The sequence below is a fragment of the Solanum stenotomum genome, chromosome 7 (assembly GCF_019186545.1).
Source record: "Solanum stenotomum isolate F172 chromosome 7, ASM1918654v1, whole genome shotgun sequence".
Classification (NCBI taxonomy): domain Eukaryota; kingdom Viridiplantae; phylum Streptophyta; class Magnoliopsida; order Solanales; family Solanaceae; genus Solanum; species Solanum stenotomum.
In genome coordinates, this window is record NC_064288.1 from 45,194,250 (window position 1) to 45,266,338 (window position 72,089).

At 33.5% G+C, this 72,089-nt stretch overlaps 3 protein-coding genes across 5 annotated transcripts; 2 read left to right on the forward strand and 1 right to left on the reverse strand.

Moving 5' to 3' along the window:
* Positions 1-7,728: 7,728 nt before the first annotated feature.
* Positions 7,729-15,972, forward strand: LOC125871166 (uncharacterized). Of its 2 annotated transcripts, none has more exons than XM_049551762.1 (2): positions 7,729-8,624; positions 15,544-15,972. In XM_049551762.1, the coding sequence occupies exons 1-2, from the start codon at positions 7,949-7,951 to the stop codon at positions 15,819-15,821; spliced, it is 954 nt and encodes a 317-aa protein (XP_049407719.1). In that variant the 5' UTR covers positions 7,729-7,948; the 3' UTR covers positions 15,822-15,972. The 2 variants fall into 2 exon arrangements, with proteins under 2 accessions (XP_049407719.1, XP_049407718.1); XM_049551761.1 differs by lacking the exon at positions 15,544-15,972 and adding an exon at positions 9,751-10,182.
* An 18,574-nt stretch (positions 15,973-34,546) lies between these two features.
* Positions 34,547-37,722, forward strand: LOC125871171 (selT-like protein). 2 transcript variants are annotated; one of them, XM_049551766.1, is made up of 5 exons: positions 34,591-34,810; positions 34,908-34,981; positions 35,940-36,258; positions 37,122-37,264; positions 37,405-37,722. In XM_049551766.1, the coding sequence occupies exons 1-4, from the start codon at positions 34,637-34,639 to the stop codon at positions 37,239-37,241; spliced, it is 687 nt and encodes a 228-aa protein (XP_049407723.1). In that variant the 5' UTR covers positions 34,591-34,636; the 3' UTR covers positions 37,242-37,264; positions 37,405-37,722. The 2 variants fall into 2 exon arrangements, with proteins under 2 accessions (XP_049407722.1, XP_049407723.1); XM_049551765.1 differs by having other exon boundaries at positions 34,547-34,810; positions 37,122-37,722.
* Positions 37,723-38,092: 370 nt separating this feature from the next.
* On the reverse strand, positions 38,093-57,969 carry LOC125871161 (uncharacterized). Its single transcript, XM_049551755.1, has 24 exons — positions 57,799-57,969; positions 57,028-57,152; positions 55,577-55,661; positions 50,523-50,576; positions 47,766-47,857; positions 47,572-47,675; positions 47,006-47,081; positions 45,740-46,196; positions 44,417-44,755; positions 44,115-44,318; positions 43,932-44,030; positions 43,787-43,856; positions 41,768-41,895; positions 41,379-41,667; positions 41,074-41,294; positions 40,859-40,992; positions 40,071-40,188; positions 39,893-39,948; positions 39,703-39,793; positions 39,441-39,630; positions 39,241-39,312; positions 39,069-39,166; positions 38,909-38,977; positions 38,093-38,517 (listed from the first exon to the last, which is right to left on the reverse strand). Exons 1-24 carry the CDS (start codon positions 57,856-57,858, stop codon positions 38,404-38,406), a joined length of 3,345 nt encoding a protein of 1,114 aa, XP_049407712.1. The 5' UTR covers positions 57,859-57,969; the 3' UTR covers positions 38,093-38,403.
* Between the last annotated feature and the right edge of the window lie 14,120 nt (positions 57,970-72,089).

Here is a 72,089-nt window from a genome sequence, read left to right on the forward strand (position 1 = left end):
TATTTTAATATACTCCCTCCGTTCCATTTTATATGTCACCTTTTTACTTTGTGATTACATTAAGAAATGATGTAACTTTACTCTTCTACCCTTATTTTTTTTTTTTGGAACTCAAGTTTTCAATCAATGAATATANATCACCTACATCTATGTATTGAATGAGTGAATATCACATTTCATTTAGACACTCATCAGTTGTGGGGCAAAACATTAGCCTACAATTCTATAATTTACTAGACATAGGTGCTTGTGCTAACACGGACTTAATATCTAAATACTTTTTTATTTTAATATATTTTCTCCGTTCTATTTTATATGTCACTTTTTTACTTTGCGATTACATTAAGAAATGATGTAACTTTACTCTTCTACCCTTATTTTTTTTTTTGGAACTCAAGTTTTCAATCAATGAATATAAATTAATTTATTTTGATTAATTAATTTAACCAATGAACATGAATCATTTACTTAGCTTTTCTAAGTTGGTCAAATGTATATTTTCAAGGCTGATAACTCACAAGGGTAAAAAAGGAACAATAGGGTAATTTATGCATTGATTTTATAAAATGACAAGTATTATGGACCAACTATTTATAGAAAGGGATGACATATAAAATGGGACGGAGGGACCGTCCCTATTTAGTTGTCCATATTTCCTCTTTTTGTTGTCCCTATTTAGTTGTCCATTTTGACAAATCAAGAAAGGACAACAAATTTTTTCCTATTATACCCTTATTTAAATAAAGTTGTCATAAATAAAGTAAATAAACTTATGAACTTTCCAACATTGATTAGTGATCTTGAATGAGTTTATTTTGAAATTGTAAATTGTACTATAAGGGTAAAATTGTAACTTCACTATGCTAATCATTGTTGCCTTAATCTGTGTGTCATTTCTAAAGTGGACAACTAAATAAGGACGGAGGGAGTATATGATAGGTAGAATTTACAAAGTTGATTAAATTTTACTATGATTTTGAGATATTTAAGTTGTTAATTACTTTTTATCTGTGCAAATTCAATGTGAAGAGGTCCATTAAAATGTCCATAATTAAACTATTTTTCATCATTAATGGTTGAATTTTTATTCAAAGTAGTTACAAGATATAAACAAATATTACCGACATTCAAAATAATAAAGCAATAACTAAATAATATGAATTTAAAACTAAAAGTCATAGCTAAAATGGATTCCATAATTTCAAAAAAATTATACACTAATTATATTAAAGTAGAACACAAAAACATTAAAAAAAAATTCCAAAACACGACGTGCCTGCTTCAGCGTGAAGTGTGGAATTTAAAACTAAACGTCATAGCTAAAACAAATTTCATAATTTCAAAAAAATTATACAGTAATTAAATTAAAATAGAAAAAAAAATAATTTTATTTTTCAAAATACATTGAAGCAGGCACGTCGGACTTCAGTGGAACTCTCTCTTATATAATAAGATAATATGAAAATATTAATATCTATTCATGACAAATACTTTACATAAGAAGGTTGAAACAAATAATAATTTTCGTATATGTTATTTTATGACAATAGCTTCAAGATTTATACACATCTTTAATCTGTTACACCACAAGTCGTTAATCTAATTATTAGACTTGCAAAATGAAATGATGAGAGATAGAGACGGAGATGATTTTTTTCTAAAAAGAAGAAGAAGAAATGTTTATAAATATAATTAAATAAAAAAAAATATATCATAAAGAATAAATAAGTCAATTAATTTTTTTTATATTAATAGGGAGTATTATATTAAGAATCATTATGTAATTAAATCAAAAAACGTAAGCACAATATCATATTTTTTAAACTAAATAAGTGTTACAAATTTAATCTTGAAAGATGTTTATGTAATTATTCTTTTAATTTTTTACTATAATAAACTTTATTGGAAAACTAGTCTAATTTAAATAATTTTATTAATACAAGATACAAATATATTATTTATCATAATTAGATGATCATATAAATTATCCACCCATAAATTGTAGTATCAGTGTTGAATGGACGTTGATAAAATAAATTGGAACATATATAATCTCTTATAATCATTTACAAACTATATAAAATATAATAAATTGGAATATATATAATCTCTGATAATTATTTACAAATTACGTAAAATATAATGTTTATAGATTTAATATATATATATATATATATATATATATATATATATATAAAATTAAGATATGTTATGCAAAAATAATTATTATGATGTTTAGAATTGCATGTTGAGAAAATGAGGAAGTTTAGATAAATGTGTGAGCATATTAAGAGCGATAAGATTAAGAATGTGATTATCATGGATAAGGTAGGAATATTTTTCATGGTAAACAAGATAAGAGGAGTGAAATTGCAATGGTTTGGACATGTGAAACTGAGACGCACCAATGAAGAGGTTTGATATGTTGGATGTATAACTAAACACGAGTAGAGTAGAAGTAGACCGAAAAAGCACTGGAGAGAGGTGAATAGACAAGACATGACATAACTTCATGTTAGCGAGGACATAACCTTAGATAGGAGGGTGCGAAGGTCGTGCAATAAGGTAAAAGGTTAATATGCAGTGAAGTGTTGTCTTGTTTACGAGAGTTTAGATTTGTAAGTGTCTGTCATTAAACTAGTCATATTCTTATAGTTCTAGATTTTGATATTTATCATCATTTGTTTACTGTATTTCGGCTACTACGTCATTTCATTGTTGTTCATACTCTTTTCTTTTAGGCTTTACACTACTCTTTTTATTAGTTGTTTTGTTTTCGTCATTGATATCTACTTCTTTATACCTAAAATCATTGCATTTTAGTTGAAGATCTTTTAAAAATAACATCTCCTATATCTCTAGAGGTATAACAAGACTTACATATATTTTATTCTTTTTAAATCTTATTTGTTGGGACACTATTAGCCATATTTTTAATATAATATTTATTATAGAATAATTATTTATTTAGTTTTAATAAAAAATAATAATAGATCATATGTTCGTTTATGGTGTATGTTTACTTATATAATAGATGATTTTTGTGTAGTGTTTTAGCTTATACACAGAGAATTAAATCATTGATTCTTATAATATCTTGGTTATGAAAACAATATAGTTTCAACTTCGTGTGCTAGTCATTTTGTATGTATTGAACGAGACCGAGTAGAGATAGACTAGCAAAAACATATTTTCTAAATTGTTAAATGTACTTGTATTCTTAATCCTGATGTAACTATTATGATTTGTATTTAAGTTTTCATCGTGTCAAACCTTACATGCAGATTTTCTGAATCCGACATATGAATTGTCATTAAAGGGGGTCAATGATTGTAGTAAAAAATATAATTATTATAAAGTTAGTACTTATCTATATATTTATTAAACTAAAATTTGACCTTTATATACAAGTAATCCTTCGTCGTTTGACACCCCTTTTGCTAAGGGTAGGTCCGCCCCTGATTCATATAAACAATATAATTCTGATATGTTTTTGTTGTGCATATAGTTTCTCAACATTACATATATTCTATTCTTCTGAAATTTTATTTATGAAATTCCACCGTATATACTATTATTGTTGATGTATTATAAAAGCATAAAACCTAAAAATTATACAGAAGTAGAATATTAAATCTCCCACAAAAAAATTTGATGAAAGTGAAAGATGTCGGTGAAGTGAGAAAAGATACCAAAAGTCAAGAAATCCGGCAATATTGTCAACACACGCTGACATAAAGTAAACAAAAAATCTCATTTTCAAATCGCACAATTTTTCTTATATTAATATAGTACTAGTACTACTCACTCCGTTTCATTTTAAATCCTATATATAAAGTATTTTTTTTTTAAAAATATAAACGATATAAATATATACGATACAAAATTCTGTTCGTTAATACAATTATATATCATATACAATACAAATCAATTATATTCAGACAATTATATTTATATTTATATCAACTATATATGTATTTTGTATCGATTATATTCGTGATATAATGAAAACTACTCATCCTCTTTCCCCCCTCCCTCGATGTCACTCGCCTCTCTCCTCTCTCTCGATCTCGCTCGTCTCTCTCCTCCTATACAAATCAGTTGTATCAATTGAATTCGTGATACAACATGATACAACCTGATACAACATGTATTCAACCTCTCTCACCTCTCTCTTCTCTCCTCTAGTTTTGTTTGTCTCTCTCCTCCCCCTAATATGTAGGTATAATTCGTAATTAAGTAAATTTTAGTTATAGATCTCTAATTAAGTCCAAACTATATTATTTTTTAAAGTTTCCTTTTTTTACTGGTCTATTTCAATAAATTTGAAAATTTTCTTTATTTTTCCTTCATACTATTTTTTTAATATTAAATAATAATATAAAATAATAAACTTAAATTCTGAGTTTTAAACTAGTATTAATAAGGTTGATTTAATTAAATACTTCTTAAATAAAAATTTAAAATCATATCAAGTCAATATAAATCAAGTAATATAAAACACAAAGAATACTTATTTATTTTTTCTTTGTCTCTTCTTTCTTATGGTATTTTTTTGTGTCAATTTATTTTGCAGTCTTTTCTCTTTAGTTAATTAGAAAAATATTTTTATATTTAATAATAACTTAATTTCAAATATTTTATTTAATGTTGATAAAATATAATTATACAAATAACTATATTTTGTTCTACATCGTAATATATATATATTTTTTAAAAATCCTTTCATTCTTCAACTTCGTACCCAATTAAAACATTTCGACAGAGGGGAATACTATTTGTTAGTGACGCTAGTAACTAGTTGAATTGTTAATCAATTATAGATAGCCTTTTCATAGGTGAAATTCTAATTCTCTGTTCTAATTTATTTAGCTTACTTTCATTTTTAGTTCGGTTAAGAAAGTGATTTTTTTAATTTTAATTTTTCACATACATGTTTAAAGTCTCACATGATCAAAAGAAATTTTGATACATTCTATATATCTTAAGTGTAAAATCATAAGATTCAAAAATTCTCTATTTTCTTAAATTCTATAGTTAATTTCAATTTTCCACATGACATGTCTAAAACCACAAAATTAAAAGATATTTTGGTACATTCTACACATCCTTAGTTTAAAATCACAAAATTCAATTTTTTTCTTTACTTTCTTAAATTCTGTGCTAAATTAGAATTAACAAACGCCATTAAAGGATGTGACGTAATAAATACGTCTGTTTCTTTCTTAATCAAATGTCTTGGATTCGAGTTCTCGATAAAGAAAAATCTTTGAGAAAGAGAACTACCCCCCTCCCAACAGGCTCCCCTACCCAAAGCAAATCTGAATTAGTTGGACTACAATATAAAAATCCAATAAAAAATCAATCAAACAAATTTATACAAAAAATAAATAATTAGTAGATGTTAACACCAATCTTAAAGTTCTTTGCAATTTCAGAATGTCACTATATATGTGTTGAATATTTATAATTATCATCTTGAATCAACTAAAATGAATGCAATAGCGTAAATAAAAGGAGGATGAGCGTGTGATAGAACTTTTATGATATTGGCCACTTTAAAATAACCATATTTTGTCGGTAAAAAATAGTAAAATTAATAAACTTGAAAAATAAAGTAAATTGTATTCCATAACAGATATATTAATAATGAATAAAAGTCTTGACACTAATAATCTACATATTTTAATTTAATTAATCCTGGTGCTAATTATCATCTTTTAGTCTTGTACCAAGCAAAATTGTATATAAAGAAAACAAAAGAAAGAGAGTATTTTCACTATTTATTTTTACTTATTCATAATTGATTTTTTGAACCCTTAAAAATAGTAATAAATAAAGTACATATATTAACATAATATTTATATTAATTGATAAATCGTCTTAATGAGCTTAATTAGGAAGTAATTTAAGTAATAAGTAGTTAAAATTAAGGGTAAAATAAGAAGACTATTTTGTCCCTAACGTATTAGAAATTGTTCAAAATTGTCCCCCTACCCTCCTTCCACTTATGGTATAAAAAATATCCTTAACCTATTAAAAATAGTTCAAATTTATCCTTCTTTCTACCTATTGGATCGATAACGCCCTTAACATATTATAAATAACTCAAAAATCCTTCCTACTGTCAATATATACACCACTAATCTTTTGTATCGTACTTTGCCAATTATTTAGTTTCCGGCTGATTTGTAAATTTTATTTTGAAAAGGTCTTGGTTGTTTGTATTACCTAATAGAAGTATTTTCTTTAAATAAATAAAATACATGAACTAATGTGTGAATTAACCTAGATGTATGTTGTTTAATAATATTTTATTATGTGTGTATGTCCACAAAAAGATAAATTTTTGTTGAGATTTTTTTTTAGAAAGAATGTAAATACAACATCACTTAATATAAATTATACAAAAATTTCAACAGTTTTAGAAGAACTTTAACGGTTAAGTGATGAAAAAAAAAGATATATAACTAAGATGCTAATGATAATATAGTGGATTAAAAAGTTAGACTTAATTTATTCGAATTTGAAGGCTAAAAAGCTTTTTTTTTTTTTTATATCATAATAATGTTATATTTATAAATTCTAATAAGATATTTTAAGATCGCGTGAAGCGTGGACATATTAATTAGTATTTAATAATTGATAGNGGGGGGGGGGGGGGAGAGAGAGAGAGAGAGGATTTGAACCGTTTTTAATAGGTTAAGCACATTTTTTAACATCTAATTCATGAAAAGAAGAATATTTTTGAATCATTCCTAATACGTTAAAGGACTTCTTGAACCCTTTTCGATTTATTTTAATAGAATAACAATAACATACCCAATGAGGTCCCACACATAGGGTCTGGGAGGGTAGAGTTTATACAAACCTTGTCACTACCACATGGAGGTAGAGATTTTCTTTTCGAAATCTCTTCAACCTTTGAGTAGACCATAGGTGGGACTCTCTTTCGCCTAGGCATAGAGGAGGGAATGTAAGACGAGACTGATTCAAGAGTCTTGGACAGAAGGGAGGGGACGGAAACGGAGCTTAAGAGAGGCTTCTTTTCAAGCTGATGAGTAGAAATTGAGTATAAAGAAAATGACAAAAGAAATCTCAATTTTACGACAAATCTGGTCCAATGGCTGTTCTGCACTAACCACAAGGATATAGGGACTCTTTATTTCATCTTCGGTGCCATTGCTGGAGTGATATCTCTCATGGCTCAAATACAACAAATTCAAGTACATCGAAGACAACAATGCATAAATCATAGCAACTCAACAGTGCAAACTCCAACGCCTTCAAGAAAAAAAAACAAAAACAACAAAATAATGTGATAATCAAAACACAATAAACAATGGACTATTATATATATAAAAACAAGAACTATAATAATACGATTAATATAACAACAAGCACTAACAAAATCTAAACCCTCAAAACGCAAAATAACCCTCCATTAACCTTCTACACTAGTACACATTCTCCTGATGAATAAAATAACCCTTCATTAACCTTCTACACTAGTACATATCTAAGTATCATAAACGTGTGACATTGCCTTGGATGAATAAAATAACAATTTTTCATGTTCAATATTTTTCAAAACTTATAGTGTGAACTCATTCCATTATGCTTTTCAATATTCCAAGTTCTCCACTTCTTAGAAACACACATCATTCAAACACTATGTAAGTCCTTTTCATACTAAACTTGTTGAAACAGTGTTGTTTTTTCAACTTGATGTTCCTTTCATCATCCTTCTCTTCAATCTTGCAAAAGATAAACAACAATAGAAAAGTCTTTTTCATCCTTAATTTCTTCTTCTTTTCATCAACCCCCTTTTTCAATCTTACAAAAATAAACAACAAAAAAAATGTCCCTATCAACCATTTTTTGAAAAACCATTTTAGCTAGTGACTTAAACTTTCTATCTCATTTTCTTGAAAACTCAAAAATCAATATGGCTAAAAATCCAAAAGACACTACTTCAACTAAGTGTTTTTCAAGCATTTTTCAAAGGCTTATTTGTGGTGGAAGTCTACCAACACACCCTTGTGATCAATTTAAAGAACCAAAGAGAACAACTTCATATGAGGCAGCAAATAGTAACAAATTAGTTGTAGCAGCATCCAATAGTCCAGGAATTGTGGCAAGGCTAATGGGATTAGAGTCATTACCTAAAGAAGAAGTTGAAAAAAGTAATTTTGGTTCATTTTCAAGAAGCAAATCAGTTAATTCACTAGATTACTTGATGCAGTTTGATCTAACTGAACAATTTCATCATAGAAGAGTTAGAACATCTGTATCTTTTCGCGATATCCCGAATCTTGATCATCAAGAGTTCAAGTCTGAGTATTTAGTGTTTTGCTTCAATGAGAATCAAGAAATGATGAAGCCAAAGAAAAAGAGACAAAATGTTGAGAAGAAAGAAGTTAGTGGAAAACAAAACAGGATAATTGGTAATAAGGTGAAAAAACAAGTGAAGTTTGAGGATTATCCTACAAAAATGTGTGTTGAATCTAAGAAGAAGAGAAAGAGCAAATGTGTAGTGTCTACCAAGATTCAACCTTTATTTAATAATTCAGCAGATTTAAGTCCAATTCATCTTCAACAAGCTACAGCTACTATACCTGCAGGTGTGTTTCATAAAAAGTGACTCTTTTAAGTTTCTTACTCTTTTATTTAAGCATCGTTAGTTGTTTACTGTGTTTCGATCATCGCACTATTTGTTGAAAGGCTTTGCACTGTTTTCCGTGTTAGTTGCTTGTTTTCTACACTATTTTCTTCTTCTTTGTACTTGGTCTTTCGGAAACAGCCTTTCTACCTTCGTGAGGTAGTGGTAAGGTTTGTGTATACTCTAGCCTCTCCAGAGCCCCACTTATGGAATTTTTCTTGAGTATGTTGTTGTTTAAAAAAGAGGAAAAGGACAAATATACTCCAAACTGATGTAAATGGTATGCATATACCCTCCGTCATACTTTTGAAACATTGGTGCTCTGCCGTCCAAAAACTAGAGCATATATGCCCTTCAGTCTAACGCAAGACTAAATATGGACACGTGATGCAATCTTATCCGTCAATTAGATATTTAATAAATGTCGGGTCGGTGAATAAGATTATGACATGTGTATATCCGTTAGTATAAAGAGTATATATGCTCTAGTTTTTGGACTGCAGGAGCACCAATGTCCCAAAAGTAAGACGGAGGGTATATACATACCATTTACCATAGTTCTAGGTTATTTGTTCTTTTTCCCTTTAAAAAAATGACCTGTTGATACTTTAGATGAAATTTAGATGAAAAGAAAACCAAGAATGACATGAAAAGTGAGACAACTTTCAAACTTTCATGTTCAGTTGAGAAAAAATTATCAGCCAAAAGATATACTTGATTGACTTAGTCAATCAATCAACAAGAATATAAGACAATTTTAAATGGAGCTTTTGTGTGTTCTGTTTTAGAAAAGATTGATCATTTGTAGTAGAGGGTCAACTTAAATTTACCTAATTGTGTAAAACAGTTAACATTGTAAATGGACTGAACTTAGATTATAATATACTGATTAATTAGCATCTTGAGGATTGCCTTAATGACTTAACTTATATATACCTACTTGTAAATAAAGTTTTTACATTATAGTTTAATTTTACATGTTGTAGTAAGCTATGTCCACTTGTAAGTATAGTCATCTTTTAGGTGACTCGATAATGTTCATTCTTTACCTTTGAAATCATTATAAACTTGTTTTGTATTATATTCAGAAGGGAAAATGCAGCTAAATTCAAGAAAGTCTCCAGATGAACATGCAATCAAAAGCAAAGTGGAGAAGCAAAAGGAGATTAGTAAAGAGACAGATCATTACATAAAAGTGGTTGGAGAAATTTGTAGATTAACAGAAGAAGAGTTAAATGAGTCACATTGGATAACAACAATTAGAACTGGAGAAAACATCAGCTTTGAAGATTTATGCCAACAATTTGGACAAGAAGTTCTTCAACTGTTAATAGATCAACTAGTTGATGAACTCGTAATCTTTGCACAATGAACATATTCATGTTTTAAAGACATGTACTTTGATCCCATCTTTGAAAGAGTGGTTTTGTTCTGTCAATACAGCTTATCGAGTTATCAAGTTTAACTATCTTCTGTTAAGAGTTTGAATTGTTCGTTTAAATGGTATCTTGCTCGTTATATTCTGCTTATAATCGCGTGGAGACCTAACTATACTAGTGATAAGGAAAGGAGGAGTTGCATTCCAATTACTGTTCATTGCTAATCTATTAATGGTTTGTTCTGCTAGAGTCTTGACCCCTTAGGTGTGAATCTTTCTCATTGGTTTGAGACATGTCTTTGGAATCCTACTATCATGGCTTCCCAATTCTCCACTTGATTTAAGTGAGGATAGGAGTGAGTGGGAACCCTTTTATGGATTTGGTTACGACTCAACCAATGATGATTATATAGTAGTGAGACTCATCACAAGGTTTACTCAATTTTCAGACCAAGCGCGTACCCTATCAAAGTCGAACTCTACTCATTGAAACATGATTCTTGGAGGCTTATTCAACCATTCCCTTACCATGTTATTTTCCATCAAAGGACTTATTTAAATTGTCATTTTGTGAATAATAGATTCCATTGGATGGTCTATTGTGAAACAGGATATGAATCACCTAATAGATGGATGATTGTGTCACTAGATTTATCAAACGATGAATGCAGAGATATACCATTAATACCTAACCATAGAAATGAGCTAAATGGTCATGATATAGTTGTTCTAAATGGTCTAGTTTGTATGTTCATCTATTACTATGAACATTCTTTTGATTTGTGGACAATGAAAGAGTATGGGATCGAAGAATCTTGGACGCTAACACTCTCTGTTTATGGAAACATTCATATTGATTTGGGTATTACGACATTATTTTCGTGTATGGTCCCTTTGTACTTGTTTGAAAATGGTGATGTTTTGTTCAAGGCAAGGACTTTAACAGATGGCTTGAAGAAACAGAGAATTATCATTTATAAGAAAGACAAGGAAGTTTTCAAGCCTTGGTTTGGTAGTCAAACAAGAAGTAGAGATAGAGGAGGAAGTTTCATTTATACAGATTCCTTAATTTCACCCAATCCATACATGACACGTGCTGCTTCGAGAATCGCCAAACTTTTAAATCAAATGTCCAGGGATAGGCTTATTCAGTATGTTTCTTATTAGATCCTTCATGTATTCAAGTTTGTGTTAATTTAAATTGATTAGTATTTCTATTAAATAGCCTCATTTTTCCTCTCATTAGTCACATTGGATAGCAATTAAAACTGGAGAAAACATCAGGTTTGAAGATTTATGCCAACAATTTAGACAAGAAGTTCTTCAACTGTTACTAGATCAACTTGTCATGTAATGTTTGCACAATGAAAAGTTTTTATGTTTTAAAGATATGTACTTTAATCCCACTTATAAAAGAGTGGTTTTGTTATGTCAATACAACTTATCGAGTTATCAAGCCGAACTATCTTCTGTAAGGATTTTGAATCGTTCGTTTACTCTTAAGTCTTATTACCGACACAATGGATTGTGATTTGAAAACACCTCTATTGGCGATAAGAGATCTGATTCAAATCATTCTTGACTCTACAGATGAGACTCACTTATTTGAACTGAATCAACAGTCTTTCACCACCAAGCAAAATAGTCGACCTTTGTCTACCTATTATAACAAACTCGTTGCAATTTTCCAGGGAATTGACCACCGGACAGCTTCACAAGAGAAATCGGTGGAAGGGATTGTACATTTACATTCCATGGTGGCCAGGCTTCGAGTTCACATATTTCTGAGTGGACTTGATCTGGAATTTGATCAAGTTCATGGTGAGATTTTGCGAAAAGATCCTAAATTGGATTTGGAAAGTTGTTATTATGAGAATGAAAGGAGAGAAGCACAAAAAAGACAAATCATGGGAAGTTCTAGACCAGTCCTTGAAAGTTCAGCCATGTTGGTTCAACGTGATACACAAATAACTTTGTTTGCAATCATTGTGGTGAAAAACGGCATACCAAACAGCGCTGCTATTATATTATTGGATATCTGTAATGGTGAGATTTTTCAAAAAAAAACACAGAAGACCTTGATTGGCAAAGAGGCAATAGCCACACAATGGAAACAATCACAACCTACGGCCAATGTGGCTCAACCAGGTAACTTTGGTAAGGTTGAGCCAAATGCACAGTATTAGTTGTAAAACACGCAATGTGTCATGTCAGCTGTTTAGAAGTTACATAGCTTCAGGTTGAATGAAATCTTTTGACAAATTTAAGAGCCGCCAACATAAATAAAGCATGTAAATGAAACAATTTTGCTTGCAACATGAAAACAGAACAGAACAGAAACCAAAAATAAGAAAGTGATTGAATTTTATCTTGTAATACCCCCTAAATTAAAGGATTTCTTGTTCGTGTTAGTTTTATTTATTTATGATAGAATTCCTTCTCTCCTTCACTTAGACAATCTTATTGCCTAATTATTTTAGGATTCCTTCTCCTTATTGTGTGGCTATACAATTAAAATATTATAATGAAATAAAATAATAATTTGAAAAATAGTAAATAAAATAATGGTATAATGATAAAAGAAAAATGGCGAAAATATGATTTTGTCTAAAGAAACATATTTTAATGAAGGACAAAAGGTTCAAACAATATTATTAAGGATCTTCGTGCTTTTAATATAGTATAGATATATAGATATATATTGAGAAAAATAGATTAATTTGTTTATAGCAATTATTTAAGAGTTATCCTAGCTCAATTGTGACATGAGAGCCGTGTTGCACTTAGATAGCCAAAATATCCTAAAACTTGTTCTAGTCAAATTGCACTTTATAGAAACTTATTATAAGAACATATTTTGATTCGTTATTTGTAAACCAAACTATTTCTTAACAATGAATTTTCCCAAGGAAATCTTAGAGGAAATTCTGTCGAGGCTTCCGGTAAAATCTCTTTTTCGTTTTATGTGCGTTTCCAACTTATTTAATTGTATAATATCATGTGATTCCCAATTCCACAACAAACATGTCGAAAATTGTACTAGGAATTTGGAATCTGAAAGACAGTTTGCTCATGTTGATTCTAATGTCACGGTATTTTGCTCATTATATTATGCTTATTACAACGATATAATCGTGTGGAGACCTAACTATACTAGCGATAAGGAATATAGGAGTTGCATTCCAATTACTACTCATTGCCCGTCTATTAATGGATTGTTTTGCTCGAGTCTTGACCAACTATGCGCGAGTGTTGACCAACGATACACAAGTTTTGAGCCACTATGCTTGAGTCTTTCCAATTGGTTTGAGATATGTCTTTGGAATCCTACTATCATTGAGTTAAGACGGCTTCCTAATTCAACATGTCACGTGGAAAGGAGTGGTTGGGAACCCTTTTATGGATTTGGTTACGACTCAACCAATGATGATTATGTCACGCCCCGAGCCTACACCCTGAACGTGGTTGACACTCGAGAACCATTGTTGGCCCCAAGCGAACCCTTGGCCTGACTTACTTACTTAGTGGAAGACTTAGACATAAGAAAGAGAATCCAAATACAAGATAACTCAACATGTCTCAAACTGAACTCATAATGTTTTGAAAATAAACATTTAACTTAGCCAAAATGGCAACTCAAATATGAACATAAGTCAATAACAAAATGATGACGAATGAACTAACATCTGACTGACTATCTATGAAACCTCTAAAATAACTGAGATGGATGTCGGGACAAGCCCACGACATCCTAATGAACTATCTAATACTGAAAGTAAACAAAAGGGATCCTCCGGAATGCAAAGAGGCTCACCAACAGACTCTGAACTGCTCACTGGATCAACAATGTGCTGGATGCCGATCCTAGTTACCTGCGCCTGCATCATAATACGATGCAGGCCAACTGACATCAATACATTAAATGTACGAGTATGTGAGTTGGAATGCTAAACACAAGATAGGCTTGAAAAGAATTTGAAAGGAACAGAAAAACTTACCTGGCTCAACTCAACTCAACATAACTGAACTCATTTCAATATAAAATAGTTTAAAACAAGTGCAATATAAAGAAAAGCTATTTGAAACATGATGTCAACTCTGTGTGTATGCAAAGATACAAATAACTCTGAGATGTATGTAAAAATACAAATAAACTGATGTATATAAAAATACAAAGTACTGCTGTGGGAATTTCTCTAACCGACAACCATCACATAAAAGCTATTGTGATGATACAACAATCTCCCTCACGCTGCCAGTGCATCATATACCTTGCCAGGGGTATAGGACCTAAATTACTAAGTGGATCCACTAGTCTATGCGAAAATGATTCATCTAAAAGTATGACCCTTTTCTACCCATGATGGCTACATGGTGTATGGAGACGTGAGTTATCTGAACTCAAGCTCGTCCCCATATCGGTGCTCAATACTACTCCCAAAATATAATATTATTAGCTCTTATGTTTGAAAACATACTTCTTTCAGTGATTTGAGATAATTGCTCAAAAACTTAGCTCAAAGGCTATCTTGGAAATCAAAGTTACCTCTCTTGCTTCATTTAGAAAGTGATTACTCTTTTCTGAAAACTAGCCCGAAGGCTCCTTGGAAATCAAGGTTTCCTTTCTTGTTTAAATGTGAAAACATTTTAAACTCTTTAGGAATACATAGTTCCCATATACTTTTGAAGAAAAGAACTTCAACTTTACTCTTTACTGAACTCAAAACTTAAGTCTTAAAACAAAGTTAAAACGACTGCAAAAGACTTTTGGAAAACTTTATGAACTTCTCTTAACTTGACTCTTGACTTCTCTTGACTTTGATCCCAACTTTCCTTGAATTGGATTATGGATTCAAGGTTCATGATGTCATGTTTATGGAGGATCTCAATAACAATATAGCAATTCGATAATTAGGAATAGAACTTTTAAAAGAAACACTAACTCAAGAACTCAAAATCTACTTATCTCAAGAGTACTCAAATCTAGGGAAAGAATCCTAGATTTCTCTTTTACTGATTTGAAAGTAGATGTAGTGTGTGAGGACGAACTAGTCCAACACTATGATAGCCTTACATACTTGAAAAAAACAAGGTTCTTGAAGAATCTTGAAGAAGAACTTGATTAGAAGCCTTGAAACCCTAGCTTGAAGGTAAACAATCAAGAAGACCTTTCTTNGAGCTTTTGTGTGTTCTGTTTTAGAAAAGATTGATCATTTGTAGTAGAGGGTCAACTTAAATTTACCTAATTGTGTAAAACAGTTAACATTGTAAATGGACTGAACTTAGATTATAATATACTGATTAATTAGCATCTTGAGGATTGCTTTAATGACTTAACTTATATATACCTACTTGTAAATAAAGTTTTTACATTATAGTTTAATTTTACATGTTGTAGTAAGTTATGTCCACTTGTAATTATAGTTATCTTTTAGGTGACTCGATAATGTTCATTCTTTACCTTTGAAATCATTATAAACTTGTTTTGTATTATATTCAAAAGGGAAAATGCAGCTAAATTCAAGAAAGTCTCCAGCTGAACATGCAATCAAAAGCAAAGTGGAGAAACAAAAGGAGATTAGTAAAGAGACAGATCATTACATAAAAATGGTTGGAGAAATTTGTAGATTAACAGAAGAAGAGTTAAATGAGTCACATTGGATAACAACAATTAAAACTGGAGTAAACATCAGCTTTGAAGATTTATGCCAACAATTTGGACAAGAAGTTCTTCAACTGTTAATAGATCAACTAGTCGATGAACTCGTAATCTTTGCATAATGAACATATTCATGTTTTAAAGACATGTACTTTGATCCCATCTTTGAAAGAGTGGTTTTGTTCTGTCAATACAGCTTATCGAGTTATCAAGTTTAACTATCTTCTGTTAAGAGTTTGAATTGTTCGTTTAAATGGTATCTTGCTCGTTATATTCTGCTTATAATCGCGTGGAGACCTAACTATACTAGTGATAAGGAAAGGAGGAGTTGCATTCCAATTACTGTTCATTGCTAATCTATTAATGGTTTGTTCTGCTAGAGTCTTGACCCCTTAGGTGTGAATCTTTCTCATTGGTTTGAGACATGTCTTTGGAATCCTACTATCATGGCTTCCCAATTCTCCACTTGATTTAAGTGAGGATAGGAGTGAGTGGGAACCCTTTTATGGATTTGGTTACGACTCAACCAATGATGATTATATAGTAGTGAGGCTCATCACAAGGTTTACTCGATTTTCAGACCAAGCGTACCCTATCAAAGTTGAACTCTACTCATTGAAACATGATTCTTGGAGGCTTATTCAACCATTCCCTTACCATGTTTTTATCCATGGAGGGACTTATTTAAACTGTGAATTTGTAAATAATAGATTCCATTGGATGGTCTTTTGTGAAACAGGAGGAGGATATGAGTCACCTAAATGGATGATTGTGTCCTTAGATTTATCAAATGATGAATATAGCGATATACCACTACCTAACCATGAAAAGGTACCACGTGATATTTTTGATAATGATGCCATTATTATTGATATAGTTATTTTAGATGGTCTACTTTGTATGTTCATTTATTACTATGGACATTCTTTTGATATGTGGACACAATGAAAGAATATGGAATCGAAGAATCTTGGACGATAACACTCTCTATCCCTCATGATGATATATTGGGAACGCGTGATGGCAATACTCCTATTGATTTGATCAATTCAAGATTATTTTGGCGTATGGTCCCTTTGTACTTGTTTGAAAATGGTGATGTTTTGTACAAGACAGAGAATCCGGTAGACAAGCTCCATAAAAAGAGAATTATCATTTATAAGAAAGACAAGAAAGTTTTGAAGACTTGTTTTGGTAATCAAACAACAGCTATAGCTAGCTCTGGAGCTGGAGCTAAAGGAGGAAGTTTTATTTATACAGAGTCCTTAATTTCACCCAATCGATACATGACACGTGCTGCTTCGAGAATCGCCAAACTTTTAAATCAAGTCTCTAGGGATAGGCTTATTCAGTGTGCTTCTTATTAGATCATTCTAAGTATTTATTCATTGGATACGAACTACTTCATAATTGTTCTTGGCTTTAGTTATTGCTTTTATTACAAACAACAAGCATGTTCTTAATAAGTTCTTATAATTACTTTTATTATCGCAACAATTAGTTATGAGTAGTTGAATCTCATAACTAGAGTTATGAAACTAATTAGAGTAGGGATAAAGATAATGGATTCATCATATGAAGCTGTCATTGTTGTACATTGAGATTCTTTTGTAATAATTGTCTTTTTAATGGTTGTAAACATTAAGAACTCACGCTATTTTGACTAACTTGACAAAAAAAAGTTAAGATTAGAAAAAAGAATCATATTTAACAAGGATTTGGGGCTATCAACCCCTATGTAATAGCTTGAGTTAGAGATAGGATGGCTAACTTGAGACATATGATAATGAACAAATTAAATCGACACTCAAGTGACAAAAGGAGTTTGGATAAAATTCTTCCAATTGACCGAGAGACTTTAGAAGACTAATAGATTCGTCAATTTGGCACAATGAACATACATATATGTTTCAATTTCGATATCTCGGAACCATAGCTCTGCTTTATCTTTACTTCTGGATACAAAACTCATAGTATAATTTAGTTAGTATATTCCCATTTAGAAAAAAATGAAAATCGTCTGATCAAATATCCCAATTCAATGTAGATTGTTTGAAACACAAAACTTGAAAATTATGAGATACACTTGCTCATCCTAGGAAATGCATACATGTTGTGGAACTATTTGTTCAAATTAACATGACAGGTTATCAAATAGTAGTCGTCCAACTCATATTGATTTACTGATTGATCCAATTAAGTTATCAAAAAATGATTTACATATTTTGTTGTTAAACTAGAGTTGCAAGAATACACTGAATGAAGTGAGAAAAAAGTGACAAAAAAAGTTCAAGGGAAAAAGTGACTACAAAAGGAAAAAAAGGAAAGATTCTATGATTGAGAATATGGTGGTATGCATTCACAATAAAATAGACATTGCTAAGTTGGAAAGACTGACAAATTTTTTAGTTGACTAAAAAAGTGAAATATAAATTTGTTCGCTAAATAGGCGGTATCCCGACAGTGATGGAGTCAGGATTTCCGTTAAGGGTGTTCAAACTTTAGGACAAGTAAAAAAATAATTCTTGTTGGTCAGATTATAAAGATTAGTTACAAAATAGTTATACCTCAATTATTTATTTCTACATAGTGCTCCAAGTTATTCATACTCTTTACTAGTTCAATGTCAAATTAACCAACTATCCAAAATGAAAATTCTTAAAATGGAAACTTATAAAATATCAATGGATAAACTAAAGAAGATAAAGTAGGACAAAAATATTGATGGATAGTTTCATACTCATCAAAATATGTAAAGTGGTAACTACAGTTGCACTCGATGACACTTCATATCTTGAAATGTTTTCATAATACACTCATTAGAAACATCTTTAAATACATTTTTCTCTACATAAGACACTATGCAACCATCTAAGAATTCATCATCCATTTGATTTTGCAAGTCATTCTTGATAATCTTTATTGCCAAAAAAACTCTTTCAACTGTAGCAGTGGCAACAAGTAGAAGCAAAGAAAAAACGTAACCAAAACGAAATTGAAGAAAAAGCCTAAATCTTGCCTTTTAAAACAAAAAAATGAAACAAAAATAATATAAATGAAACGCCTAAGTCTGGGTTTGAACCCAGGCAACAAAAGCCTAACTCTTGCCCTTTTTAAGTGAAAAAAGGTAACAACAATTTTAAGTGAAAAAAGGTAACCACAAAAAAGAAAAAATTTAAGGGGCTCGAACTCGAAACACTGAGGTGAGTTTGCACAATTTCAGCCACTGGGCCATCTTTATTATGTCAAGTGTTCAATAATTAATATATATCCAAAAATATCAATATTTAATGTATTTACTTGAAAAATTCTCCGATGAAGCTTGTTCATCTGACCACCCTCGCCAATGCATAGCTCTGCCCCTGTTACAAGTTGAAGGGCAAGGTATGGAGGGGTGTTGGAAAACAAAATTTCTCTACCATACCAATTTTTTTAGAATCAATCCATGCATTTAGGATTTAGGAACAGAAGGTATGCCCAAGGATTTTAGGTCTTGCACACACATATTATAGAAGGATGATCTAGTTAATAACTCGACAACTAGATAGGTAGTTTTACCACCATCTAAGTCGGCCCTTTCGACTTTCATAGGTAGTTTTACCTGTACAATGTTTTCTCTTTTCACGGTTGTTGTTTATAATTTAGTATCCTTCAAAATATAAAATCTTTTAACTTCATCTAATAATATTATTGCTATTATTTATGTTAGTGTAAGATAATAGAATATTATTCATGTGTTTGCAATACAATATGTGCGATTTTATTATATTTAATATTATTTACTAATATGAAGTTTTAAGTAGTTTAATTTAATATTCTGAAATATTTCAACTATTGGAAGTAGGCAATTTTTTTTTCCTACAAACTTCAATATTGTCTAAGAAAAAATAAAACCACAAAATCCATTGTCAATTAAAAAAGTTTGGGGCTTCAAAATTTTGAAGATGTAAAGCAACAAATTTTAGTATCCTCTCTTGAGCCACCCAAGCTTGCTTGACAACATGGTCACATAATACATCTCCAAATTTAAAAAGTGAAATAAAGAACCAAAAGGAGTGGTACTACAATTTCATTTAAAGATTATTTAAGGAAGCCCTACATATAAAATGCATTGCACCAGAAATTAGTTAAGATATATGAAAGTTGATCCGAACTCTCCAGTCATAAAAAAAAAGTATGCACTGCACCCAGTGGCGGACCCATGATTTTTTCTCAGGGGGTTCGAAGTATAAAGAGGAAGTTCAGGTGATAATGCAAGTGTGCGGTGAGCGTAGTAGCCCCTCGGCATGCTCTTTGTACAAGAACCATAGATATTTCATTGGTTCATAAAAGTAAAGACTAAGCTAATCAAAGATATTGAGAACAAAGATGCATTGATAAGAATTTTAGTGGATCGACTGTATTACATAAGTTAATTCCTAAAACACATGAAAATTAAATGATGAAAAAGGGAGCGAGATGGGGAAGAAAAATATTTACCCTATCATGCTAAATTTAACTCACTTTATCATACCGTATTAAACATTTCTTTTTACTTTTATCATGCTCCATCGAGCATTCTTAAAATTTCTTGTGCTTTTTATACTTTTATTTTGTAATGTTTTACTTTATATTTCACTTTTTAAAAATTTTAAATTAATATCCATTCAATCAAATATTACTATGAAAATCGTCAAGATTCTCTAAAAGTGTGTAAGAATAGAGTTACTAATATTATAATGCATATTATTAATATAAATAAATATCATCGTCAATTTTTTTAGTTCATATAGTTCAATTTACTAGGTTAGTCATAATTTGTAAAAAAATANACTGCACCATTAAATAAGGTGGATCTATAGCAACTTTAAACAACATAATTAAAATAAAAATAAAATACATAAAAGTCCACCTGAACTTGGGCGGACAAATTACTTTAGCACTTAAATTACACAGATGCTTAAATACCCCTCTTAACATCTTTGAAGTGAATTTTTTTCAACCCTCCAAACTCCAGCCTATAGCGCGTGTTGATACAACTTTCTCCGGTGCGTTAATCATCTAATTTACCTTTTAACTTTTTTAAAAAAAATCCATTTTGTCACTCCAACGGTAATATCTGACTCATTATTCATTTGAAGAACAATCTTCACCTTCAAAGAACCCTAATTTCCTCTTCTCCCTCACTAGCTCAATTATCCGAAAATGAAGATCTAATTTCTTATCTTTTTCTTGACTCATCTCAAATCTTAGCTCTTCAAACCTAAAAGTTGAATCTTTGAAGGAATAATCATTCTTCAAGAAAAGATAAAATTCAAACTTATTATTCTTCATCTATAATTTTGATTTTTGTTTTCTCCGTTTTCCTTATTATCAAATTTTCTAGATTGTCACTACTTCTTGCACAAAATTGTAGCACACAATGCAATCAATTAAATTGACCAACCTTTGTATGGAAGAAGATGATCAAACTACTACGAAGAAATTTTTTTATTGTAATCATGGGCTTGTGGTGTGTTTGAAAACATCTTGGACTTTAAATAACCCCAGAAGAAGATACTGGTCATGTCCTTATTATGGGTAAAGATAATTTTTGTCTCATTTATTTAGCTGATTGAAAATTTTGATTAACCACTAATTCCTTCATCCTTTTTCATTATTGAAGGGTCCTAGATCTTGCCACTGTTGGTGTTGGAGGATCAAGAAAATATTGATCCGAAGTCAAAATTATGATTCCTAAACTAATAGAGAAATTGGGTGGGCTTGAGAATTTAGTAGAATCCTCTCAAACATCAGTCATTGCATTTGAATTGATTGAGGTTTTTGAAGAAGTTGACAAACCTAGAGATTTCAAACAAGATGATAATTGTCCAGGTATAAAATTACAAATGTTGCAAGAAGAGGTTGAGAAGATGAAATAAAGGGTGAAGGAGTGAAAAAGAACTTGGGAGAATATACTCTTTTTTGTTGTAGTTTGTTGTTGTGTTGTAGTTATAGCTATACGCTATTGGTTTGGGGTGCGTGATATATGAAAGAGCTAGTGTTTCAATTAATTTTGAAACAAATTCATCTGTTAGTAGTTTTGTTCTAACAATTGAAAGATACTTTTGTTTTAATTATACGTTAAAAAACATCTTTTCCTTAATAAACATTTGTGAGACATTAATCAAAAAGTCATCACCAATTCAAGAATAAAAGAGCAACATTCTTGAATGTTACTTGTTTTAATTTGTGTCTTAGTTGAATTATGAAGATAGAGTTGTTATTTGTTCTTCCATTTGCTCGCGTGAGAGACTCCAACTATCTTCAAGAAGCGTTTTAACGTGGCTCTAAGCCAAGCAAGTTTTGTTTTGGATTCCTTGTATGTTTATCATTCTTGTTATAACAATTTGAAGTTAGTTGTCTCTATGTCATCCACATCAATATCGAATAGTGTTCCATCTTTACCTAATCCTAATTTTGAAATATTTGATGGCAAGGACTTTCCTATATTGCGTGGAAATATGGAATTCTTTTTAAGACGATTAAAGTTGGCATATGTTCTTGAGAAATCTTGTCCTGACACTCCCGGTTCTGAGGTAGCAACAAACGAGGTTACACTGATTAAAGAACAAATTGTCAAATGGCAAGATGATGATTATTTATGCAAGAATTATATTCTTGGAGGAATATCCAATAAATATTATGATCAATATTATATTAAGTGCAAATTTTGCAAAGGAGATTTGGGATACTCTTATAGCTATCTATTTAGCGGAAGAGGCGAGTTCAAAGAAATTTTTTGTTTCAAATTATATGGAGTTCAAAATGGTTGATGACAAGTCAATCACTGAACAAGTACAAGAATTTCAACTTATAGCTAATAAAATTGTAATATATGAAATTTCTCTTGATGAAAACTTTCATGTTGGTTCTATTATCTCAAACTTCCTCCATCTTGGAAAGAGTACAGAAACAAACTCAGGAATCCATCATGAAAGTTCATGTTGTTGAAGATAAATCGACCAAGAAGGAACCTCACAATAAGAAATTTTTGAAGGAAAAGAAGAGTGCGAATTTTAAACGTACTAATTCCAATTCTTAATCGAATCAATGTTATCATTGTCATAAAATTGGTCACTATGCACGTGATTGTAAAATTCTCTAAGCTGAAAAGAAGAAAGAAAAAACAAATAACAAAAAAAAATGAATTTGTGGCAATGGTCACAGAAGCATTTGTAGTGGGAGATCAAGTGGAATGGTAGATAGACACAGGTGCAACTTGTCATATATCAGGTAATCAAAATTCTTTCACGACCTATGAATTAGTGTGGCGATAAAATTTTACATATGGAGAACTCATCTTATGCTAAGGTTGTGGGAAAAGGAACTGTTGAACTGGAGTTCACTTTTGGAAAGATGGTCTCATTGTGGACGTATTGCATGTTCCTGATATTCGTAAGAACTTGGTGTCAGGTACACTTCTTTCTAAGCATGGTGTTAAAATGATTTTTGAGCCAGATAAATTATTTTGTCTAAAAAAGACATGTTCGTTGAAAAAGGTTGTGCTACAAACGGAATGTTAAAACTCAATATTGAAAATGAAAATATTTCTCTTTATGTTGTGGAGTCTTAGATTTATGGCGTGAATGTCTTGGTCATGTGAATTTTAGATCCATTCAACTTATGGTGAAAATGGATTAATTAAAGACTGTGGAAAGGATTATGTTGCTAAGTGTCTTACTTGTAGTAAATGTAAAATAACAAAGAAGCCTTTAAAGCCTGTTGAAAGGATATTCAAAATTTTGGAATTAATTCACACTGATATTTGTGAGATGGATTGTTTATCACATCATGAAAAGAGATAGTTTATCATTTTCATTGACGATTAATCAAGGTATACATATGTCTTTCCATTAAAAAACAAAAGAGGAGACATTTGAGACTTTCAAAACATATAAAGCAGAAGTTGAAAATATATTGAGTTTGAAGATTAAATCAATTAGTTCTAATAGAGGTGGTGAGTATTTAAAATTATATTTTATTGATTATTGTGAAAAAAATGCATTGAGAAACCATTGACTATGTCTTATACAACAAAATAGTGTAGCAGAAAGAAAAATTAGAACTTTCATCGAAATTGTTAACTCTATGCTTTATGGATCTGGTATGACTGGAAATTTGTGGGCTAAAGTCTCATTTTTCTGCATGTCATATTCTGAATCAAATTCCTTCCGATAAATATGATTCATCTCCATATGAACTTTGGAAGAATCGAAAATCAAATATAAATTACTTTAAAAGTATGGGGTTGTTTGGCTCATGTTAGATTACCAGATCAACATTTGACTAAGATTGGCTTTACAGGAATAGATTGTGTATTTATTGGTTATTCATAAACTAGTAAGGCATATAGATATTTGAATATTGAGACCCCAAACCCTCACAAAATTATTGAATCATTGCATGCTAACTTTTTGAGCATACTTTCCTAAAAAAGCATCTTTGAAATAAGATAAAAGTTCTTCTATGTCTACTCTTAAAAGGAAAATAGTTGAGCCTTTGGCAGAAAGTCATTCAAGATGTAGTGCAAGATCAGCCAAATCAAGTAGATTTGGGCCTAATATTCAAGTGTATTTAGTTGAAAAGGAACTTGAAAGTTATACTGAAGGAATGTCTTTGCATGATGCTCCTTTCTGGCGTGAAGCTATTGATGATGAAATGCATTCTATTAGACATATCTTAGTTAAGTACAAAGCTCGTTTGGTAGCAAAAGGTTACTTAATTGAAAGATATTGATTCTTTTGACACATTTGCACCTGTAGCTCGAATGACTTCTATTCGACTCTTAATTGCTTTAGCAGCAATTCATATGGATGTGAGTACTGCATTTCTGAATGGAGATCTAGATGAAGAAGTTTACATGAAACAACCAAAAGGATTTGTCATTCCTGATAAGAACATAAAGTTTGTAAGCTTCTTAAATCTCTTTATGAATTAAAACAAGCTCCAAAACAATGAAATGAGAAATTTATAAAGAGTAAAGATTTCTAATGGCTACTTAATTAATGGTGGTGATATTTACATATTTAGCAAATTTCAAGAAAATTCTGATGTTATAATATGTCTTTATGTAGATGATATGTTGATCTTTGAAACGGATATTCAAAGAGTCAAAGAAACAAAATATTTTCTAGCTTCTCAATTTGAAATGAAAAATCTTGGAGAAACTGATGTAATGTTGGGCATTAAAATCATAAGATCACTGAATGGCTTGACTCTTACTCAATCAAGTTATATTGAGAAAGTTCTTAAGAGGTTTGGTCATTTTGTCGACAGACCTGCTCCTACATCATTTGATCCTAGAATCAAATTAGTGTGGAACTCTGGTGATGTTGTTGATCAACTAACATACTCTCATATTGTTGGGAGTCTTATGTAGTCCATGCATTGTACCAGGCCAGATATTGGTTACACAGTAGGAATGTTGAGCAAGTTTACTAGTAATCTTGGAATCGAACAGTGGAATGTGTTAATTCGTGTTTTAAGATATCTAAAGAGTACGATTAATGGTGGCCTACATTACTCTATCTTTCCAATTGTTCTTGAAGGTTATAGTGATGCTACTTAGAATTCTGATCCGAATGACTAAATCTATTACTGTTTGAATTTTCACTTTGGTTGGAGCAGAGATCTCCTGGAAATCAAAGAAGTAGGCATGTATTACTTACTCAACCGTGGAGTCAGAATTTATAACTATGTCTTCTGCTAGAGAAAAAGCTTATTGGTTGCGATCTGTGCTGATAGATATTCCTTTGTGGAGTAAGCCAGTACCACCTTTAACTATCTATTGTGATAATCAAGCTGCTATATTTCAGGCTTCAAGTGATTGTTACAATGGCAAGTCGAGACAAGTTCGTCTCAAACATAATCATGTAAGGAGATTATTGGAGGAAGGCATAATATCTCTTCAATATGTGAAGTCCATGTTTAGTTTAGCAGATCCTTTGTCTAAATGGTTAGGCAAAGAGTTAGTAGTGGAAACTTGTAATGGGATGAGAATAAAGCCTGTTGTAAATTAATTGTACTTTATGGTAACCCAAACTGATGATGTAATTTTGGGTTAAAAGGGAAAAACAAGTAAATTTACAATTGTGAAGCCCATAAATAAAATTCCCATTTTGAAAATAAAATGAAATAAGTGGATGTGCATGATTGAGATTCTTTTCTCTTAACAAAATTTATAAGACCAATCTCGGTTGGAGTTATTAAGAAAATTTTTGATCAATTTTTTCAATATTCATACTAAAGAGAAGGATGAGATTATATCCTCTTAATAAGTCTATAAACTGATTTCGGTTGGAGTTTGTAGGAATACTCTTGATAGATTTACCAATACTTTGTTGTAAAGGGTGATGAGATTAATTTCTCTTAATAAAATTCAGACTATTTGGTCGGAGTATGCAAAGTTACTCTTGATGAATTCACATCACTAAGTGCGAAGTGAAGACCGCTTCAATTAGATTTTAACAGGGAAATTTAAAGCACTTGGCAAAAAGGATTCAGAACACATGGTCGTAAGGTGTCAAAGGATTTCGATTTTCACTGGAATATCGTGATATGTGTGGAGTATTTTTCTATTTCATTCAATGAACCACTTAGTTCAAGATTTAGTCAATGATTTAGAAAGCCTTCACTAGCTAATGGTTCAAGTCTAAAAGACACAATTATTGATGCATGTTGCTAGATTAATGTCTCAAAATATTCTTTGAATTTTTCAAAGATAAAAATTTCTTGAAACAAGTGGGATATTGTAAGAGTTAGTGTTTCAATTAATTTTGAAATAAATTCATCAGTTAAAAGTATTGAAATAACAAAATATATGAATGTGAATTGTAACATTTATTTTTGTTTTAATTCTACGTATAGGTTTTTCATGAAAGGTACTTTTGTTTTAATTCTACGTTATAGGTTTTTTGAAAGATAAGTTTTCTTTTCAATTCATGAATAACAAATACAATTTAATTAAAGTTTTTTCTTAAACTTTTTGTCCTATAAATTGAGTTTCTTTTATTCGAAAAGATAAGCGCTCAAAAAAACTACTTTCCCTTGAAAAATATTTGTGAGACATTAATCAAAAGGTGATATCAACAATTCTAGAATAGAAGAACAACACTCTTGAATTTTACTTGTTTTGTGGTTTAGTTGAATCCCAAAGATAGAGTTGTTATTTGTTCTTCCGTTTGCTCGTGGGAGAGATTCTCACATTCTTTAAGAAACATTTTAACATATCTCTAAGCCAAGCAAGTTTTGTTTTGGATTTCTTGTATTTTTATCATTCTTGTTCTAACAATATATATGAAGAAAGGTTCAATGAAGTTACCTTAGGTTCTTGAGTAAGATCAATATTGGTGTAGCATAGCATCGTTTATGTTGTAATCAATTAGGTGTAGACTCTTTTGTAATTCACTTTCTCTTCTTAGTCTCTTAATATAATGTAACTTTCTTGTTTGTGCATTTCATTTTGTGAGATATTATGTTTCATATATAGACATAAAAGTATCGTCTTAACTGCATAGTATAGACATTAGAAATCAAAGTTATAATCATCAATAACTAAAGAGTTAAAGTTTACAACTGCATAATATAAATACTAAATTGTAGTCATAACGGCATAAATGTATAGATAAAACTAATGCAGTCACAATTGCATAATTGTTTCAGAAACAAACTTAGATCAAACTAATACAGTAACAATTGCATAATTGTTTTAAAAAACAAATACAGATCAAACTAATGCAGTCACAACTGCATAATTGTTTAAAAACAAACAAGATCAAACTAATGTAGTTACAACTGCATAATATTATTTCAAAAAACAACCAAAATTGAGAAATCGTTCTCTTCTCCATTTATTGGAAAGTTGGTGAGTTTGTTTGACTCAAGTGATTCACTTCAGCAGCATTGGACCTTGTTTTCATTATTTTGTTTTCTCTCATCTCTTGAAGACCATGTTGAGTTATAGTAGTCTTTCCTTTCCATTTTAAATTTGATCTTGGTTTATGATGCCCAAGGTTTCCAATCAATATAGAAGAGTTCATAGGCATTCTAGGCTACAATCACAAAGATATATTGTCTTAGATGCTTGATAAGTTTAAATTGAAAAGTGTGTAAAATAATTAAGACAACTTACATTGTAGATTTTAAAACAACTTTGTGTATGTAATATTCTCATTCCAACCATTCTAGGCCTTTTAAAAGGTGTCCCTCTTCCCCTTTTAGTAGCACCAGGAACATTAGCAGCTACATCAGTCCCTCTTTCCCTTCCGATGGCACCAACAACAACGGTAACAACTACACCAATTCTTCTTCCCCTTCTAGTGGCATCAACAACAACAACAACTACAACAGTTCCTCTTCTAGTGGCACTAGAAACATTAGCAGTAACACCAATCCCTCTTCCTCTTCCAGTGGCACTAGAAACAATAGCAACAACACCAATTCCTTTTCCTTTTTCAGTGGCACTAGAAACATTAGCAATAACATCAATCTTTATTCCTCTTCTAGTGGCACCAGAAACATCAATAGCACTAGCCTATAACATAAGTTCATTACCAAAACTATTAGAGTGATTAAGATGTAAAATAACAACTAAATTTATTACAGAAACATTGCCTATTTTTTAGAACTTCTTGGTCAACCTCTTCATCTCTTTCTGCTTGATTGTGATTGAGTTGGTGCTGTAGAAGAACCAACACTTGATCTTGTTGAACTAGTCTCTTTTGATCTTCCTCTTCCTTTGCCTGCATTAGCTTAACTATTCAAATGAAAACCCCTCTTATTGTGACCTTTTGCATGACAAAGGTTACAGGTCATCTGAATACCTTTTTTGGACAATNAAGTTCCCGACTCCAAACTCACATGTGAGGCTCTAGTTTCACTCTATCATTTTCCGGGTCGTTACACTTGTTTTCATTCTGCTCCTTTCTCCTACACAATCTAGGCCTTCCTAGTAGTTTTCTTATATTAGGTGGTATGACAGAAGGGTTGGTTGATTGTGGCCACATTTCATGTTAGTAACTGGTTGAATGTAGTGACTACAGATCTTGAGATAAGTCTCCTTGCTATAGCAATGTGCAACATAGTTAATGGACTCTAATTTTATAAAATGAAGTGCAACTATAGCATGACAAAAAAAATGTATATTTTTTAGCATTCAAGATCTACAACTACATGTTTGATTGCTCAGATTCACAACAAATGTATTACCCTAACTGTCCTTAACCTCAAAAGTAAAATTCATTATTCCATTCAAGGTTACACTTCATTGACTTTGTTGTGTTCTCTTGCAATACTTTTAATGCCATTGGAGATATGTCAATTATCTAAGTATCAGAGAACTCCCTCAATTGTCCTATTATTCTCATCACTTTGACCCTTATTTATTCAACCATTATGATGATAATTTTGTGTCTTAGCTCCAAAATTCATGAATTGAAGCTTTCATCCATGTTGTTATTAACACCATCACAATAGCTAAAAATCTTAAAGTATACCTTAGAATACCTCTCTATATTGTACCACAGTAAGTCCTCACATATTTTATTGCCTAACTTTTTCATATGAACCAAATTTCTTCTCAATTCTTGTTCATATGTAGATTTGGCGCATCTCCAAAAACAATTTCTTCTTTTAATGCCTTTCCTTTTCTTGAACCAGTTGGGTAGAATGTGTTTATTTTTTTTGCAGAACATCTTGAATGTCTTTGTCAAGACCCTTCAACAAAATTTAAACATATTAGACAACATGAGTATTATTAATGAATAAAATACCTAATGAATAAATGAAAAGAGAAGAAAAATACCTTTTGCATATCGGTAATGGTTGTCAATTCTGATCCATGTCCAAACTCAAGATCATCTCTTAAAAGCTTGATAAACCATCTCCAAGTGAATATGCTTTCAACTTCACCCACTGCCCATGCAGTGGTAGAATTTGGTTGTTCCCATCCTAACAAACAACCACGAGTAATTGATCTTTAGAAATACCTTTCAAGAAGCAACCATCAAATCCTATACATATTCTAGCTCCAGCTTTGAATGTCTTTTTCAAAGCATCAAAGCATATGTTAAATGATTGTAACATTTTTCTTCCACCTTCAATTCTTCACTAAGTCTTACCCACCTGTGCTACCTGAATTAGTCCTTAAGAGTTCGTTCATCTTTATAATCTAGAATTCTTTTAAAACTCCTCCACATGATCACCCATAATTTGTTGCAACACATCATTTCTAGTTTTCCTTGCTACAGTCCTCCCAACGTGCACCTCCAAATCTTTCTTCACTAAAATTTGAAACTAAAAAACTCTAATGCCAAGCGTAGAAATAATTTTGTCCTTGTACCTTTCTGATAAGTACTTTGAATTCACCATTTTATTTTTGGTTTGTGTCATTACATTTATGTATTGGATTATAATTCTTCACCACAAAATCTCATGTTCATGAATCATGACTTCCAAACAACAACCATGGACAACCAACTATACACTTTACCATCACCTTAGTTGCTTCATTAATATATTTATCCAATTTAACATGCTCTTGAACTACATATCTAGTAATAGCTTCTCTAAACTGCTTAACACTTTCAAAAGCAAGTCCAGTCTCCCAAACTATTAACTGACAAGTAGGATCAAAGACAACTTTCTTTTTATTTCTTTTTGCTCTTCTTGCTTTTCTTTCTCTTTTTATAGGTTGTTCAACCTCATCTTCCTCATCAACATCTTCATCGATATCTATTTCAAAACTAACAGCTTCATCTGAATCAAAGTAGGGCTTATCTCCAACTATCTTACCCTCTAAAGTAGTTTGTTTCTTGGATAAATATTCATTATATTTCAAATCAATTTTTTTTTTCTAAATTAACTCCTTCAGATCTAGGGTCCTTTTTATTAATTTTAGCAGTAATTTTCTCTTTCCTAAGAGTTATAGCCTACTCATAAACTTCACTATCATACCCATCTTCTCATTCACCAAACAAATCTACATTTTCTGAATTTTCACTTGCTTCTGTTTCACTTTTCGAATCAAATCCAACTATTGGAATATCATATGCAACAACAACAACAAAAGAAGTCTCACCCAAGTCTTCTCCAACACTAGTAGAAGTCTTACCCAAGTCTTCTCTAACACTAGCAGAATCCTACCCAAGTCTTCACCCAAGTCCTCTCCAATACTAGTAGAATTCCTACCCAAGTCTTCACCCAACTCTTCCCCAACATCAATAAATGTACCACCCACAACAGGTTCTTGAGGTTCTACAGCCTCTTCAAAGGCCTAAACCCTTACTACCCTTGAAGGTTTGACTAGATTCTTTATCAAAAGTAGCATTACATTCCCCACACACATCATTTACATATCCAAGTTCGGGGGGGGGGGGGGGGGGGACCACAATAGGTTCTTCAACTAAATGAATCACATAAAGTTCAACAATATCTCCATTTTTTAACTGAGCTACAATAACCATAATATCCCTTATCACTTTTAACTTCAACAACATGACGAGCTTTAGGTGGGTTAATATAAACAATACAACCAGAAAAATTATAGCCAATTTCTTTAACATAATCAGCAAATTCAAAGTAGGAGAATTTATCAACATCTACAACAAAACAATTAGTGACAGTACCTTCATCGTACTTAATATGAGGGTTTTGTTGTAATTTTCCACCATGGTGAAACCTCAAGGTGACATACACATCCATTGTCAAACTAAAAAGTTTTTTTTAAAAAATAAGCTTTAGGCAAAAGCCTAAACTCAAATGCTACAACCATCCAAACAAAAATTACTAACCTGGTAACTTTGTTTTCGTTGAGAAACACCACAAATTTGAATAATCCATTCACAATATGTGTTGAAGATCCCTTCACAATGAACTCATATTAGGTTTAGTTTTAGAATGACAATGAGATTTGAGATTTAGGGATATTCTTTTAGAAATGGGCCAGGTTTATTTTGGGAACGGGTGGGTTATATGTAACGGGTAAGTTCATTTTTTAAACACTTAGCGACGTGGACGAATGAAAACGTGCATGTCTAACAACACCCAACCTTCAACTGGGCTGGTGTTCGAAGGGTTGAAAGAAATTCACTTCAAAGATGTTAAGGGGGTATTTAAATACCCATGTAGTTTAAGTGCTAAAGGGGGTGTTCGGAGGGTTGAAAGAAATTCACTTTTTAATGTGTTTTCTCTTAAAATAATAAACAAAATTTATTATTTCAGTTAAGGAGAATGAAGTTCTTGGGCTCCAAGACAAGAAACATCAATGAGTCCACAAGTAGAACAATGATGTGAGGTTTTAGGACTTTCTCGGATGCCAGTATCCATCTTGATTGTACTTATATGTAACGTTAATAATACGAGTACGAGTTAAAACCCCCGTAGAGACAGGAGTAGGCCTGAGAATTTCTTCATTTACATCATTCAACCATATTAGCTTCAAAAACTTAAGCAAATAATACCCTTCAATAATCCATTTTGCCTCGATGTTATGATTCCTCACTATGTCTTTCATCTTTGAACACCTAAAAGGAAGTGTTAGAAAATAATAACTTGAATATATATTACTTCAAGCTTAAGGGATCACAAAATGTTCCTCGAACTCTTACCTTAACACAAGCTTCAAGTACCAAGAACCTATAAAATCATCAAGTTCTCTCCTTCGAAAAAACTTCAAACTCCACCAAACAATACGGGAAACATGTGTTAGTTGCTCTTCACAACACCCCTAGCATATGCCTTGATTTTTGGAAGAATTGGATGGTGAAATCGCTTGATTTTGAGCTCGGAACCTTAAGGAAATAGACTCATGGACCTTCAATTTGATAGGTCGTGATCCCTCTAACTCACTATATATTGGGAGATATGCTCGCTCAAAGCCAATCCATAAATAAGATTATATAAAAACTTTTCATCAATAAATCCGCCAATTAAGATTTTTACTCCAAGGCTCCCTTAAGCCAATGACTTTGGTCTAAAATATTTCCAAATGACTTAATATAAAAATTCCTTTGTATAATCATCCATTTACGATTATTATCCCAACATCTACATTGACGCAAAACGTGATAATTTGCCTCGTCAACTTAAAACTTGTTATTTTAAACGTTACAAATTATAACACGTTACACACGCCTAGGGTATAGGATCGAGTTCCGTCAAGTCCAACAAATAGAGTTCATTAAATATTTGACGGAAAAAATATATTTATTTTTGGCCATAGATTTTTCAAGTAATATTTGGGGAAAAATTTGGCAAATAATGTTTGTCCATACAATTTGCCATTATTTTGGCAAATATTTTTGGCAAATATCCCAAATTCTCAAATACTAGTTTTTTCTAGTATTTGGGCCAAATCTCATTATTTGGGATCTTTTAATTAAAAATTAAAAGTTTACACCAAACTTTTATCCTTTACAAAAACACTCTCTATAGTAGTTGTTTGCGTTGTATTACATAATTTTTTACGTGAACACCAAAGTAGTGATGAAATATTCAGTGAATATGAAAGTGATGATATGGTTGTTGATGGAAATGATGAACAATCAATCTGCTCAAGGTAAGAAAGTCATGTGTTTTGTCTACTTCACGATGTATGGAATGATGTTTGTTGCACTCACTCCAAACTATCACATTGCTCCAGTGTCATGGACATCACTTGTTATTTGTTGCAACGAAGATCTAATTGACTTGTAATACAAATTTATGATTAGTTTTNTTGGAAGTTAGACTCATGTTCCTTCGATTTGATAGGTCGTGATCCCTCTAACTCACTATATATTGGGAGATATGTTCGCTCAATGCCAATTCATAAATAAGATTATATAAAAACTTTTCATCCATAAATCCGCCAATTAAGATTTTTACTCTAAGGCTCCCTTAAGCCAATGACTTTGGTCTAAAATATTTCCAAATGACTTAATATAAAAATTCCTTTGTATAATCATCCATTTACGATTATTATCCCAACATCTACATTGACGCAAAACGTGATAATTTGCCTCGTCAACTTAAAACTTGTTATTTTAAACGTTACAAATTATAACACGTTACACACGCCTAGGGTATAGGCTCAGGTTCCGTCAAGTCTAACAAACAGAGTTCATTAAATATTTGACGGAAAAAATATATTTATTTTTGGCCATAGATTTTCCAAGTAATATTTGGGGAAAAATTTGGCAAATAATGTTTGTCCATAGCCATTATTTGGCAAATATCCCAAATTCTCAAATACTAGTTTTTTCTAGTATTTGAGTCAAATCTCATTATTTGGGATCTTTTAATTAAAAATTAAAATTTTACACCAAACTTTTATCTTTTACAAAAACACCCTCTATAGTAGTTGTTTGCGCTGTATTACATAATTTTCTACGTGAACACCAAAGTAGTGATGAAATATTTAGTGAATATGAAAGTGATGATATGGTTGTTGATGGAAATGATGAACAATCGGCTCAGGGTAAGAAAGTCATGTGTTTTGTCTACTTTACGATGTATGGAATGATGTTTGTTGCACTCACTCCAAACTACCACATTGCTCCAGTGTCATGGACACCACTTGTTATTTGTTGCAACGAAAATCTAATTGACTTGTAATACAAATTTATAATTAGTTTTGATAGTTTTTAAAACTTATGGGTATAAATCATATTTTTTTAAAAAAGTGAAATATGTTTCCTAAATACTATGACCAAACACATGGTGAAATTTCATCCAAATAATATTTGCAAAGAATATTTGAAAATCTATGGCCAATCGCTAGCTTAATAAACTTAAAGGACCAAACTTACCAACGCATATACTTGAGGTACTATTTTCAACATAACATCAAATATAAGAGACCATTACCCTTATATCTCAAAGGAAGAAAGAAGTAAAAATCCCCATTCCATAACCCCCTCTGTGTGTGAATTTGGCGACAATGGATCGAACTCAGCTTCTTCTAGTGGGTTTACCCCTTTTTCTGTTCATCTCCGATCTCTTCCAACTATTTACTCCTCCACCTCAAAAACCCAATTCCGATCACCACCATCATCACCACCACCAGCCGCCGCCAGTGATCCAACAACCTCAGACTCTTGAATTTCCTACTCAGGTAGTGAGCATCACTCAATGTTTGTTTCTTAGATTCTTTATGTCTTTTCGATAAAAGGGTATCTTTTTTTATATGTTTCTTGGTGTTTGACTTGCAGAAAACTGGTGGTATTGGTGCAGTTGGTATTGGTAACACTGTCACGATTGATTTCTGCTCTTCTTGTTCTTACAGGTTTTGTTTCTATTATTGTTTCATCATATGGGGTTTTCTTAATTAATGGAAATTTTTAGAATAAGTATATTGTTTTACCTTCTTTTCTATGTTACTACTACTACCTCCGTCCCAATTTATGTGATGAACTTTGACTTAGCACAAAGTATAAGGAAAAATGTAGACTTTTGAAACTTGTGGGCTGAAATAATCATAGATGTTCGTATGACTATAAATATCTCATTAGGTTTAAAATGAACATTTTAAAGTTTAAACTTTTACTAAATATAAAAATGTGTCATTCTTTTTGGGACGGTTTAAAAAAGAAAGTGTGTGATATAAATTAGGACAGGGGAATATGTCATTCTTTCTAAAGTTTGGATTTTGAACTAGCTATTGAACTTGTATTGTAGCTTATGTCATGAGATGTTGTATAGATCATTTATATCAACAAGAAAATATATGATACTGCCAAGAATTTTTTGAGTTATCGAGGAACATAATTTCTTGGCTCTCTAATGTGATTTGAGCTCATCTGATTGAGTGCTTAACGTCATTTTAAGTAGTGTAATAGTCTTAAATGCACGATGGAAAAGAGGTCCCAAAACTAAAGGAGAACGTTGGAAAGCCTTACTGTATAGGTCTTTTAGAATGCCCCATAACCTTCTCGTTTGATTTGTAGAGAGGATGTTGTACAACTTCCTTTAGTGGTGACTTGTTGAATCCCTGTTTAGATGCAAAAACTTTTCCCATATATGCCAATATACAGGATCCATAGAAGTGCATGTTTTGGTATGTTTGGTGTGTAAAGATTTTAATCATGGATGTGGTTCCTTTGTATGGATAAGAAATGATATGGAATAGTAATTTTTGTTTATCTTTCCATTACTTTGTTCAATTGGTCACCTAGTCTGTACAGCTGTTTGCCCCTGAAGTCATAACATATCAAACTGCATCTAAGTTTCATGTTTCTTGGCAGAGGGACAGCTGTGACGATGAAAAACATGTTGGATAATCAGTTTCCTGGTATCCATGTCGTCCTTGCTAACTATCCTCCTCCACTTCCAAAACGTTTGTTGGGCAAAGTAGTACCCGTTTTCCAATTTGGAGTCATTGGCCTTGTAATGGCTGGTGAACAAATATTTCCTAGGTTGGGTATTGCGGTACCACCTCCATGGTTCTATCAGTTGCGTGCGAACAGATTTGGGACTATGGCAACAACTTGGCTCCTAGGAAATTTCTTTCAGTCCATGTTGCAAAGTTCTGGTGCTTTCGAAGTGTATTGTAATGGTGAACTGGTATGTACTTCTCAATCTGTCTATGCGTATCCTTTTTTTTACCTTTTTCCTTGAGGTTAAAAACGTTGGGAAATGAGTACCAATCTGTGCCTTTTTGTGTCTAAAACCATCTGATTTATGAGAAGAAAATTCTGGAAATCATCTTTACTTTAGTATAGACTAGATAGATGTTTATCTAAAGAGGCTGTTTGATCAATTAGCTATCTGTGATGCACTATCAGCCATCCATTATTAGATTGGTTATATTAATTTTTACTTTGTTAACTTCTTTGAAGGGGAACATTACTTTGATTCATCTGATATGCAACCATGAATGTAAAAAAACGACTTTTAACTCTCTGAACACTTCTCATTCTCTTTCTCTTTCTCCTGCTTAGAGGGAAAAATTACCTAAGACAATTTTCTTTCTCCTGCTTGTGGTTCATTTTCGGACTGAGGATGTTGTTGGCATGTTATATTGTTTCTTTTAAATTTGGTGAAAATCATCTTTGAGCAATGCCTTTATATGAAGGATTTCAAGTGTAGCTAACTTTGAAGTACCATGATTCACAGAGATCTTTGTTGCCCCTGTAGCATGTGATATGAAGTTTTTATTGATTGCCTAGATATGTCAACTTATAAGACTTGAGAATGTGAGTCAATATCGGTTCCATTTACATTTCTCATCTGTGTATCCAGTTAACAGAACAAAACTTAAGTCTGTTTGTAGGGTGTCATGCAATTAGAAAAAACTACAAAAAATCAGTGTGTTGCTTGTCATCAACACCTTATGTGTACTAGATATCTTTATTCCATCCATAGCTAGTAGCTTGTGGTATATTCTTGCGTCTCCTCTCACCGTCCAATTTAAATTTATATGACAGGTTTTCTCTAAACTGAAAGAGAATAGGTTCCCTGGCGAACTCGAGCTGAAAGATCTAGTTGGCAGAAAGATTACTAACCCAGCGGTAGTTGATGGCCTTGGTGCATCTTCCTGGTCGTAGATGTGTAGATTTCACGAGATCAATGGTTCCACATTAACTTAGACTTAATGTTGTGGCCTTTCCATATCCGATAGACATACATGCAATGAAAACATCCACCAGCATCTTCTTCAGAAATCGTTGTTTTGCTGCAAATGTTCTCAACCAGAAACATTCTAGGGACTGGTTATATGGTATCGATAAAAATGACACTGAAAGAATCTGTGACTTTTTATTTTTATAATGTACAAACACTTTATCTCACAATGCAAACAGTATCTAGTAGCAGGTTGAAAGAATAATGATATGCTTAATAGTGTCATTAGACTCCCTGGATTATCCCTATTATCTCATGCAGATATGATCTACCTTAATCACAGCAGTTAACGGGGTGGATTTTTGTTCCGTTTGGTTTGGATATTTGATTTTGAATCGAAGAAATTATAATTCAATTCAATTAAGTTTGGATTAGAATAGATTTTTAAATTTGATTCTGAATTAATCAATTTGGATATTTTAGAGTTTTTAAATTTTGAGGTTTAAGGCAAGCTGCAATAATTAGCAGTTTTCAATCTTCAATTCATATAGTAGTTTGCTCCTGGAAATGTATTACTTTCTACGTTAAATAAGATTGAGGCCACCCTTCACATTTTAAATTTTAATAATGGACTTGATATTGTGATGGATATCGGGCATATGTGATACGGAATTATGGATGGGGCTAAATATAAGATAAAACATTCAAATTTTCGAATAAATTTTAAAAAGTTTAATCTATAATTCAAAAATTCAAACCAAATAACCAAAAAAATCGGATTTTAGATTGGCATCACTCAGAAACTCAAAGATCTTATAAACGTTGCACACTTTAATTCTTAGTCGGTCGTATTTTTTACATCTATTTTGAAAGGCTTTACTCACTTCACAAACAATAAATATGTCATCTGTTACATAATTTTCCTTTGCAGACAAACAAAAGAGACTGAAAATGAAGAGCAAAAAATAATAAACCACCTAAGCTTTTCACAAATAATCTATGTTACACTCAGTTGCTTTAACCCAGTTTCGAAAAGCCATATCGATATGTACAGTATATATGTCAAATACCGACACTTTCTTAGGTGTAAGAATGATGAATCTTCTGTTTCCCAGTAAAGGATGATGAAGAACCCAAGACCTATCTTCATATCTGCCACCATTTTCGATTGCGATTTTCCATTACCTTAACAAGCTCATTTGCCAATGATGCAAAATCTTCAGCCCCACTGCGTAGTTCTTCAGTTCTTCGGTTAATTCTCTGCAAAAACATATAGACTTATACGTGTTATCGATTCACCAGAAAAAGCAAAGGTTTGACACAAAACTGGATACAGTATAACGAGAAATTGAGCATTTCTCAAAGAGGAGCACAGTGCAGAACTAGACAATGGCCAGGGACCAAGTTGCAGCACAAACAGAGGAATTTTTCATTTGATTCTGATTTCGGAATAATGCAGGCAGCATTCCTATTCAATTTTCTGTCTGTCTACCTATCTCCACTTCCTCTAATCTTTAAATCTCGAGTGGTGTTAGCTTATTATACTCTCAACTCTTCTTGGTTACAAGCAAGAATTTATTTCATGTATTATCATGTTCAACTTTTCGTGTTACATGCACATCTTCACCATTTTAAACTCTAATTAACCTACCTCGAGTTTTTCTTGGCGTTCTAAAAGCTTATCTCTTGCTTGTCCAGCCGCTGATGATGCATCCTGGACCTGGAAGATATAGATGATTGAATATATCAATAAGAACATTTATTAGATACAATTCAGAATGAGATGTCACAAAACTATCAAATATGACTACCCCAGTTTTTCTATATTTTGCTATGATTTCTTCACGTGTCCTAAGTCTGGGTTTGGCATCATCACCCTCAGAATCAAGCAATTTTTCTCTTTCAGTTCCTGCAATATATACAGGGAAATATTTGTTATTATGGATTCTGAAAGTGTAGATGATCAATTTGATGTAAGTTTACCTATTTTACTATTTTGTGTGTTATGAGATGAACTAGAAGCCACAGGAACAGGTTCATCAATTTCAATATCATCTGTGTCAAAAGTAAATCTTCAGTTAGGGGCACATCAACTACGGAAATGCTGAATAAACTGATATATAGGGACAGAAAATAATGTCAGTCATGAAGAAGTAAGAACTTTAGATATGAAGGGATATTACCTATATCGAGCTCCAGTTCTTCTAGAACTTCCTTAGTTGGGGACGGTTCTGGGTGGAGTGGGTTCTTCATAAAAACACCTTCCAGATGACTAAAGTTTGACTGCGACATCTGACTGAAATCCATATTATGATTTGTCTTTCCCGCTTTAAATCCTTTAACTAGAGTACCTAAAATATTTGGGGCCCCACCCTGCAGCAACATTTATAAGAATCCAGCCACTACAAAACATAGACCACAAGGAAACATCTTTATCTACCAGACCTGTTTCTTCTTCTGAGTGGAGAATTTCATGGCAGTATCTGCTGCAGCTGCGAGCACTTCATCATGAAGAGACGGCAAAGATTCTGGAATTCTGGAAATTGTATTGTTGAATCAGTAATTTTGAACAATTTATGCTGCTCATGAGCAAGCTATTCATCTGATGGAAAAGTAGCACTAACTGATCATATACCTGAAATCATTTTCACTAGCTAATAGGGACACGAAAGCCAGTTCAGAACCATTTGCCTGATATTTGTTAGACACAGATGTTCAGAGGACAGCCATGCAATAATAAGCCAAAATTTCAATAAGCAAACAAATTATGCTAAACGCGATAGGATAATAGCATGCACTGCAACTCTGATTACCAGAGTAATATGGCCATTCTCCATGGAACTCATTGCCCTGTCCATATTTGGCTTGAAATTCCAACTTAATACTGACATTAAAGAGGCCCGCTCCAGCAACTCTAGATCAGGCAAAGATCTGGAGATAGATAGATGTTTGCAATATTTTGACACTCAGTTCTTCCATAATATATTATCATGGACATGCAGCAAAGCAATCTTGCATAATTGACAGTACGGAATTGTACAACACACAGAAACTGTTACATTCAAGGTGCATTTAGTATGGCTGAAAAGTTCTGGAAAATCTTACCTTGAAAAACTATTTGTACGTCATTTTCCAACATTTGGCTGGGTATAAAGGTAATAAATGTATGTCTCAAAGAACTTGTTTCTTAAACTCCATCTCCAGAAGATGGGAGATAGGGCATCAGAATAATAGTTTGGCAATGGCGCAGTGTTAAGAACTTACAACAATGTTTGTGTTAGCTGAAGCAAGTGATATATTGTACAAATTGTGATAATTGTAAGGAAAATAACTACAAATTGAGATACTTAATATGTAACAATGAACAATGTCCATGATGACACGAGCAAATTTTCTCCATTTGACGTAAACTAGTTTAGGATCAAGTGTGATTGATGTGATTATTTTCTTGGAGAACATTCTTGACAATTTAAGGCAACCAAATACTGGAAAATATTCTAATTATGTCTTACTAAGGTCCTTACAAGTTTTAGAATTACTAAGGTCCTTACAAGTTTTAGAATGGTACTTGCCCAGAAAATTTAGGAAAGAAAAAGGTTACCGAATCTCGATATCTCCAGTCTGAAAGAGTAATAGTAGCGCACAAGCTTTCCCATCTTTGCCATCTTTCACAAAAGTAGTAGTCCAACAACAAGGTTTGTCGAGCATCACTTTGCAAACAGATTTATTATCCCCCTAGTTTGAAAAATCAAATTGAATTATATTAGCACATTCAACAAAAATAGAAATGCAGACGTAATAAAGCAATATACTCACATGAACTACAGATTTAGTAGCATAAGTGCGTATTGAATCTTTACAGCAAAGTAGGATAAAGGACTCCTCAAAGTGTTTCCTGGAGGGGTCATTTTCTAGGAAGGGAACCGTGTCACTTAGATCATGAGTGGTCATTTCTTGTGAAGGCTCATTACTAGTTGCCTCATCCTTGCTGGACTCTGGCTGCTTGCTAATTACATCGGAAAATGGGATGTTGTTTTCTGAAACGCAAGAAAATCAAACACAAAACTGAGTACAACTTACACGTTGAAAAACTTTGGATTTCTCTACAAATATGTACTTGCCTATGACATACATAGAAATTGCAGTTGACACTTTCTTTAAATGCAAGGGCCCTGAACCATACGTTTTACCATTACCACCATCAATTACATAGATCTTTGCATCCTCAGTTAAAATGAACATGAGTTCCTCCATACGGTTTTCTGGAAGCTCTGATTGTTTTGGGCTTTTGCTATTACTGTCACTGTGCACAAATCTCTTTGCAATCAAAGTCACCAGTGGAGAGCTACCAACAGATGCAGAGTCTGATAAGAACAATACTGATAATGAAGTCATATCAAGCACTGCAACCTGAAAGTGAGGCATTAGAATAAGTATCCACATTAATCAACAATAAAATTGACATCATAAGTCCATCACAAAACTTGAAGAAAATGGTAGTGTTATTGACCTTAGCATTTTCGTATCCAACTGCAAGTTTGGCTCCATGATTTACAAACTCAATTGCTCGGACTCGAACATCGAGAAGCTTTAGAACAGCTCTGCAAGTAGGTCCTTGACCTTGTGCCAACTCATGAACTAAGAAAAGGTATATACCAGTGAGTTCACAGATAATAGTTGATCTCCAATTACGCAAAGTAAATCAGGAATATTTCAACATGGAAATGATATATTATTTCCTCTTATCCCATTCTGTCAAACAATATTACTATTTGGAGCGTCAAACAACTTTTGACTATAAGGTTTGAAACAATTTTTAAGAGCTTTTTAAATTATAGGTTATAGTACTTCCTGTCTACCGGAAACATCCTCACTACCCCACAAAGGTGGGGGTTAAGGTCCGCGTGCACTTTACCCTCCCCAGACCCCACTTATGGGACTACACTAGGTATGTTGTTGTTGTATGTAACATTTTCATATATTTAAGGAATATATGTCTGGAATCAATGTGGAAACTAGATGGTTTGACCCTTATACTACATACCCCTATCACTCATTCTAAGATGTAGGGGAAATATACTAATAAAAGAAACATATTGCGCAATAGATTCAATCATTGGCCAAAAAGTAGCTTGCTATGACTGTGGACAGCTACCTGGATACAAAGAGGTGGTTAGAGGTGTGTGGTCATAATCAAGTTCATCTAAGAGAACAAAACCATTATCAGGGACAACCTTATTTGTCATTTGTGTCAGGCAGGTTGCGGCTGTTTAAGAATGTGTTCCGCTGTCTCAACTTGCTTTATTTATAGGGGTGAAAGTCCACCAGACCCACATATCCGGTAAGATCAACATTTGTTGCCTAACTAATAATGAAGCCTATGCTACAATTCTACATAGGGAAAGTTTCCAACATAAACAGGCAAACAAAATACTCGGCACTCATGTAGTTATATTATTCAGTTTATACTTGTATCCCAAACAATTTTGCAAGTGTTTTACACCCTTATACATTATTATACACAAAGATAGTGGAAAGGTTTGCATACATTCTACCCTCCCCATACCCCACTTGTGGGATTACACTTGGTATGTTGTTGTTACATTACTATACAGTATTTATACACTTATATAACAATGTATTTACCTTGTATAAAACTATATAGCACATCATTAGCTACAATGACGAACTTTTACTGCAATTTTCAGTTGCAATTCTTGTTCAAAACCAGTCGAAATGGCTTCAAATTTTGTAGACAAACTCCTTCAACTAACTCCAACAAGTCTAGACAACACTCACTCTAAATTTCTTTTTGATAACCAACACTCACTCTAAATTTCTCAAGAAAATCAAATTTGAAATTTAAACTCACCTTTTCAAGCTTGTTCAACAATGGTGAGTTACCTTTTTAATATGATTTTAACCACCCAAATCTTACAAAATCAGTACTCTAACCACAATTTGAGCCCCAAACACTAACAAATCGAGTTTGTCAACTAACAATCAATAGGACTCACAGTTTTCAGATTCAACTTTGAAGATTCACTCAAAAATCCCAGAAGCTATTTAACAAGAGATCTTTTGATACCAACTTCCTATGGACTCTTCACTATCTCATCCAGCTGCACTTGGGGGAACAATTTCAAAGCTGAACTATTAATGAAATGCTAGACTAAAATATTTGGCCAAAGTTCCAACCCCGAGTTTAGTCAGAAGTTTACATATTTCAGTTAGGAAATTAAAATCAACTTCAAAAGTCCACCTCAAAAGTTGAATTCATCTACCTGATATCAAAGATTTGAATGCTCAATTTTAAAGCATTGTCTATTTCTGACAAAAAGGTTAATCTTTTTCCATCCATTTCACAGAAAACCTCCAAAAATTGGTGTAGTTTATCAACCATGAGATCTTACTGAAATTCAGTGGTCTGGATAAGTTGTGCGACCCTATGTGAAGCATACTATACTCTTAAGGCAAGCCATCAGTCTATGACAAGGACATTGGATACTGGAATAACAGTTACATTTACCTTCACTTTTAGTACCAGTAACAACGTGGAAGTTTCCCATATCACTATGTTTGAAATCATAAAGACGCACCTGCATGTAAAAGGAAATTAATATAGGGGTCAACATACATTAACACCAAATTAGAAATGTAAGGTGGTTTCCCACCAGGCCACTTGCATCCCCAACTGCCAATCTTAATGTCTGGAAGCAGAAATCTATTTTTGAAACTGAAGCACTTGATATAACTGTATTTACACCTTTAACCTGAAAATCACAAGAGTAAAGTCAGAGCTCCATATCAACACAACTAATGAAAAGTGGCATGGAACTTGTAGATACTGTGTCAACCTCTCTATCCAAGACACAAAGGAGAAGGAGGACCGGATGAGTGGCATCCCACATCCTTACGGATCCATCCTGATAACCTGCTATAAAAACTCTCTGAATCCTGTTAGTCTCAGCTCGAGAAGTATGATTATACACCCCTCCAGTCAAGGGCCATCTGCTAGCCCCAGATGATGTTGCTGCGGAGAGCTTCTTGAAGAAAGGTGTCTGGTTAAAATACAAAACCCATAATAATCTAAATTAGAAATAACTCTCGATTTCTAGAAAAATGAGAAGGGGGAGGCAATGAAACAGGGCTGCATCACCTCTTGCAGAAGCTCTGTTAAGTTTCCATCTGAATGCAACTGGGTAAGCTTTGTCACTGTCATGGAAGGATCAACAGTTGGCAATTCTACAGGAAAATCCTTAGCTGATAGAGATACTTTTTTCTCCTCTTTGGATACCAAGTCAGACAAGGTTGAACAATCAAAAAGGTTTAGTTGTCCAGGGCTCATCAACACAAATAAAACAGCTTTTTCATCAGGTGATGTTGCCCCTGTAGTTGGTAATAAGATCGTATCTGCAAATGAGCCACTAAGAGTGAGGTCAACACGACCAACACATTTCAAAGTCTCTATTCCAGATGACCACTCAAGAGTAAGGATCTGCAGCAGCAAAGCACCAGAAAATAATTTTTATCATAAATATGGTTATGTTTGAGAATGTAGATAGTAGGATGGTATGCCTTATCCCCAGGAAAAAATGTGACACCTAACAGAAGCTAAACAGCTGTTGTTTAAATCCTTTCCCTTCTCTGGGGGTGAAATGCAAGAGCTGAATCTGTGAGGAATTTTACCACTAGTTCTGAAAGTAGACATGTATGCTCCCCTATACACAAACATGTAAATCACAAATAGTCGGAAAATATAAAAGAGCTAGAATATTATAAAGATTGTCGGGAAATAAAATTTCTTGAAGCAACTTGTAAATTTTTACTATGTACATGTGTGCACTTCTACTAACATAGACTATTCATTATTCCGACTAACCTAAGGCAGGTGTCTGAGAGCCTGATTTACCATTTAAACTTGATTGTAGTTGAATAAGATAGAAGTGTTAATATTCAAACGATTGCTCAATGAGTCAAGCATTAGTTTAAATGTTATCTAGGTTTTAAATCAAATCTACCACACTAAAATGCTACAACGATAACAATTTGACTTATCCACAAAAACTAGAAAAGGGTAGATGTCATCAGATATCAAATACACTTTTCCAATCAAGATCATTTCAAACTTTAAAAGACAACATCCTTGCAATCTAAAAATACACACTAAGATATAACGTGAGTTTACCAATCACTTTAAAAGATATGTATATTCACGATAATGATATAGACAAGCAAATATAATACTTCAATGCTCAAAATGCATAGGAAGTGCAACTTCCAGTTTTTAGATTTCACTGCTCAGTTTCCATTTTATTCGGCCCAAGGTGCAGTTCATGTTGACCCAGAAATGCAACATTTTATAATTTGTAGCACAAAAATTATATAAATGACAAATTAAGTCTACTTAGCTAGTGAGCCAGCATACAGCATAATGATAAAACAATAATGAGAATCTTCTGTGATTAAGTGTAAAACTTACCGTAATGACTTCATCGGATCCTATTTCATCACCGCCATAAATGAGGAGATGGCCGTCGCTATTATTCCGGGATTTACTGTTTGCCCACCAGTGTAAGACAATAATTGGAAGCCTCTTTTCAACAGAAGACAGCTGTAGCTTAACAACATTATCAAATGGTCCGGCCTCCTGACCTTTGCTTGCGGTTGATTTTGATGTTTTCCAAAGCAGAATATCTCCATCTATGTACCCAGCAGCAAGAATGGATCCATCAGTGGATGCCCAGCAAAGTGTAGTTATTTCTTTCTCCTCTAATTGGTGCTGCATTAGATCATCAGGAGAGCTGGAATCTGCATTCTTTTTAAAGTTTAAAGCATCATCCTTCAAATGGAGATCTTTATCACCTTTGACAATGATAACATGGGCTTCGACGACATCCCAAAGTATAATTAAACCACACTCATATGCAATCAATAATCTGCAATAAGTGTCATCAGTTCAGAAATTTATAAAGCAAAAACATATTCAAAAATCTAAAGAATCACACTTCAGTAATAAAATCATAAAAACAAATCCCCATACAGCAATTGACAGATTTGTATTTTGTTAGTTGCCACCAGTAAGGGGAATAATAGTCTTTTTCCCAATAAATGATGCCTCCACCATTCCATTTTGCTTAGTATTTCCCAGGCACTTCCTATCAATTAATAGAAATATACTAAGTTTTTTGGTTTTTGATCTAACTCAAAACACTGCAAGAAAAGGACTTTGGCTGGAGAAGGCATCTACAGTTGAGCCAAATGATAAATGAGTGAAGACGACACTTTATCTATAGCCTTTACTACATTGACATGCTTCTTATGACCAAAATATATTGGTATTCGGTAATTTACTAGTAGAAATTACAACAACAACAACAACAAACCCAGCGTAATCCCACAAGCACAAGTAGAAATTGCTCAACAACAATTCTTTTTAATCCCATGAGAACTTCTTATTTTATCCCGGAAGAACCACCAAATGCCATCTCATAACTGAGTCATGTATCTTAGAAGAAAAATCTGCAAGCAAGGACGTTTCTCTGTTTTTCTTGCTCCATTCACATGTAAGATTCCCTGACTGGCGACTTGTATGCCAAAAAACAACATTAAATAACAGAACATATACCTTGTAAGGCAATCATTAAAGACAAAAAGAAACAAATCAAAAGAGGGGCAGGGCTTAATTTAGTTATCATGAGGTTAGTGATGGTTGAGGAAGAAACATTAAGCAATAACTGTGACTTGCCTATTTCCCGATGTAAAAGGTTGCGGGAGAATTCCAACAACTGGTTGATGATCTGAATACGGAAAACCAGTTGCTTCTGCAAAATAATTCAAAAGTAGGCAACCTTAGAGGTTGGTTGAATTATAGTAAAGCACATGAGCATTTGAAAAAATGAGAATCTTTTAGACAGAAGAACAAATGGTTGCTAGGTAATCATGAAGTTAAATCAAGCCAGTATGTATTCTCTTAACAAATCAAATCTGTTTGGTGAAGATGCTTAGTCTGATAGAAAGATCTAAAAATCTCAAAATAAAGCCTTCTGTCATCCGCGGCCATAATTTTCTAGAGCAGCTAATCACTGGCATACATCCCACATATATTCACTGCCCTAAACGTGAATGATTCATTCATGCTTGTAAACCAAAGTTTTAACATCTGCCAATAAATGGCTCAAATTTCAAAAGACTCTACCAGTAAAAAGAATCTCAACTAAACAAGAGTCTCTTTACAAAGAATAGGTAACAACCATAATCATTGAAACTAAGGAATCGGATAAAAGATCTTCACTAAGATTATGCAGTAAGCACCAGAAAGAGAACTCCATAAGATCTGATATGGCAGTTGCAGCAGTTCTCTGTTCTCAACATGGAACTTCAAAACTGAGATTGTTCCATATTCATCTCCAACATACCTATAATGACAAGACAAATTTAATATAAGCATAAAATACTCTCAACTCTTTCCACTGTATAACTTTCTTGTGTGCACATCGATTTCGTACATGAAGGAAGAGCCATTGATAACTGAAAAGGCAGTTATATTTGATTCCCATTGCAAATCACAAGCTACAGATCTGCTTTTGAGATTCCAAACCTGCACAAAAGAAAGAGAAATCTTACACACCTACTAACCCAGAACCACAAAACAGTTCTTAACTTGAGTTTTACAGGACCCCTCTGAGCACCCAAGTCAGTGCAACCTTTAATGAAAGATTTCTATTCTCACTTTTCTTCTAGGGCTTTTTCCAGCTTTACGGGACAGGGGAGGAGGTGTTTGCAAAGAGGTGTTCATTGGCATTCAAATAGTTCTTGCTTTCAATAGGAATTCACCCTTAAAGCCAACCATTCGTTACTCAAAGTCTACTTGCTTTCAGACAAACATAAAAAATTGATTATCATGGAAATCGTCTTCTTATAAGTTTAGGTATTGAAGTAATTCTAATGGTGATTACTAGGCATTTGAAATTCATACAACAAACTTCATTAAACCACCGGCCATATTTCACATTCAACATAAATGTATGTCTCTGATAAACACATGTTCAAGGAAATGAAAAGAGAAGGTTTTGATATTAAAAAAATGAGTCATTGTAATTTAACACAACAAGAAACACGATTTTCTTCCAACCTGTCAAAAAAGAGAACATAAGTTTCTGCAAATGCCTCTAGTGAGGTAAAAATATAGCAGGTTTTCAAATGAAAAATGAGTCACATAATTCAACACAAAATTGTAGAGACTTTGTCCAGTCACCTGTGTAGTTGCAACATACAACATTTGCTTTTTACTTTTCTTGGGGGATAAACAACTTCATTAATTATCACCAAGTGGGTGCTCAAAATAAAGGAGAACAGTGAATTCAGACTCTCAGTAAAGTAGAGTGGATAAAATCCAATATAGAATATAAGTTATATACATTCTTCATGTTACACCAGAATCTCATTTCAAGAAACTACAGTTGCTAGATCTCCTAGCAATTATTATTTTTATGGTATAACTAGAAGTAATGATCTGTTATTAATTTGTTAGATGCTTTCTTATTTATTCATCAGTAAAGGCTACCAGCAAGTTCTAGTGAGATCTTAATTTTATATGAATGTTTTTTCACATTTTCCTCTGGAACCCTAGGAACACCGAACAAATATTTATAATATTGGAAAATGGCCAAATTTACCCCTCTACAATGCAAAAAAGGATCAATTTTACGCACCATTATACTTTCCGCATAAAAATACCCCCAAGTAGCTCAAATATACCCCTCCTCCTTGGGGTTGTCCAAGGTGAACGCCCAATCCCACGTGACACTGTCATTTTAGTGAAATGAACACCACATGACATGCAACCTTACCCGCCCCCAACCCTTTTTAACCCTTCCCCTCTACTTCTTCCACCAGCACCTCTTACCCGCCCACAACCCATTTTCTATTCTAAGTAGTAGTACCTGTAGTAGAAAGGTGGAGAGGGAAGAGGTGTTGCTGGTGGAAAAAGAAATGGAGGGGAAAGGGTAAAATTAAAATGGGTTGGGGGTGGTGAAGTGGCATATGTGGTGTCCACCTCACCAAAATGATAGGGCTATGTGAGATTGAGTGTGCACCTTGGACAGCCCTAACAGAAAAGGGGTATATTTGAGCCACATGGGTAACGACAACAACAACGACAAATGCAGTGTAATTCCACAAATGGAGTTTGAGGAGGGTAATATGTACGCAGACCTTACCCCTACCTTGTAAGGGTAGAGAGGCTGTTTCAGGAAGCCACTCGGCTCAAGTACAGCATATCAGAGTAGGTTTGAAGAGTAAAGATAGTAGTGAAGAAGCCAAAAAAAGGGTAAACGAATATTGTCGACAACAAATAATATGCCAACGGAAGTAAAGGAAGCAACAAGTAATGATAAATCACAGAATAAGATAGGAAGAGAGTAATAATATATTAAGGATACTTGACAACGCTCGACTGCCAACTAATCTTCTACCCTAACCCTCGATCTCAAAATCCTCATATCTAGGGTCATATCACTGGTAAGCTGAAGGAGTAATATTTCATGTATAATCACCTCTCCCCAGTATTTCATCGGCCTACCTCTACCTCTCTTTATACCCACCATAGGCAACCTCTCACGCCTTCTCACTGGGTCCGTGCATCTCCTCTTCACATGCCCAAACCACATCAGTCTCGCTTTTCTCATCTTATCCACCACAAAGGTTACTCCTAGCTTATCCCGTATATCATCGTTCCTAATCCTACTTATACTCGTATGCCAACACATCAATCTCAGGCAGCATCCTCATTTCCTCTCACATGGGTAACGGCGAGGGAATGTTTGTGTGGAAAGTATAAGGAATGGTAAAATTGATCCTTTTTGCATGTAGAGGGGCAAATTTTGGACCATTTTCCATATAATATTATGGTAGGGCTAGATCCACCAACCTAAAGCAAGACTTCTATCATTCACTTGCTTAGCAAGGTTATGGCATGGCCAAGCTCACGCAAGAGCTCCTTAATTAAAAATGGCATAAATAAACATATCTCAACAGAAAAGGCAAGGAACTGATACAACACAAACTACCACACCAAAATCAAGTTCAGTTTCCCATGTTGATTAACATTTCAGAATGCTGCACCCAAGAAGGCATCAAAAGCCAACAAGGGACACAATACAATCTACGACACACAAATGATCTTAAGCTTCCCATCTTTGATTAACGTTTGAGAATGCTGCACTAAGGGCATTAAAAGCCAACTTCCTGGAAAAAATTAATACCTGAATATCATTTTCATTTGTGATGCTGACAAGAAAGCCCTGATTTTGAAGGAACTGCCACAGACAAAGACAAATAAAAGAGAACAGATTAAACACATATCTTGAGATTGTAAAAGAGACAGATGCAAGAAATCATGAAGTTAGTCAAAGAACAATAAATGAAGACACCATCATGTTACCAGTTTTATTGATAAGTTGAAAGAATACCAACTTATGATTGCCTTTTTCTTGAGTTCTAAGAGTCTTTTGAGTATAACTTAATAACCTAAACAAATTTAAAGTGGTGACTTTAAGGATTTGGTACTCAAGAAAGACAATCCATCAAGGATTTGATCAAGAATGATGAGAAAAGGTGAAAGAAAGCAAGAAATTTGAAAAAGAGCAAAGACAGGTATGCCAACACTTTATTGTGTTGGCAGCACTTTCTGGCAGAGGAATGAGTTGAGAACCATAGAAATTGTGGAGTCCAAATCCAAGACAAATGTGGATGCACTTTAAAGTGAAGGACATACTTTAGGGCAAAATTTTAAATGGTGAAATTTGGCGCCAGGTATGGAAGTAATGTAGGAGACAAAAAGGAGAAAGTGCCAGCACACTTTTAAGTGTGCTCCGCACTTCTTAGCATAAATTTGGAAAGAAATTGGAGCAGAAAGTGCTGGCACACTTCCAAGTGTGGCAGCGAAAATTCACTGAAGCAAAAAAAAATTGAAAAATGTGGCCCACACTTTATTTGGCGGCCATTCTTTGCACCTGAAAATGGCATTTTGTCATGAATTTTAGACAACTATAAATAGTCTTTAGGTCATTTTTTAAAAATTATTTTTGGAAGTAGAGGAGCAGGCATAGCTACTTTTGTAAGGTTTTGACGGATTTCACCATAGCGTATCAATTTTCTTTCCTAATTACTCTTTAATTGTTTTCCTTTTTGAAGCAATCTCCGGGCTATATATTAATATGCAGAAGAGTAAGATCTACCAAGTAAATGAGGTCCCTGATTTGGAAGAACTTGCTGGCATTATGGGATGTAGCATTGACACATTTCTAACTAAATACCTAGGTCTCCCTTTGGGAGCAAAGTTTAGAGATGCAGGAATTTGGAATGAAGTTATCGAGAAAATGGAGAGAAGGTTGGCAACTTGGAAGATGCAATATCTCTCAATGGGAGGCAGGTTGACTCTTATCAACAGTGCACTTGACAGTATCCCCACATATATTATGTCAATGCTCCCAATACCATCCAAGGTACAAAATCAAATTGATAAAATCAGAAGATCTTTCTTGTGGAAGGGGAGCTATGAGGGCCATAAGTTCCATCTTGTGAAGTGGGAAAATGTAATCATGCCAAAGCAGCACGGAGGTCTGGGAATCAGAGATTTAAAGAAGCACAACAAGAGTTTGTTAACAAAATGGTGGTGGAGATATGGTCAAGAACCAACAAGTATCTGGAAAGAGGTAGTGAATGCCAAATATGGGAGGCAAGACTGATGGAGTACCAAGCAGAACAATGATCCTTATGGAGTCGGACCTTGGAAGTACATTAACCAGCTAAGGGGAAAAGAGGGGAGTTCTTCCAAGAGGTGTCCTTCAGGATTAGAAATTGTAACTCAGTTAAATTTTGGAAAGATAGGTGGCTTAACAATCAATCTCTCAATGTCTCCCACCCTGCTATTTACAGGATAGCCTCTGACACAGACTCTTTTTTTTTTTTAACCGAGAAATCCGTCTGTGACCCGCCCTTTGGACCAATCACAGCCTTCTAAACTCAGTGGATAATGGGCCCGCCCCTCTACCCTTCTCCTCTTAAATACCGGGCTTTGCTTTGCATGGTGTGGGGCTTGAACCTGCGACCTAAGCCACAAATCCTCCATCTTTTGCCACTCAAGCTAGGCCTTGGGGGCCACAGACTCTTCAGTGGCTCAAACCAGAGAAGGTGGAATATGGGCACCTCGCTTTAGAAGGAATTTTCAAGACTGGGAGCTTGATGAGCCCTTTGATTTTTTCAGAACTCTAGAAGGAGCCTCAATGACCCCTCACTTGCCTGATAGCTTAAAATGGGGAAACTCTGAAAAAGGAATATATACAGTGAAGGAAGGATACCATAAGTTGTGCTCTTCAAATGACATGATAGACCAGTGGCCATGGAAACTGATTTGGAACACTAGACTACCCCCTAAAATCAAGTGTTTCACCTGGACTACCCTCAGGAATAATATCCTAACCCTGGACAATCTAAATAGGAGGAAACTTCAGCTAGTAGATTCTTCATGTGCCTCAATAGCCTAGAATCAGTGAATCATTTGTTTCTGCACTGTCCAGTGGCAGCAGCTCTTTGGAATTTGTTCATTTCAATTGCTGGTATCAACTGGATTCTCCCACTAAGTGTTAAAGAAGTAGTGGGAAGTTGAAGTCTTACAGAAGTTGGCCTCAGGCAACCCTGGATCCTTTCCTACTTCCTTAGTGATTCCAAGAAGATGCTTCAACCCCGTTAAGTTTTAGCTGGCCATCACGGTCCAATAAAGATTTCCAATTTCGATTTGGAATTGTTGAGCAGTAGGTTGAAGATACATCAAGAAGACCTGGCAGATGATTCCATCGTGTATTTTTTGGTGTATTTGGAAGGAATGGAATCTCAGATGTTTTGATGGTATCTCAACTCCAATTAGCAGTTTGAAATCCTNNGGGAAGTTGAAGTCTTACAGAAGTTGGCCTCAGGCAACCCTGGATCCTTTCCTACTTCCTTAGTGATTCCAAGAAGATGCTTCAACCCGCTAAGTTTTAGCTGGCCATCACGGTCCAATAAAGATTTCCAATTTTGATTTGGAATTGTTGAGCAGTAGGTTAAAGATACATCAAGAAGACCTGGCAGATGATTCCTTCGTGTATTTTTTGGTGTATTTGGAAGGAATAGAATCTCAGATGTTTTGATGGCATCTCAACTCCAATTAGCAGTTTGAAATCCTTTTGCCTTATTAATCTCTTCCATTGGAGCAACTTATCCCATGTAAATGATATATTACCCCTCTTAGATTTCATTAGCACCCTTATTATGGCTTAGCGACCATTCTTTTGCTTGTGGTTAACTCCCTAATTAAATAGGTGTTTTTGTTCTCAAGAGTTAACCTATGTTGCTCGGACTCTTCAAAAATTTCAACGGGTACGTGTCGGATTCGCCAAAAGTAGTGCATTTTTGGAGAGTCCGACACGGGTGCGGCATCAAAAGTGAAGAGTCCGCGCAACTAAGGAGTTAACCATGTTTTTATGTATGTAATTTACATCTCCTTGATGCCTTTCTAATACATCTTACTTCATCGAAAAAAAAATATTTCTTTCTTTTCCTTTCATCTTGTATTTTCTTTCTCTAGCATGAGTAGCTGAACCCAATAGCTGAGGTTGTAGACTCTTATGTCATTTATGTGATTGAATACTAGTTATCTTGCTTATTATTACTTGGGTTGTGATTATCTACTTGTTTGCATTGTTTTATGTCAATTCGGTGGTTGCAAACATTAGATTAAGCCCTACATATCCATTTCTAGCTTAGAAGAGTAGAAACTGGACTGGGTTATTAAGCAAGTAGCAAGGGATTGAGTATATTGAGGAATTAATTGTGCTTGACTAATGGAATTGAACTAGGAAGGGAAATTCCTACTTGGGTCTATCAATGGATCTTAATATTTTTGTTTGGGTTTAGAAGAACTTTTCGGGATTAGCTTGCTAAAATTGGAAAATTCTAGTAAGTAATTATCAATTGGATCATTTTCATTAATGCTATGTAATTTGAGCAACATACTTCTATTCACAAACTAGCTAGAGGCTACAACCCCTGACCCTCTCTTAATTGAAAAACAAAACATTGTTATTGCATTCCAAGTGCTCGATTGAATTTCTGGCTTAGAAAATAGTCTAGTTTTAGAATTAACTACTCAATCACTTTTTTATTAGAAGACAACTTAGAAAATTCTCAAATTTGCACGCTCTTGGACATTGTAAAGATGGATCTTAGGCCTAACTCAACCTCAAAAGCTAGCTTATGAGGAGAGGATTGTCCAAGTCCATATAAGGAGATCAAATTCCCATCCCTTTTCCGATGTGGGAATTCTTAACACTCCCCCGCATGCCCTTAACTGGAGCGTGGACACTATAATATGGGGCCCAACATCGGTGAACGAAGAATTGGGATGGATCTGGCTCTAATATCATGTAAAGATGGATCTTAGGCCTAACTCAACCTCAAAAGCTAGCTTATGAGGGGAGGATTGTCCAAGTCCATATAAGGAGACCAAATTCTCATCCCTTTTTCGATGTGGGAATTCTTAACAGACATCTTGACACACACGTACTCCTCGTGGGATCAACCCCAACCTTTGTTAGGTTTATTATTGCTACGACCGTACTACACTTCATTTTGAGGTGAAGGATTGGATGTGATCGGTTGTAGGAAAATAAAGCAAGTAAGCCAGATCACAAAGAAAATAATAGTGTAGTTTGGCTTTATTCAGCCAAGAACCTTTCTATGTCTGACCAACACTACCCAAAAATCAAAATAGCGAAAGAGAAAAGCTGAGTTAGCTTTGACAAAAAAGAAAACACCTAGCCTCAGGAATGGAGAAGGCTTTATGAGGATGAAACTTCCAAAAAGAAAAAAATATAGAATAAAGTGAACACCTTTTCCTAGCCTTGCAATCATATACCATAAATATAGGCCTATTTCAGTTAATTGTTCTCTTATTCAAGGTAAACACATGGAATCAACACTTAAAACAAAAATGGTCATCATTGGACATTGTCATCCAAAAGTATTTGAGCAAAATTTTGATTAAAAATCCAGCTCTTTATTGATTAAACCTGACATTATCAATTCTAAAGACCATATCTTTCAGAGACCCTTTATCTGCTGATAAGGAAATCTGGTCCCAAATTTCCACCATCCAAGCCATTATCAGAGAAATGGGGTGTTACAAAATGCTCCAGAACAATATAGAATAATATACACTTGGAAAACTTTAGAACCTATCTAAGAATCTGTTGGATGACTTTGTGTGCAAAAAGCAAACCTCTAAATATTTGTATGGCAACTGCTTTGGAGAAATCAAGAGACCTTCAATATTGTCTCCACCAATCACTTTTATCCTACCATCCCTGAAAAAATGTTTGGATACTATATTAACAAGATAAAGCCATCAAGCCATCTATATAGATGAATAGTTTATAACTACAAGATAGTATGGACAGATTAAAATGTACATCCCGAGCCTTCACCTTATTTTAAATCCATCTGAAATAGATTGTCATCACCCCTAAACAAAAGTCCTTTTCAATCACAAAAAAACAAGAGAAACGAAAATGAAAATGCATAGCTACTTCTGTATTCATTTAATTAAGACTCAACTTCCCCTATTGAGCTTAATACACTATCACGACAGACTCCTTCCTGGACCCCTAACTGATTTGTAAATTTAAACAGAAAGTTTCCATTTGTTCTTTACATTTCGAAATAATGTGGTGAGGAACTGTCTTCCTAATCAACCAGAATAATATAATATGGCAGGATCACAGTTTCAAGAAAAATATAATGTGGCAGGATTCACCCTCTTAATCAGAACACTGTTGCTTCAAGGATCAATTGAGCTCAAGAAATTAGGTATGCATCAAGTTTTACCCTAGACTAGAAAATGAGATCTTAATTCCTATTATTAGAAGTCAATACCACAATACCCGACTTTTACTTCCCCCATCGCAAAAATTTTAGTCCAGTTTAGCCTCCCAAGAGTCAAAGATTAACCTTTGGTTAAAATTTTCAGAAATTCAGGAAAAATTTGCACATGTGCATAAGAAGACTAGAACATATTTTATAAATATACTATGTCATAGTCCTGAAATTAAAAACATCAGAGCTTAATAATGTTTTCCATGTAGATTTAATTCTCATATGTATTGTGTCATCATGTTGTCAAGAAAGAGTACAGGGAGCTGGTACAAGTACCATTTACTAATTACTAACATGATTCTGCAGCCAAATAACAGTGGTTGTACGCCTATTGCATCCACCAGTTATCTCTTGGCAAAGATAAAATTTGATAAGCTATCACTTTTTCTCTAGCCTCTTCATTCTTACCTAGCAACTTTCATCAACCAGCAGCAATTTCCAGTTCTACCAAAAGCTATCCACTATCTTAAAATATAATTCTATCCACAAGATGAGCGTATAGCTATTTGAATGATCCGAGCATATTCTAACAAGTGCACCAAAAAACTGTGATACTGATACTAGTGCTTACATACTACACCTATATAGGGGAAGTTCAATGCTGAACTGAACTGTAGAAACTGGAATGACTAGGGTTCAACAACCCAATGCTTTCAAAGAAGCATATCAGGTGCAACAATTTCATTACTTTTGTGTGCAAGGAAGTAACAAGCCAAAACAGAAGTAGTAGTTTGCTTAACAGCTGAGCTGATAGGCTTCCATCCAAATTAAGTACATAAGATCAAAACTTTAACTCACAATGTTCCAATAGCCAATAGGCGCTGGACAGAGTCTACTGCAAGAATTGATGCGGTTGACGGGATACCATAATGTACAGTAGCACGAACATTCAGGTCACTTGCTGTCAAACCACTTCCATTTGTCTGAACACACACACAAAAAAAAAAAGCAGAAACAAAAGAATTACTCCACCAATTACATTCAAGTCTAACAAAATGGATGGAGTGAATACCGAAACCAATTAAGCACCAATAAAGTAACATCAACCAAACAAATTAGCATCGCATTATCTAAAACCAAGGTCCTATATGTTGCTCTTCAGTTAGTAATTCACTATAAGTTGTTCCAAAGATATTTTCCAAATTCCTTGAAGATTGGAATCTTATTCAAAATCATATTGACAACCAGTTAGGCCTCAATCCCAAACTAATCGCCCCGTCTATATAAATCATCTATATCCCCATTCACTATCTTTACAGCTCCACTTAGAGACAACCTAAACTTAGAGAAGCTCAAATTAGCAGAGTTCATAAGTAACAACTCCACATAATTCCCCGTATAAACCTCGAGCATCATCAAAAACCTTTTACCAACTTATTTCATCAAATACTCACAATTTTCACAGCTCAGTTACCTAAAAACTACCAATTTTAGCAAAACAAAACCAATTTTTTTTCAATTTCACAGGGTTCCGATCAAATTCAATACCTAAAAACACGATTCAGTAAATGTAAAAACATCACAAAGAAGACAAAGTCAACTGAATAACACTAGAAGACAGAAACGCACCTGGTGGTGATGATTATGATGATATTGTGTGGCTTTCTGAAAAAGCTTCTTCGCGAACATGGCGAAATGAGAAGTGAAGAATTGTTGGATCGGTTTCCGATTGTGAATATATTTGTATTACTTACAATATTTTGAATTGGCTTTTAGGAGTTCAGCATTCTTCTGTTTGTTTGGCTGAAATGGTATAAAGCTTTGGGACTTTGATTAAAAATTAAAAACTTATTCATTTCTCGAAATGTACGCTAACATAAAAGGGTTGAAACTCCTTAATTTACTTTTTATTTACATATAAAAATAATGAAAGCATGAGAGGAAATCTCAAATTTGAATTTGTCAAATGCCCTCATAAATATAAATTAATTACAAGTATATACTTCTTTACCAATGCCCCTTAATAATCACAATAGATGCCCCAATGTGATAATTTTGTTTACCTCATACTAAATCATTATATATATACTGTATTAGTATTATGAAGCCTGATAATTTTGCTTAATTGATACTAAATATGTATATATATACTGTATTGATTTAGTATCAGTTAAGTGAAATCATCAGCCTTAATGATATCAATACAATATATAATACTACTGATTTGATATCAGTTAAGCGAAATTAGTTGAAAGGTATATAATATAATTATTTAGTAGGGTATTAATGTAAATCGATATATATTTGTAATTATTTTACTTTATGGGGTATTTTCTTAGTTTCTCCTAATTATTTTGTGTTTTATGGTCCATTTATAGTTTCTCTCATAGGAAAACTTACATAAATATACTATATTAAAAAAATATTAACCATTTATAGCAGAACATTTTTTTTCACTTGATCACTTTTAATACATTTATAATATAGTTTTAATACATATTACAAAGAACAATTTATTATTCACATACAATACAAGTTTTATTGATGGATAAAACATTTATCACACATTTTAATACACTTATGATACAATGTGTCAATTTCTTACCAAATAAGCATAATATTTTAAAAAAACAGTTATAATACATATATATTACATACATAATTCACTTTTAATACATATTGCAGATTTAACATAGTATTGCTATAAATGGTAATAAATAAAAAGTATCAATAAAATCAATAATTATTTATTAAAAGGTATTCATCCAAGTAATTTTTCCTATATTAATACTAGATACAAAAGCCCAGACCCAACATATATTATTTTATTTATTTTAATTTATGTGATATAGATAGAATTAGGAGAATCAACAAATTTCTAAATATTTTTTGTTGTAAATTATTTTTATAATATTTTTATCATACTTTTCAAATAACATTTGTGGCACATGTGATATTTTGAGAGTTAATCATTTTTTAAATATATTTGTTTAAATATTTTATGTTGTTAATTATTGTTATTTATGCGGTGTCTATGAAATTTAAGAGTTAATCAATTCTTTTAACATATTTTAAGTTATTAATTATAACGTAATTTTCAAATAATATGTGCACCATCAGTCTCAATATATGTAGCATAGGTGAAATTTGAAAGTTAATCAAAAGTTTAATATTTATTTTTTAGCATTTTAAATTGTTAATTATTATGATTTATAGAACTTTTAACATGATATTCAAATAATATATGTTACTCCCTCAGTCCCAATTTATCTTGCATATGTCAAATTTTGAGAGTTAACCAAATTTTTTTATGTGTTTCTAAATATTTTATGGTATTGATTATTATGATTTACATTATTGCGTTTTTCATAATTTTTAAATACATAACATATTAATAAAGAAAGTAAATAAAGTAAAACGAAGAAAATACTAAATAGAAAATAAAGGAAATTTGAGGAGAAGAGAAAATCAATCTATTGATCAACTGATCCTAAGCTTCTCAAACATTCGCTCTTCTAATATATAGTAATACTATCAAAATATCCTCAAAGACCTCGTAATAATATTTTAAGAGCACCTAAAATTAAAAGTAAATATAAGGTTTAAAACGATATACTATTTAATAATAGACATACATAAAAATAAAAAGAAACGAAATTAGTGTTCGATATTAAGGATCAGCCAATTACAATTCACCCCAAAATTCAAATAGTTTAAATCTAAAACATATACGTGCTCTGCTAATATTCACGTTCATAAAAATACAACAAGTACAATATGAGAACAAAAATAATACGTACCAATAAATACTATAAAACAACTCAAATATATAAAATATTGACGAGCTATTTTAAAAATTTACTACTCCTAATTTACCTTACTCATAATTACCAACAACATATAAGATAAAAACAAAAAACAAAAAATAGTTATCTAAACAAGAAGTAATACACGAAATAAGTATATAACAATATTATGCACATATTCAACTCAACATTTGAAATTGAATTTAATAAAATTCGTAAATTTTAGCATATAAGGACGATATGCACAATTCCAACTCAATAACATAATAAAATTTACAAAAGCAGTATACATCATATATCATATATTATTAAAAGTGAGAAGCATCAAAGTACAATATTAGATTACCATTTTACCCCTATATTATCATATATTATTAAAAGTGGAAAGCATCAAAGTACAATATTGAATTACCATTTTACCCCTATATTAAATAAAAATATTACAAAATATTTAATTAACAAAATATTAAATAGTAATCATATCACATATTATATTGTACTTAAAATATATATTTTTACATAAAATAGATACATTAAAAAGACAATTATTAATTACTAATCTTCTAAAGAAACTGTTGTCTCTTTACATTCTCCACTATGATCCTTGTCTTTTCATTTCACATATGTATGTCTTCTTGTTCTTTACATTTTGTTTTATGAGTTTGATAGAGAGCATAGGAACACTGTCCTTTCCGATACTCCATTGCGCATGTTCTTTTAAGTTATTTTTTATCTTGTTTTTTACTTTTTACTTATCATATAGTTTATGTTGTTTGATTGATGTTTAAGATCGATTTTGATCTCTGATATAAAATAAAAATTTTAATTTTGTGTCAATAGCTTATGAGATGATTTTTTTTTGTTGCAGGGAAAATCAATTGATGAGATGCTTCTGTCTCAATCGCATAGAACTGTACTTTGAGTTGTGCCAATACTAATGGGGTAAGTGACATTTCCTTCTAACATAATTTTTTTGTTAGCACAATATTCTTTGTTTTTTTTTTCAATAGTAGGTCAAATTTATTGAATTTTCATTTACAGATTCATGTGATTTATTTGTGTGTAAAGCTAATTAAGTATTGAATTTTGATATTAACCGTCATAACCCAATAAAAGTAAAAAATGTATTTATGAGCTATGGCATGTTGAGTGATTTGATATGCATTGCCTATTTGGCTTCACTTTCTTTGTCTGAATTTAATTTTTTTAATGAAGCTTCCATCCAAAAAGAAAGAAGGGAGGATAACAACCCATGTTAAGAAAGAAAGGAATGAATACAATATCATATTTTGGTTATTTTTCTCACGAAATTATATTAACTTTCTTTGCTTTATTTTAGTTGATTATTTTAGTTATTTGAGCCATAGTTTATCCCTCCCTTTCTCCTTCAGAATTTATATTACTCATCACTCACATGTCATAATATTATTTTTTATCATGTCTTTTTTTCTTTACAACATAAAACAATACATGTCTTTTTGTTTCTCAAGTGCAATTTTAACAATACAATTTGACAAAATATAAATGAAATGCTGAATTCTTTTTCTAACTAAAAGAAATATTATAATTGCGTTGGGTCACATCAAATGAAGTTCGTATAGAAATGTAATATTGATTTTGGAGGTAGGACAACGGTTAATTGATAATATGAGCATATTAAGCCTGTAATCTATGGATTTAATTAACTTAATTATTTTTTTTTATCAAAACATAACATCTATATAAAAACTACTACTAAAATTTGACAAATTCATAACAAATTTTAACTCATAAATTCAAATTAAAATCAATTTAGTACTAATTAAGAATCTTCAAAGTTGGACATTTTAGATATTGGATGTCTTTGATTTTTTAATAGATTTATCATATTGATGCAATTTTGAAAAATACTTATGCTCACTGTGGTCGATAATGTCTGTCTAGCAGACTCCCTGCTAACCCTAGTGAACATTCAAATATTTGTNTTTTGTCAATAGTAGGTCAAATTTATTGAATTTTCATATGCAGATTCATGTGATTTATTTGTGTGTAAAGCTAATTAAGTATTGAATTTTGATATTAACCGTCATAATCCAATAAAAGTAAAAAATGTATTTATGAGCTATGGCATGTTGAGTGATTTGATATTCATTGCCTATTTGGCTTCACTTTCTTTGTCTGAATTTAATTTTTTTTAATGGAGCTTCCATCCAAAAAGAAAGAAGGGAGGATAACAACCCATGTTAAGAAAGAAAGGAATGAATACAATATCATATTTTGGTTATTTTTCTCACGAAATTATATTAACTTTCTTTGCTTTAATTTTAGTTGATTATTTTAGTTATTTGAGCCATAGTTTATCCCTCCCTTTCTCCTTCAAAATTTATATTACTTATCACTCACATGTCATATATTATTTTTTATCATGTCTTTTTTTTTTTTAACAACATAAAACAATACATGTCTTTTTGTTTCTCAAGTACAATTTTAACAATACAATTTGACAAAATATAAATGAAATGCTGAATTCTTTTTCTAACTAAAAACAATATTATAATTGCGTTGAGTCACATCAAATGAAGTTTGTATAGAAATGTAATATTGATTTTGGAGGTAGGACAACGGTTAATTGATGATATGAGCATATTAATCCTGTAATCTATGGATTTAATTAACTTAATTGTTTTTTTTTTATCAAAACATAACATCTATATAAAAACTACTACTAAAATTTGACAAATTCATAAAAAATTTTAACTCATAAATTCAAATTGAAATCAATTCAGTACTAATTAAGAATCTTCAAAGTTGGACATTTTAGATATTGGATGTCATTGATTTTTGAATATATTTATTATATTGATGCAATTTTGAAAAATACTTATTCTCACTGTGGTAAGTGATGTACGCGCAATGCGCGTGCCCAAATACTAGTAAATAATACGCATTAGTAAAATTTATGATGTAATGCAATTTTTTAATTATAATTATGAGGACCGTTTAAAGTTGAATTGTAATCATCAATAAATCAATGTAAAATTGACTTAAGACAAGTGATCTCCTAAATCTTGTATTCTAGTAGAATTTGTGTATTCCTTTCGTTGTTTGTGTGCTAAGAATAATGGCGATGAGGTGAAGGGTTAATTGTCCACTTGATAAATCTTAATGAATAAAAAAGGGGTTGAGATGAAAAGGATATGTGATGATCATGATGATGGGAATTACCTTGTTGTGACCCTTATTGATTGCTTGATGAAATGCTTGATAGCATAAATATGGACTTGAATTGCATGAATTGTTGTCTCGACCACGTGGTGTGATATTCCTTGTGTGCATTCATTATTGAACATTGTGATGAGACATGTGAGGGTTATAATGCCAAGGTCATTTCCAGCAAGTGTTATGATGCCGAGGTCAGTTCCGACAAGTGTTATAAAGTCAATGGGAAATGGTTCCAGCTAGTGATTTAATATAAAATCTATGGAAAATGGTTCCGGCTAGTGATATGGTGCCGATGATAAATGGTTCCGGTGAGAGATTGATTATTGTGATTTGATGCATTTTGATTCTTATGTGTGACTTACTTGTTACTTGTGATTGATGCACTTGTTACGTGAGATTGATCTACTTGATACTTGAGGGTGACTTACTTGATTTACGCTGGTTGTTGACTTATGACTTTTGGACTCTGAATATTGAGCCTTGTGAGTTGTGTATTATAGAACTGTTAGGTTGGGCTGATTTCTGTGCATGTTGTAGTTTGAGGAGATTCGGTTGTGATGAAAGGAGTATTCAATTTTTAGCTAGTTGATTTGTTTATTAGGTTGCTTGTTGGGTACCGTGTTGTTGGTAGTCACTCATTGCTTCTACACTAGTGTAGTTCCGAGCTCGGGTGTGTGATCGTCTTTTTTCTTCTACTTTTCGAGGCTTGTCAAAGGATTATTGAGAGGTACCTGCTTGTCATCCCGGTGGGCCCTCTTTTCCATTATGTCATGTTTTGTTCTATTTGAGAAACAAAGACATTGAGACTATGTAATTATTTCAATTGCACATTTTTTGTATTAGAGACTTGCATATGTGACAACTAGGTTTTGGGGTGTTAATAGAAAGAATATGTTTTTCCGCTCTTATCTTGTTCTTGCTTTATCTTTCCACATTTCTTTCGTTTCGTTGGGCTGATGCTGACTTATCTTAATGGGAATAGACAAGTGGCATCACCTCCATTTTTGAATCATGACATGTGCATTCATTCATTTATTCTACTATATGATAAAAGGCAATAACCACACACCTGGTCGACATGCCAGTGTCATCAAAGAGAACATTTCCAGTTCACCACATGTAGTCCAAATTTCAGCCTTCGTCTTCATCTTCCTAACTCTGTTGTTGATTTCTGTTGCAATTGTTTACCTTCTTGCCTATTATTTGCGCTTCTTCCATAGTTCATCTTGCCCACAAATGTTATAGGCGAGTGCCTTACTTCTCTATGTTTCTGTATAATTGTGGATTCTCTGTTTTCCTCTTTGTGGTATAACGTTCATTGTATTTCTTGTATGTGTTTTACTTTTGTTGTTACCCCCCAAGTGTTTGTTAAAATTCCTCATTGAATCTTGTATGTAATTTTTGCAGAGCTTAAGAATTTTTACCCCCAAGTGTTTGTCAAAATTCCTCGTTGAATCTTATATGTAATTTTTACAGAGTGTCACGACTCAGACCATCGTGATTGGCACCCACACTAACTCTCCGGTGGGAGAACCACTACTACAACCCAAACAAAACAATTAAACCAAAACTAGAACATTGAAGGATACAAAAATAAGAATAATAGCTAAAACTGAAGTTCCCATAAAGTTCCAAAAGATCTAACAACGAACTAAACAAATGCGGAAGAAATAACCTAGAACCTGAAAGTCAATGTACCAAAACATCTAAAGTTTAACAAGTCTAAACAAGAAGGGATACAACCCCATACTAATGAACTAAAACTTAATTAGAAAGGCTAAGTCCGAAATGGTGGACATAGACGAAAGGAGAACTCATGGCAGCCTGGAAGAACTGACTCTCCCTTGAATTCGAATGATCACTGATCTTCTAAACAAGGTCTGTCAGTAGCCGCTTGAAGATTCCCTGTTCTCAACAAAGAAAGAGCAAGTGCAGTATCAGTGCACAACCACAATATACTAGTAGGATCACGCGGCTATCCCACTAAGTGTAACATATATATGCCATTACAACAATATAATCACATGCACATATCAAACATATACAATATTATCAACATTTACGAACAACGAACAACTGCATATTTCTCAAAATACACAATTATGACAAGTCATTGGTCCTCTCATGGAACCCAAACCCAAATCCAAACAATTAGCATACCGGAACGTGATACCCGATCCAATGATTGTCGGAACATGGCAACCGATCTCATAATTATACCGAAACATGGCAACCGATCCAAGTTAGTTATGCCAGAACGTGGCAACCAATCCATTCAACAAACCACAATCACAATTACAAGTATATCCTAAAGATCATACATTTAAGTGATGATTTCATGGTAACCATCATTCATCTATCTCATTTACAACAAGTGTGATCAATAATGCAACATTCATATACATACATGTATCATAATGAAGCAAGAACAAACATACATCACGCAACCATCACCTACCTCAAAAAAAGCTTGAAACCCTAAGAAACTTGATCCTTCCCTTTTCGAATTCGTTCCGCTTGTTCTTGGTCTACAAACAATCATAATAACACGGGAATCAATAAACAATCACTAATTATCCGAATAGCTAACAATTATATAAATCATAAATCACACCCATGATCTCAAGTATCCAAACTAGGGCTTTTTCCACCATAGAATCTAGATCAAAACCCTCCCTCATCGATAATTACCCATTCTATTACGTTTTACGGATTGAAAAACGGATTCGGGGAGTGAAAAACTTACCTTTAGCCTCAAGAATGGTGGAAAATTGTCAAGAGTCGCCTGGGGTTCATTCCTTAGCTCTAAAGATTGAAAAGTGCAGAATAAAGATGTTTTGGGGTTTATTTACGACCTTAAGTCGCGTCGAACCCACCACAGCGATCCTCACCCCGCTACAGCGGCCCTGCCCTGGCGGAAGAAATCCCACCCCAGCGGCTTGCACGGAACCAGTGAGCTATTTTAATAATTCCAAAACCCCCATTTCACAACACACATTTAACCAACGACGCTAAGAAAATATTGTTCACGCTAAGATCGATTTTGGGATATCTACTCACCCGAATTCAATTTCGTAAAGTCATACAGGTTCCTTAACGACTTATCTAACTACCTATGTAATTAAAATCATAAATAGATCACCCGATTGTTACCAGATTTTTCTACACCTTAATGACTCCGATTTCGTCCAAATTTGGACTAGGTTAGGCAATTTCAAGTTACTATGAAAAAGTTTTCCGATCCAAAATATTTCCCCGTTGGCTTTTCTATAACGACGAAACCCAGTCGTTATAATAGATATCAATTTACCCATCACTCATCCCCGAGTGACAAACTTAGGAAAAATAGGCTAAGGAAGGAATGAGGTAGTACCTGAATCAATGAACAATTGGGGATACTTGTCTCGCATGTCCCTCTTGGTCTCCCAAGTAGCTTTCTCAACTGGAAGATGCTTCCATTGAACCTTCACAGACTTAATCTCTTTGGTCCTCAACTTGCGCACATCACGATCAAGAATTGCAATCGGTTCCTCCTCATATTAGAGGTCTTTGTCTGACACAATTGAGTCATATTTAATGATGTAATCCTCATAACCATGATATCTCTTTAACATGGACACATGAAATACCAAATGAACACTCGATAGATTAGGGGGTAAAGCCAATCTATACGCTACTGGTCCTACACATTCAAAAACCTCAAAGGGACCAATGTATCGCAGACTTAGCTTACCCTTCGTGCCAAATCTTATCACCCTTTTCATGGGTGATACCATAAGAAGAACATTCTCACCGGTTTGAAATGTCATGTCTCTTACCTTGTGATCCGCATACTTCTTCTGTCTACTTTAGGCTGCTAGAAGCTTAGCTTGAATACTCCTGACCTTATCTTGAGCATTCTTCACTAAATCGACCCCCAATGGTTTCACATCTCCAGCCTCAAACTATCCTATGGGTGATCTACATTCCCTCCCATAGAGTGCCTCAAATGGTGCCATATCTATACTGGAGTGATAATTATTATTATAGGAGAACTCATACAAAGGTAGGAACTTATCCCAATGCATTCCAAAGTCAATCACACATGCCCTCAACATGTCTTCTAACACTTGAATAGTCCTCTCTGACTGCCCGTCTGTCTGTGGATGGAAGGCTGTACTAAAAGTGAGTTGTGTGCCCAATTCATTATGTAATTTCCTCCAAAACTTGGATGTGAATGGGGTACCACGGTCTGAGATGATAGAGAGGGGCACCCCATGCAACTTCACTATCTCTTTCACATAAACTTTAGTCAATTGTTCAACATTATAATCTATTCTTATCGGAATAAAATAGGCTGACTTAGTTAATATATCAACCACTGCCCAAATAGAATCAAACTTCCCCAAAGTCTTAGGAAGACCAACCACAAAATCCATGGCTATCCTTTTCCACTTTCATTTCGCAATTGACATTTTTTGAAGCAAACCTGCAAACCTTTGATGTTCATACTTCACTTGTTGACAATTTTGACATTTAGCCACAAACTCCGTTATATCCTTCTTCATGCCCAGCCACCAATAAATTCGCTTTAAATCTCGATATATCTTAGTCACACCCGGATGAATAGAATATTGCGAGCCATGGGATTCTGTCAATAATTTCTAAATCAAGTCATCAACTCAAGGAACACAAATTCTTCCTTTAAAACTGAGCACACCTTCTACATCAAAAGTGGTCTCTTGTGCCTTACCAATCGCAGTCTTCCTCTTAAGTTCATTCAAATTCTCACCCTTAAATTGTTTGGCCTTGATCTCCTCAACGAATGTGGCCCTTACTTCAATATTAGCTAATACCCGAACTATTTTTGAGATGCCCAACTGCATGAACTTAGACTCTAAGGTCTGAATTTCCTTAGCCAAATGTTGCTTGGCTATACTCAAGCAAGCTAAACTACCTATACTCATAGTTTTTCGACTCAAAGTGTCTGCCACCATATTAGCCTTGCCCAGATGGTATTGAATGGTCACATCGTAATCCTTGAGTAACTCTATCCACCTTCACTGTCTCAAATTCAGATTCTTTTAAGTGAACACATGCTGCAAATTACAATGATCAGTAAACACTTCACACTTAACATCATAGAGGTAATGCCGCCAGATTTTAAGAGCAAACACTACCTCTGCCAACTCCAAATCATGTGTTGGATAATTTCTCTCATGCACCTTCAATTGACGGAGGCATAAGCTATAACATTCTTATCTTGCATCAATACCGCACCCAAACTAGAATGTGAAGCATCACAATAAACAATAAAATCCTTACCTTGAAACAGTAATGCTAGAATATGTGTGGTGGTTAAGAGAGTCTTGAGCTTTTGGAAGCTCTCCTCACATTTTTCAGTCCATTCAAATGGTATCGCCTTTTTGGTTATATTAGTCAAGTGAGTGGCAATAGAAGCAAAGTTCTTCACAAATCGACGATAATAGCTAGCGAGCCCAACAAAACTCCAAACTTCCATCACAGAGCTAGGCTGAACTCAATTCTTAACCGCCTCAATCTTTTGAGGATCTGCCATTACCCCTTCTTTTGACACTACATGTCCCAAAAATGCAACCGAAGTCAACCAAAATTCACACTTAGAAAATTTTGCATACAACCTTTGTATTCCAAAACACCCAAAACATTACGAAGATGGTCGACATGCTCTTCCTCACTTTTCGAATAGACCAAAATATCATCAATAAAGACTATGACAAAAGAATCAAGAAATGGCTTGAATATCCCATTGAGTAAACTCATGAAAGCTGCAGGCGCATTGGTCAAACCAAAAGACATAGCTAAAAACTCATAGTGCCCATAGCGAGTCCTAAATGTCTTCTTTAGCACATCTTCAGGCCTAATTTTCAACTGATGGTAGCCAGACCTTAGATCAATCTTAGAGAAAACTGATGCACCTTGCAATCAGTCAAAAAGATCATTTATTCGAGGCAAATGATACATGTTTCGAATAGTGACCCTATTCAATTGTCGGTAATCTATACACATTCTCATACTACCATCTTTTTTCTTAACAAACAAAACTGGAGAACCCCATGGGGAAGCACTAGGACGAATAAATCCTTTATCAAAAAACTCTTAGATCTGAGCCTTAAGATCTCTTAATTCCACCGGAGCCATGCGATATGGAGGGATAGAAATGGGACGAGTACCAGGTTCTAAATCAATGCAGAAGTCTATATCTCTATCCGGAGCATACCAGGCAAGTCATTAGGAAACATTTCTCTAAATTCTGACACCACATGAATAGACTCAATGGATGGAGTCTCAATCTCAACTCCCCTAATATGAGCCAAATAAGCCAAACAACCCTGCTTTACCAGTTTTCTAGCCCGAATGGAGGATATGATCTTAGCTTGATTAGGCTTGTACACCCCATCCCACTATAATTTTTCCCTTCCCAAAATATCTAGAGTTACAGACTTAGTAATACAATAAAGCACAATATAATAGGGGGACAACCAAGTCATGCCTAAGATTATATCAAAATCAGTCATATCCAAAATACCAAATCAGCCCAAGTCTGAAAACCCATAAACAAAATAGGACAGGAACGATAGACGTGGGTAACTATGACTGACTCTCCAAATGGGGCAGAAACATGGATAGGGATATCAAGTATATCACAAATCATATCAAACCTTGAGGAAAATACATAGGCATAAGTAGAACCCGAATCAAATAACACATTAGCCATCTGGTCACAGGCAAGAATAGTACATGTGATCACCGCATCTGCCTCATTCTTGCCTGGAAAGGCATAACACTAAGCCTTTTCATCTTGACGAGCCACTTCACTGCCTTGTTGCACGTTACTCCTTCCTGCATTACCATTTCCTCTACTTCCACGGCCTCACTGATTACCTCCTAGCCCACCTTGTGGATGTTCTCGACCATTATTACCATTTCCCGTGGGTACCACTGCTCTAGACTGCTGTTGCATGGAATCTAACACACATGGGTGGGGACAATCTTTTCTCATATGCCCAGGTTCACCACAGTTGTAACATGTACGATCAAAAGATGGTATGCTGCCCGCTATCCTGAATCAAATTATGAGATGGAGTTCCTGAGTAATTACCTGTAGAGGCGGGCATAACAGACTGAATTGGCTTGGCTGCATGCGTTGGCCTCCCCGAACCTCTGAAATAAGAACCTTAAAAGTTGCATGAATTCTTGGCCCTTTATGCCAATGCCTTAGCCTGATCGTCTCACCTCACCCTCTTCACTTTCTTAACATAGTCTGTTACCTCATTAAAGCTCCTTCTTGCAGAGGTCATATGAACAAATAATACATGCAACTCAGAATTTAGTCCCCTAATAAATAAACAGATCCTCTCCTCCTCAGTAGTTACTAATTGAGTAGCATATCTGGAAAAAGCATGGAACTTGGCCCTATAAGCAGCCACAGACATACCACCTTGCTCCAAAGCCATGAACTCATCATTCTTACGATCCCTCAAAGTTCTGGGCACATACTTCTCTTGAAACAGAGTATGAAATTGGATCAAAGTAAGTGGAGGTAAAGTTGAAGATCTGCATTTCATATAAACTCTCCACCACTGCTTAGCCTCACTTTGAAGTTGAAAGGTCACAAACTCAACCCCGTGCTGATGGACAATTCCCAACTTATGAAGCCTCTCATAGCAATCCAAGATAAACTCATAAGCATCCTCATTCTCAGAACCAAGAAACACGGAAGGTTTTAGCTTTAAAAACTTGGTCAACATTTCATGCTCATTACTAGTCATAACAGAACCCAACAAAGGACGGAAGAAAGCATCATTACTTTCCGTTCCACCCGTCTTGGGAGCAATGCTAGCAACAGGGGGATTAGTAGGAGCTTGAGTTGCTTGAACAGAAGGAAGCACTCCAGGACCAACTAACTCTTTCAAGAATGACATGATTTGTCGAGCTAACACTAGGTCTATGGGAGGAACATCGGTAGTCTCAGCCTGCACCTTTTCCTCTTGTCCAACCTCCTCAACATTCTCAATCTCAATATCCTCTTCTATCTCTTCATGATGCACAAGAGGGGCCTCATTTTGGGGAGCATTTTCGACCAGTACCCTATCTCTAGTAGGTACCCCTAGCTCTTCCTATACCCTTGCCTCGATCGCGACCTCTCGCTGCAGATTCCTCAGCTGGAGCATTGACGGGAGCTATGGGCCTGACACCGTTGAATCTAGTATTAACCATCTACGGACAAAAGAGTGAAGGAGGTTAGATACCAATTTGAATCTCCAGATACCAATTGGAATCATGTCATAGCACGAAGGAGACAAGAGAAAACAGAAAGATTTCCTAAAGTCTTATAGCCTCTTAAAGAAAAGTAAAGGCATCCTCGTACCGTTCAGCAAGACTCTACTAGACTTGTTTTGGTACATTGAGATCAATGAACTTAGGCTCTGATATCAACTTTGTCACGACCCAGACCGTCGTGATTGACACCCATACAAACCCTCCGGTAGGAAACCACTACTAAAACCCAAACAAAGTAACTAAACCAAAACTAAAGCATTTAAGGATACAAAAATAGGAATAATAGCTAAAACTGAAGTTCCTATAAAGTTTCAAAAGATCTAACAGCGAACTAAACAAATGCGGAAGAAATAACCTAAAACCTGAAAGTCAATGTACTAAAACATTGACTTTCTTTTTTTATTTTATATAAAAAAATGTACCAAAGCATCTAAAGTTCAACAAGTCTAAACAAGAAGGGATACAACCCCATACTAATGAACTAAAACTTAATTAGAAAGTCTAAATCTAAAATGGTGGACATAGATGAAAGGAGAACTCATGGCAGCCTGGAACAACTTTCTCACCCTTGAATTCGAACGATCATTGATCTTCTAAGCAAGGTCTGTCAAT

Excerpts from the sequence above, each read along its gene's own strand:
- LOC125871166 (XM_049551761.1), top strand. The coding sequence starts at position 7,949 with ATGGCTAAAAATCCAAAAGACACTACTTCAACTAAGTGTTTTTCAAGC. Across the intron at positions 8,625-9,750 it reads TACAGCTACTATACCTGCAG|AAGGGAAAATGCAGCTAAAT; the intron begins GTGTGTTTCATA and ends TATTATATTCAG.
- LOC125871171 (XM_049551765.1), top strand. The coding sequence starts at position 34,637 with ATGGATCGAACTCAGCTTCTTCTAGTGGGTTTACCCCTTTTTCTGTTC. Across the intron at positions 34,982-35,939 it reads TGCTCTTCTTGTTCTTACAG|AGGGACAGCTGTGACGATGA; the intron begins GTTTTGTTTCTA and ends GTTTCTTGGCAG. Across the intron at positions 36,259-37,121 it reads TGTATTGTAATGGTGAACTG|GTTTTCTCTAAACTGAAAGA; the intron begins GTATGTACTTCT and ends TTTATATGACAG.
- LOC125871161 (XM_049551755.1), bottom strand. The coding sequence starts at position 57,858 with ATGTTCGCGAAGAAGCTTTTTCAGAAAGCCACACAATATCATCATAAT. Across the intron at positions 43,857-43,931 it reads TTGGGGATGCAAGTGGCCTG|GTGCGTCTTTATGATTTCAA; the intron begins GTGGGAAACCAC and ends TTTTACATGCAG. Across the intron at positions 41,896-43,786 it reads TACTGGTACTAAAAGTGAAG|TTCATGAGTTGGCACAAGGT; the intron begins GTAAATGTAACT and ends ACCTTTTCTTAG.